The following is a 72,089-nucleotide window of genomic DNA, read 5'->3' as shown; positions in this document are numbered from 1 at the left end:
AAACTCTCCAAATAAGCTGGCCATGCTAGCATGTGAAGACCTCCATTCCGTCGCGAGTAAAAATGGTGCCAATCCAAAGCTCTGCCCTCCAAATGTAACATCACAACACGAACCTTCTCTTCTTCTGGCGTTCCTTCCGCCTCAAAGTATTGCTCGAGCTTAGTTAACCATCCACGAAAATCAGACCCATCAAAACTGGGGCACTCGAGTCGACGACTAATTTTTTCTGACTTCCTCACGACATGAGAAGTAGCTCCCAAGTGAATACTAGTCCCATCTGCCAGATTCGACCCACCTCTCATCTCCTTAGGAGGAAACCCAGGCGGCGCTCCCAACACCCCATTCCCTTTATCCTCAGTTCCCACCATCATCGGACCAGGCTTGGGTTGGCCGAGATATTGTTCCAAAAGAGCCTGCACATCATTACGGAACTCCTGGAACTTTGTATCCATTTGAGTTTCCATTTTACCCTCCAAACGACCCAGTTCGGCCTGCAACTTGGACATCTCCTGTTGAACACTAACAATATCCTTCTGCAGCCTCGTCGAAACTCCATCACCCGCCATCAACAAGATCGTGAAGCTCTGATACCTTTGTTGAACACTCAAAAATCGAGTAGAATTTTTAAGAGAGAAAAGAGCAGAGAAAGGGAGAGAAAAAGAAGATAGGGAGAAAATCTGTTTTCTCTATTCATAAAAATTCATCACTGACTCCCCACACTTTTAACATAAAAGGAAGGAAAAATAACAAGAATTGACGTGGCAAAAACGGTTAACAAAACACAATCGTTTCACTTAACATGCAACACCCCGTTTTAACCAATTATTCATTCAACCCAAAACTCAACGTTTCACTAACTTTTCCAGTACACATCAGAGGAGAAGTGAGCTTAAAAATCCCTGTAACGACGCCTACGAATGGTGAAATAGATTAATTCTTGCTCAACTACTTTGACGATTTAAACTCAAAAAATCGATGACATTATTACCACAATGATCGTCATAACATCGTTACGTCCACGATTTTTTTAGAGAACAAAATTGTAGAATGAGACCTTCATTCATGCCTTTAATTCTTCCAAAAAAATGCAGCTAAATTGGTTGCTAATATACAAATCTTTAAGAAAAATGGGAGAATATAGTCTCTTGCTTCATGTCAGTCCATTATATACAGAACTTTGTCTTCTTATGTTGTGGCATATGGAACTTTGGCTCTCTTGCCATTGTTGGATTCTTTGAGGACCTTCCAAAACAAAACCCCTCGTCAATATAATTCGAATATGAGTATGGAGATATTCATATGAATTTTTAACCTTTACCTTGTAGGAAGGAAAGGTCTGTCAAAGACAGGCATAGGCTGTGCTTTTGGAACGAGCTCTTTTCTCAACTTCTTTATCTCTTCTTCTTCTGCCATCTGCATGATCAAAAGGATCGATGTTACAGTCCCTGCTAAATAATGATATCACCTTAAGAAATCATGCATGCATTTTTCTGATAATTTTCCTTACCTTGTCCCGCCTCTCCCTTTCCATTTTATAGTGTTTTATTAGAATCATCTTCTCAGCTACTTGAAGATCGAACTCTGAACGCTCCGACGCTCGAATTTCAGAGTGGAGTCTCGGGTCTACTGCTCTTGTATTCTCTTTGACATGAGGTTTTATCAACACCTGCATCAATGCAAAATTGAGAGGGTGTTTCTAGTTTGGGATTTAAGGTCTAACTCTTTTAAGGACTAAAAACCTCAGGTTCATCTGTTGTCCATGGGAGGCCTTGAGCAATTGGGATCCTTTGTTTCTCTTCTTCCACCATCATTTCTTGGATCTTCTTCATGAATTCGCCTTCCTTCATTTTCCCTCTTTGCTGTAATGTTAACCAACAATCCAAAATTGTAACATACCAAACCAATATGAATAATATACCTGGTCTAGATTGATTAACAGAGATTCAAGTTAAAAGATGAAACCTCAGTTCTTAGCTTGAATGGTTTCTGGGAAGTTGGCTTGTCCTGCTTTTTCCCTCTCCTCCCACCAGTTGTCCCGAGAGACTCAGAGCTCTAAAACCCACACATGAATGGATACAAAAAAGTCATGAGCCACAATGCAATAAAATACCTTTATATTTGCATTTTATCATACACTTTTTTGGATATTTATATAGGATATGATGCTCTAAGTACCCTCCAAACATATGAAAAAAGTTTAAAGAATTCAAACATGTCTGTGTTGAACTCATAATCCTATCCGAAACTCACACCTGAGTAGGAGGAACTTAGAAAAGATGCCATAAAAGCAAGTAAATTAACACTTTAATCTTTGATCCTTAAGTCCTATATAGGAGAAACTTGAAAAATAGCTTGCAGGTAAGAGGTCTAAAAGATTAATTCATAAGACCTCTTGGAAACATGTTATGGGCCCAAAAACATCATTAAACATTCAACGTGGTAAGAAGAGAAAATAAATTAGCAGAAGTGAGAGGTTACTTACATTTCTTTGGCTTCTTCGACCTCCATTAGAAGCCCTGCTTGAAACACTGCCAAATAAAGTAACAATATAAAAAGAAAAAATAAATAAAACCCAAATCTAAGAACTAATCCATCAATTGCTTCACTGACCTTCCTTGGCTGCTGCTATCCGAAGAAGAAGAAGACGCTGAGAAACGCCGATCCAGACCAAGGTTCTCAGCGGTCAAAACAAATTCTGATGGCCATTTCAATGCCTTCTTCTTCTTGTTATTATCATTCTCTTCTTTTGGTTCCTTTTCATCACTCCTATCCTCTGATTCCTTCGAATTTGGTGTCGTAAGAAGCCTCTCAAAGGCCTTAACCAAATTCATAACTTTCCCAGCTTCAGGCACACTGTCCATTGCTTCTTCTTCAACTTCAACTTCAACTTCAGTTTCAGCTTTGTTCTTGAAAAAATCCTCTTGAGATGCTCTCAGATTCTCGTAAGCGACACACAGGCATTTCTTTGAATTCCCACTAGACTTCTCTTTACATTTGCAGTCAATCCCAACATTTGGATTTGAATCATCAGACCTTTCTTTCTTTAACTTCTTCCTAGCCACCACAAACTTTCTTTCCCTAAGTTTGTTTCTTGGTGAGTAAACTACCGGATCCTTGGAAGAATATTTCTGGGATTTTGAAGATTTTGTAGCAGAGATGTTTGGATTTGAATTCTCGGAAAGTTTCGAAAACTTTCGAGTTTTTGATCCAGAATTCCCTCCTGAATCTTTCACGGGAGTACCCTGTTTTGAATGCTTAGCAACCTCCATGGGTGAAGAAAAAAAAAAGAAATCTTCCAAAAATTTAAAATAAAAAAAAATGGGGTTTTGGTTTAAGATTGATGAGAAAACAAGAGACAGTTCGGAGCTTTTGATGAAAGAAGGAATGAGAAGAAACACATGGAAATCACGAAGAAGAAAAGTTCCGTTAGAGGTTGATGCTCTGTATAACGGCTAGTTTTTGGTGTTGTTTTGTAAACCGTCAGATTAATTGTTCAAAAATTAAGGTTTTATTTATTTACCGTCGGATTACACGATATGCAACGTTTAATAACCGTTTAGGGCTGGGGACGACTAGACTGGATCAACAAGAAAGTTGCAATTTTCCCTTTGAGTTTTTTCTTTTCGTATTAATCTCAATGTTTTCAAATTAAACATTTAGGTTCTCCATTCGTCGGTCCAATTATTTAATCAGTTCAGTTAATCTATATAGGTTCTCAAATCCAATAATTTAATATCTTTCATCAATTAATTCCTAATTCGATGGGTCCGGCCAATTAATCTGACCTGATTCAAACAATCATGATTAAACTTAAACTTGAATTTAATTTTTACCATGTAAAGGATTAAATATTGTCTTATCTAATTTGGGACTTAGAAGTACATTGAAATATATATATATATATATATATAAAATTACGATGCAGCCGGTTGTCTATTTTTTTTTCTCACAAAATTAATTTGATGAATTTGAGGAAATTTGATTTTATTTTTAAAACACTAGGTTTCTATTAAGAAAATAAGAGTTGATATCAATTTTTATTGTTAGGTGTGATCAACCACTTATAAATTATTTTTAAAAAAAATTCTTTTAAAAAGATAAATTTTTGTCTATGTTGAAGTCCAGAGAAAATAGACAAAATTTAGATTCAAGAGTCAATTATATATGAAGAAGATTATAGCAGTTGGTAATGCCCAAAAATCAATACATTGTTAATTACATGTTGCCTTAAATTTTAGAAATACGAATTTAAAATTTTTTATTTAATTACTTAATTGAATTTATTTAATTGAATGAATTAATTAAAACTTAAAATTTTACTAAGATGTTATATTTTTATTGTAAAAATAGAATTTTAATTCACCTTCTATCATTGTAAATAATTGGTGAAATGATATAGTAGTAATTTTGTGAATGATGTCATTAATTTTATTAACGGAAACTGTACCTAAACAAACATGAGTAGAGAATGTAAATTCACCAAAACAGAATTTAAAAAAGAAAAACCTCGAAATATCAAACATGTACCTAAACAGAATTTGAAAAAGAGAAGTTTTTGGGATAAATTTTAAAAAAAGTCACTTTTATTTATCTTATATTATATTTTAGTCACTTATATTTGAAATGTTACGTTTTAGTCATTTATGTTATCATTTTGTTACGAAGTGGTCACTCTACTGTTAAACTCCATTACCTCCCTAACTGCAATCCTATGTGGTAGTCCAAATGGGTTTTAAATGCCAACTTGGATGTCATATGTGGCAGTCCAAATTAAATTTATTTAATTAAAAACTTATTTTCATTCAAGTTGGCATTTAAACTCATTTAGACTGCCATGTAGGACCGTCGTTAGAGAAGTAACGGAGTTTAACAATAGAGTGACCACTTCGTAACAAAACGATAACGTAAATGACTAAAACGTAACATTTCAAACATATGTGACTAAAATATAATCCTAAGGCAAACAAAAATGACTATTTTTTGTAGTTTATCTAAATTTTTATTTTATTTATCCATTTAATATATCATATAAATCAGGGGAGTAGCTTCAAGCTTCCTTAAAATGGAATTTTTTTATTTAAACTCTTTAAAATTTTTAAAATTTTAAATTAGTAAAAGTAAAATTATACTTTAGCCCTTTAAAAATATTAAAATTTTGATTTAATCCTTTAAAAATTATAAAATTATAGACTATTAAAATGGTGAAATTATATTTTTCTATTATAAAAATTACAATCAAAACCACTTAAACTTTTAACTTTTTATTTTATTTTTTTATTACTTTCCTTTTTAATTCAAGTATTAACAAATTATGAATAAATAATAATATTATCAAACTCAATTTGAGGTTGACATAAAGTTAATTGGGATAAAATATGGTTACAAAAATCTTTTTTATTTATTATTAGGAACCAGGAACGATGCAAATACCAAAAGTAATTTTCTTTTTCTAGAATTATGAACTTTTTATTACATGTTGTAACACCCCACACTCATACCTCACGCCGGGACGGAATACGAGGCGTTATCTAACTTGAACACATACATTCACACGTTTCCAACTCGCCAAAATTAGGTCAAATTTAAAACTTTTCCGATCTTTATCAAGAACTTCATCTTAAAGGCCTACGAGGCTCCAAACGTTCATTTAGAACCATTCGGGAATGATTCGGATCTTTCCACAAACTCTGAAAAATATTACTAGACACAGGGGCACACGCCCGTGTGGGAGGGGCAACACGCCCGTGTGACCAATTCGGCATGGTCATACTACTGACCCGTGTGGCTCACACGACCTAAACAATACAAGGACAAACTCGTATCCTCTACTCGTGTGGAATTAATTCTAAATTCACACCTACAGGGGTTTTCACACGGCCTGGCACATGCCCGTGTCCTTGGCTCGTGTCCTTCACACGACCATGACACGCCCATGTGCAAAAACCTGGACATTCTATTTCTAATGTCAGCAATTCTTAAGGGTCACACGGCCAAGGTACACGCCCGTGTGCTAGGCTGTGCCCTTCACATGGCTGAGACACACGGCCGTGTCTCTACCTGTGTGTTTACTATCATGTATACTGACTTGTAAATTTTACTGCAGGGGACACACGGCCGGATCACACGCTTATGCGGCGGGCCGTGTGTCACACACGGCCTAGACACACGCCCATATGCCTACCCGTGTGGACAAAATGAGGCTATTTACCAAGCCTCTTTGCCACCCTTGCATACATAACCTGCATAAAATCACTCTATGCCAATACAAGGGTACATCACATAGCCAAAATAGCCACAATGGACAACATTTCATTTGTGCAATATACTCATCCATGAAAATATCATCTTCTATTTATGAATATCAAAATGAGTATTGACCATCACCTATGGCCTTATAGAAAATTAAAGGTATTCATTCCAGGCCAACACATTTGGCTATTTCTCAATGACACGCAACATTAAAGTCTAGCCCTATACATGCCATATGCAAAAATAAGAATCTTAACTATATCGAGTGTTCAGGATAATAGTGTGATCGTAGCCTCCAACATCCGATGATCCTCGAGCTATTTAGGCGACACTATAAAGAAATAGAAAAGAGAGGGAGTAAGCATAAAGCTCAATAAGAAGCATGCAAATACATAGCAACAACTATACCATTCATCAACATGCTCTTAATATAAAATAGTTATAAGCATAACTTACTCATCACATCCCACTACACATCATATAATATATTTTGAACTCACGTCTCATACATACCGAATAGGTACCTATATCATTCATAACACGGTTATACTTTTCTCTTAATTTTAAACCATAACTCTCACTGTTGAACCATTCAGAATATTATCGAATATTTAATAAGCTTCAAAATAGGATAGGATGTCGATGCCATGTCCTGGACATGGTCTTACACTAGCTTAACTCGTAGCCGATGCATGTCCCAGACATGTCTTACACTGGCTTACATCTTAACGCTGATGCATGTCCCAGACGTGTCTTACATTAGCTCTCATCTCATTGCCGATACCATGTCCTAAACATGATCTTACACTAGCTTAACTCGTAATGTGGCTGATGCATGTCCTAGACATGTCTTACACTAGCTTACAATAGTTCATACGTCATGGCATGAATATCCAATTTATTTCTCATGGTTCAAATGGGAATTCCACTATCTTAATTATCATCATGCCTTTTCATTTCCACAATCAAGTAATTCATGCTAAATTAACTTATCGCATATAATGACAATGTAGTTGTAATATTTGCATACAACTTACCTCAGTTACAAAATATGGTGTCTAAACGGTTTAATCAATTTGCTTGGCCTTCTCTCGTCTAAGTTCGGATTTGGTATTTCTTGATCTATAATAACAAAAATTCACAAATTTAATCACTTTATCGATCTAGGTACCCAACAATCTATACTTGTGCAAAATGACCATTTTGCCCTAGACTTTTGTAAAATGACTATTTTACCCCTAGGTCCGAAAATTAATTTTTATCGAATTTCTTCCTATCAAAAGCTTATCTGAACCATTTTTACTCTTATAACAATCCAAAATTTCCACTATCTTGCACATTTATCATCAAACTTTCAACTTATGCAAAATAGTCCCTACTAGGATTTTCATGAGAAATCCTTTCACAAAAGTTATTTATTACATATCTAATACTCATATTCTTCCATAAAATTTTAGATAACTACACATGTGCTTTCATGGAAAAACCCTAAACTCTCCACCATTTTGCAGAATAGTCCCCTTAATAGAAAACTTATGCTTCAAGGGCTCCAAAAATATAAAAATCATCAACAAAAATTATGCAAATCACTTACTTGCAAGAGGAATAAGTTGTTGAAATTTTTTAAGCTCAAAACACCTGGCTGAAAAACCGGTGGGAGAAGGAAGAATGAAAGAAAAAAAAATGATAGCTAGGCTTAGGCGTTATTTTATTACACATTATGTCATTCATTTACCTAATGTTGACTTTTCAATATTTTTATCTCCCACGGCCGGCCAAGCTAAGATATAAGGTCTTTTTGCCCTTTAAAGACTCCAAATTAAGATTCATAATAATTTAACACCCTTAGCTATCAATTTAAGACTTCTGCACTTTATGCGATTTAGTCCTTTTTTTTGCAATTGGGCTTATAAACGTCAAAATTGCCCTATCAAATTTTTCATACACTACTAATAACATGCTATGACTCCGAAATAATAATTAAATAAATTTTCTGAATTTGGATTTGTGGTCTCGAGACCACTATTTCGGCTAGCCCCAAAAATCAAGCTGTTACACATGCTTAGGCTTTAATTATCATCATCAAAAACTTATCAATCCAAATTTTTGGATATCACCATTCATCGCTTTAGTTATCTCCATTAAAGACTTATCATGATTGTGTTTTTGGATGTCATTAGAACTAATGACCATTGGAAGAGTATGAGGATTTGAGTAAAAATATAAGCTTAAAAAATGGACTTAAGCAAAAAAATAAGGTCCGTTTAGAAAATAGGTTGAGCCTTGGGTGAGGAGAAGCCACGGTCAAATTTCAAGATGATTCAACGGTGGTGGCTCGGTTTGGCGTTGGAGAGAAGCAATAGAGAAGCGGTGGCAATAGGCTTTGAAAATAAAAAATAAAGTAAAAAAGAAGAGAAGAAGAAGTGAGAGAAAGAAAGGAAAGGTGGATCGTGTAACACCCCTAACCCGTATCCGTCGTAGGAATAGGGTTTCGGGACATTACCAAATAATCGTAATCTAATCATTCATTTCAAACATTTCAAATAATAAAATAATACATCATTAACATGCATAGAGTCCATTATTAAGCCTTTGAGAGTTTGAAAACACTTTAGAAACGTTTTGAGACTAACTTGGGAACATTTGAATTTTTTTGGAAAAAGTTAGAAAATTTTTAACTATAGGGTTCACACGGCCAAGTCACACACCTGTGTGTCTGGTCGTGTGGGCATTCGAAGTAGGGACACACGACCATGTCCCAGCCCATGTCTATGCCTGTGTAACTCTCTAACTTGGGTCACACAGCCAAGCCACACATCTGTGTGCCAGGCCGTGTACCCTTTGAAATGGCCTCACACGCTCGTGTGCTAGCCATGTGTCTCACATGGCCAAGTCACACGCCCATGTGTCTAGTCATATGGACCTAAAATGTGCATTAAACAATCAATTTACCATTTCCTAGATGCTCGAGCATTAAACAACTTAAAAACCATTCGTTTAACCTGTTCAAAACACAATCAAACACATTCAAATCATGCTAAAACAATCATCCTAAGTGCCTAACCAATGTAGCCTCATTGGTACCTCATTTATGTTATCAAATCATATTATCAATGTAACACTCTCAACCCATATCCATTGCCGAAACAGGGTTACAGAGTATTATCGAGAATTTCTGAATAAGTACAGTTAAATCGAGTTAAACTTACTATTTATTATTAAAAACATTCAAATCATCCATTAAGTGGACCCTCGAGACCCAATATGATTTTTAGAAACAAATTGGAACTCATTCGGAGACTCAGAGAATTTTTTGCGAAACTATAAAATTTTTCTTACATTCAGGGCACACACGCCCGTGTGGCCTAGGGACACGCCCGTGTGGGTAGGCCATCTGGTTACACACACCCGTGTACTGACCCCTCGCAACTCTCTGTCTTGTATATCATGAACAAATTGATATCACACGACCAAGTCACACGTCCGTGTGCTAGGCCAAGTGGTGAATTTAATTTTCACATTTAAGGTGCAGACTTCACACGACCTGGGCACATGCCCATATCCTAAGACCGTGTCCTCCACATGGCTGAGACACGCGGCCGTGTCTCTGCCCGTATGATCAATTCAAAGCTAAAATTCAAGATGCAGGGGACACACGGCCACAACACATGCCTATGGGGCAAGCCGTGTGTCACACACGGCCTAGACAGACGCCCGTGTGGAAAAAATTAGGCCATTTTAAGACCACTTCTCACACTATTTATAATCAATCCTGAAAACAACCTACCAACACAAAAATATGTCCAAACCAAGCAACCAAATCAACCAAAAACACAAGGTTTTCATCTACTTTATGATATAATACTTCTTTACTTAAGTTTACCAAAATAACTCCATTCATTACCTTACCAAGTTCAACTTCTAAACATATGTATTCAAACATCAACATATTAATATTACCAAATCACATCTTTCAAACTTTACCCTATACATGCCATATAAACCATAAGATGTTTTCAGAATCTACCAGTGGAACTCTGGATAGTGTGTCCTAATGCAATGATTTGATCCACTAATATCTCGTAAACCTATAGAAACAATTAACACACACAGTAAGCTTAACAAAGCTTAGTAAGTTCATTGGCCCAAAACATAAATCTTACCAAAATACCATAGCAATTCAATAAACAAGTATTATACACATATCTCCTGTCATCCATAATTTCACACGATGAATTCATTTAGTTAAGCTCAATACCCAAATATCAATTCATAATTCAACACTTCGCCTCATCTTTCACTTACCCACACATGTCAAATTAAGGGACGGCTTACGGATTTGAGTACGTCTATAATACCTCGAAAATTTTTACAGCAAGATATTATCCTTGATATAGTAAAATAAGAAAATAAAGTGATAAAAAGGGAAATTTTGAGTTATGTCAATATTGGGAAGTATATTATGATATATTAATTCAAGAAAGGACTAAATTGTAAAAAAAGAGAAACGTTTTGTTGTACAAGAGTAAATACCCAAAATTTGAGGGGTTAAAGTGTAAATATAAAAAAGTTGAAGGACCAATAGTGTAAATATTTTAAGAATGGAATGATCTAGAAACTAAGGAAAATGGATGAACTAGGACCAAATTGAATAGGTGAAGAACTATGAGGGATTAAATTGTAATTTTACCAAATTAAATGATAACTCAATGATAGAATTTTAAAAGATAATAAAGGGAAAAATGGTCAATTGGAAGAGAGAGAAATCTAGAAAGTAATATGATGCTAGAGATATTTTGATATTTTATAATTATTTAATTAGATAAATATTATTTTATCAATATTTTAATAAGATATTTTATTATTTTATTAGTATATAAAGAAAGAAAGATGAGGAATTCTCATACATCTTTCCCATGCAAAACCAACGTGAGAAGAAGAAGAAGAAAAGAAGTTTTCATTTTTTACAATTTGGTCCTTTTACCAAAAATTCACCATTTTCACCCAAAAATCAAAAGAATTTCCATAGCTACCAAGAGAGAAAAATGTTAAGGAAACTATGGGAAGTTAGAATATCAAGTTGGATTCAAGAAATGGAAGCTGAATGAGAGAGAAAATCAAGATGAAAATTGAAATCAATAGAACAAGGTAAGAACATCATGATTTCAATATATTTTTAAGTTTGATATTATTGAAAAAGCATGGGATTAATGTTAATGTAGAGTTTCCTTACATATGGTCCTATGTTCTTGATATGTTAGTGAAGAGAAAATAAGAGAAAGTGATGAGAAATAGTGTAGAAAAAGAAAATAAGCGTGTAATAAACCTGGTAATTAATATCTTACACTAAAACAGTTTTGGACAGTAACAGTAGTCTAACTTTCAAAAATCACCAAAAATTTTAGAAATATAATTATAGGATGAATGAAATATGAAATTAAAACTTACTGAGTCTAGTTTCTTATAGAATAAATTATGTAAGCAATGGAATTATAAATCATGAGATATAATAAATTTTGTGAGACAAGGTCAGAATGATTTTGGGCTTTGGAAAATCATAAAAAATTTGAGAAAAATAATTATGGGCTTAAATTTATATTTTTATAATCTTTAATGAGTCTGTTTTCAATAGAAATAAACGGGAACATCATTTGAATTCTGTACGAAGAGATAATTAATTTTTAGTGAAGAAGGGTCAGAACTGTCAGACAGCGGAACAGGTGTAACTTTAAAGAATAAAATGCACTTATTGGATAAACCAAAAATTATGAAAATTTTATGGTAAGAATATATATGAGTCTAGTTTTAGGGAAAATTATTGGATCTTAATTTGGAGTTCTATATCTCCAGATATAAATAATTTAGTGACTATGACACAGGTGGACAGCTTGAATATTCATAAAAGTAAATAATAAAAATTATAGATAATGTTACTTACAAGTGTGTTATATACATTAAGGATGTGGAATGGAGAGGAGGAGAAGGAAAATATATATGAATATTCAGCTAGCATGGCTAATTTGCATGTTTTAGGCTTAGGGACTAAACTGAATAAAAGTAAAACTTCAAGGGGAAATTTTGTAAAAATGTCAAAAAATGACCAAATTGAAGGGAATGAATTGTTTTATTATTTAAATTAATAAATTGAATGAAATTATCAATTTAAGATCAGGTGAAAATTGGAAAAATGGTAAATTACCAGAATCCCCCGGAATCTTGATATTTCTGCAACTTCGCCAGGTAAGTTCGTGTAACTTGAATTATATTCTTAAATGCTTGAAATGTATGTTATTGATGTGAATATGATTTGAATGTTCATTGTATGAAAATTGACGAAACATTGATATATTTGATAAAAATGGAAAGAAATCCCGGTTGAATGAAAGGAAAATTCGATGGATCTCTGAAAATGAATTGATGGTAAAAAAGGATCTAGCCCCGACGGGTGATCCTATCCTGATATAGCCCTCCCGAAGAATATGTGTAAAATGGATTTAGCCCGGACGGGTAATCCAAATTAGGGTCTGAATTTAGCCTGAACTGGTAATTCAGATCCAAGCTCATTAGAGTAATTGTGGTTGCAGGGGATTTAGCCTGGACTGGTAATCCCGACAATACTCTATGAGTTTATATTACAAGGGATTTAGCCTGGACTGATAATCCCGCTGTAAGGATGAGGTTTGCGGGAGTGTGCTCTCTGAAATGAAATGTGTAAGACCATGGTTGAAAGATACCATGGCAACATGATATGAAATGTGTAAGACCATGGTTGAAAGATACCATGGCAACGTGACATGAAAAGAATAAGACCATGGTTGAAAGATACCATGGCAACGTGACATGAAAAGAATAAGACCATGGTTGAAAGATTCCATGGCAACATGACAGAAAATGAGTAAGACTATAGTTGAAAGACACTATGGCATCATGTCAAAGATAAATTAGACCGTGGATGGGAGACGCTATGACATCTGTTGAATAATTGATATTCAGGTAATATGTATCAGATGACGAATGGTTATATAAAATGGTTGTGTGAAATGTTTACAAGAACTGGTCATATGGAAATATATGTACAAAATAGTTGTATGAAATAATAATGAAGATAGATAAACGAAATAAGAATAAGTACATGGAATATAATTTATGTTAAGTTTGATATAAACTATTACCGGAATAAATATACATAAAATATATAGATATGATGGAGTATGAAATATTGATATAATGAAATGAATGATATATACTTATGAAGAAACGGTAAGAGAATGATATGTTTCATGACATGTACATATATGATTATCTTTGATATATTGATACAAGAAAATTATGTAGGTAAAGACAATTATTAAACTCAAGAGTGACATGTCGAGAAAATAAGTATATCAATGTTGAATTTATATGAAATATGTACTAGTATACTAACAATGTTGCTGTTTGATGCTTATACAAGTGCCAAGCTATTGATTGAATGGTAATATATTTATTTATATGATGCATTGAATCGGTAAGTATTTAATTAAAATTTTTTAGGTGATCTGTAATGCTCTGAAACCCTGTTTCGACGACGGATATGGGTTAAAGGTGTTACAACATCGTTTGCTCAGTACCACGATTCACAACTCAGTATGGTTAATACCATACCTACGTTTCATAGCTCAGTATGGACAATACCATACCTACGTTTCATAACTTGGTATGAGAAATACCATAACTACGTATTATACCTCGGTATGGATAATACCATACATATGTTTCATAGCTCAGTATGGACAATATTATACCTACGTTTCACAACTCAATATGGGAAATATCATACCTACGTATTATAGCTCGGTATGGATAATACTATACCTACGTGTCATAGCTCACTATGGACAATACTATACCTATGTGTCATAACTTTGCCATGGATTAACCATGGTCTTATCCGTCAATTCATCACTTGTCACTAAACATACGTACTCAATCCTGCGTATCCCTTAATTTTGAACTTTCAATTCAATTTTTAAATTATTTTAACTTCATAATTCAATAGAAATATATGAAGTAATACATTATATCATTCTCACATTAACAATTAATCACAAAAGTGTAGCCATATGAACTTACCTGGTTAACTTGCAAAAGCTATAGAAATTCAGGGACTATTCAGCAACTTTTCTTTTTCCTCGTTTTATTCTCAGATTCTTGATATGAAGCAAAATTATGAAAACCCAACTTAAGAGCTCTCTCCCATGGCGTTTTGGCTGGCCATTTTGAAGAAAGGGTCTAGATTTCTCTTTTAATTAGATTTTTATCTATTAATCTTTTCTAAAATTCCAATTTTGTCTTTGTTTCTTAAATTTCCAGATTTTTCTCTGCCCATGCTGCCCAAAATATCTCCCTTGGGCTATTGTGCTCTTTAAGTCCTTTTTTGTTTGATAATTAAGCTATTTAATCCTTCTAGCAACTTTTACACCATTTTTAATTTAGTCATTTTTATTTAATTTACAACCCAAACATTAAAATTTTCTAACAAAATTTTAATATTAACTCAATAACACTCTATAAATATTTCTAAAAATATTATGGCTCGGTTTATGAATTCGAGGTCTCAATAACTCATTTTTGGCCAAATTTTTCTAATAAATTCTTTGCAATCACAAAATTCACTAATTCAAGAATATTTCTAAAATTCACACTTGACTCATCAATTTCAAATAATATATTTTTAATTCACTTGTCAGATTTTAGTGGTCTCGAACCACAATTTCTGACACCACTGAAAAGCGGACTATTACAACTCTCCCCCCTTTAGGAAATTTCGTCCTCGAAATTTCTCACCTAGTCGAATCAAGTCTTTCTATTTTCTTCTCAATGATATACCACATATAAATCCATCATAACTCATTTTGATTCAAAATTCGTATCAGAAGTCACATTAGAACTTGATATTATATGAAATTTAGCTAAACGACCACAACATCCTCATGTCACAACTTTATCATTAGCAATACAATTATCAAAAAATTCCCAGAAATCTTCTATCGAACCATAATCGAGATATCCAGATTATCAAACTTTAACCAATGCTTCTAACATGTCTGCATCTAAAATCTTTTAACTGATATCTATTCCCCTTTTCTTGGAACATATACAGCAATATCATTTTAGACAAATGCGATAACTTCAACACTCAGAACGATTTTATCCCATAATAACATTTCCCGATTAAAGCTGAACTGATAGATATACTTCTATATCATGTCTACCAGAATATGTATCCCTTACTCTAATGGTAAGTCAATTGAACACACAAAATTTATTCTCGAACCTGATGATAAACTCAAATGCGTATAACTCAATTAACCTTTTAAATAAATAACCCACTCCGATTAGAATAACTGAGTCAATTTTATCTATTAGATGATAACTTTTCAAAATAATCTATTTTTCTTGTTGTCAAGACAATCCAGGTATACCATATATCATATTTCTCTTAGAATACCAACTAAAAATTGCCACAAACTGCATTAACTCAAACGAAATATAACATCCCGTTATTAACTTGTTGACACTAACCAAGATTACCCAAAAAGTGAAAACCAATATACTAGTTTAAACTTACTCTTCCTCCATCTACACTTTTACTGATATCAATCCTTTCACGAAAGTTAGAATAAAATTACACCAAGTTCATTTCAATTATAACCATTGAAGCTTTGAACTATACCAAAGTCACAACCATCAAACAGACTAAAACCATTGTGCTATAATAAAACCAATGTTTGAACCGTATAGATTAAACAATATCTCATCCTCAATAGTGCTCTCCAAAGTAGGAGAGTAAAACCAGAAGTAATTCCAATAACAATCAATACAGTAATACAATTTCTATAATCTGAGATATTTATCACCAAACTCTCATGATCGAACCAGGATTTATAACAATAATATATATATTCCATCTCCAACCCATAAATATCTTTTATTGATGAACCATGTTTGATAGATATGATAAACCATAAGAATGACAAGAAAACTGTGATAATGATATCCAAGATGTGAAGCTATACTGAATTTCCGAGAATAAAAACCACATTAAATGATAAAAGATCGATGATATCTCAGAGAAAATCCAGAAAAAGAATATCACTCAGACACACTAGAAACAGATGTGATAAAAATAATGTAAATTACATATAAGTAATTCAGAACATCACCTAGTAAAAGTAGAAAATAGCTTCATATGAGTCTGATCATTAAGTCTTCACATAATAGATTATAAAGCCAAAGAAAAATAGAGCAACGTTGATCATGAATCAATCGGACTAACAATACTTCCATCTAACATTAAGATTAACCTGACTTTCTATATGATAAGATTCACATTTGAAAATAAACAGTTGTGCATACTTCTGAGGATAAAAGAACATATAGAATACCCAGAAGAGATCGCTATAAGATACCCGACTATAACAGTTGCATTTAGATATTTTTGCAATTTCAACACTATTCCACTGACTACTAAAGTCATCATTAATCTCACATTATCCCAATCACTAAAGAAATCAATTCAGAAGAAATTTCGGTTAACCCATTCTTTAAATACCATACCTGAATAAATTGATTACTCGTAAATAACTTCTTCCTTAATAGAGACATTATATATATCCCAATTTATCTTCAAAAAAATTTGATATCTTTTTTAAAACCGTCTTTACTTACTAACCTATTCTCAGTTCTGACCATATTATTAATCATGCAACCATTAAATTCTTCGCTTTCACACTTGTGAACTTAATCAATGTAAATCTTGTGAATTCTATTATATAAGACATACAGGTGAGGGTGTGAAGGTTGTAAAGCCTTAAATTTTAATTTTCTTATATTCACACGTATAACATAACATTTACCATCACCATAATCAATATAAACATTTATTCATACCTTTATGAATTCCATCTCCATTCATCATAAGTAACTTTTAATCAAGTACTTGAGTATTGCTTTTAACATTATCTCATTAAACCATTGATTCATAAATTGGGACACTACTGATTGTCTCATGCTCAGATGTTTGCATTGTACTATTAACTTCATCCTGTTCAGCATGTTCAGGTTTATCTGATATCTTTACAAACTATAAGAAAAACAAAGATTAGATCGGATCATTCACATCACACTATCACAGATTTATATGGCATGTATTTCTAGACACTTTACACATCTCATTCGTTCTGAGAATCGGCTAAACCGAAGCTCTCATACCAATAAATGTAACACCCTCAACCCATATCCATATCTGGAACAGGGTTACAGAGTATTATCGAGAATTTCTGAATAAGTACAGTTAAATCGAATCAAACTTACTATTCATAATAAAAAATATTTAAATCGTCCATTAAGTGGACCCTGAGGCCCAATATGAATTTTAGAAACAAATTAGAACTCATTCGGAGACTCAGAGAAATTTCCGTTGAACTATAAAATTTTTCATACACTCAAGGCTCACACGTCCGTGTGGCCTAGGGACACGCTCGTGTGGGTAGGCCGTGTGGTTACACACACCCGTGTACTGACCCCGGTAACTCTCTAACTTGTATATCATGAACAAATTGAGATCATATGGCCAAGTCACACACCCGTGTACTAGGCCGTGTGGTGAATTTAATTTTTGAATTTAAGGTGCAGACTTCACACGACCTGGGCACATGCCCATATCCTAAGACCGTGTCCTCTACATGGCTGAGACACACAGCCGTGTCTCTGCTCGTGTGGTCAATTTGAAGTTAAAATTCAAGATGCAAGGGACACAAGGCCACAACACATGCCCATGGGGCAAGCTGTGTGTCACACACGGCCTAGACACACGCCCGTGTATCTACCCGTGTGGACAAAATTAGGCCATTTTAAGACCACATTTCTCACCCTATTTATAAGCAATCCTAAAAACAACCTACCAACACAAAAATATGTCCAAATCAAGCAACCAAATCAACCCAAAACACAAGGTTTTCATCTACTTTATGATATAATATTTCTTTACTTAAGTTTACCAAAATAACTCCATTCATTACCTTACCAAGTTCAACTTCTAAACATAAGTATTCAAACATCAACATATTAAAATTACCAAATCATATCTTTCAAACTTTACCCTATACATGCCATATAAACCATAAGATGTTTTCAGAATCTACCAGTGGAACTCTGGATAGTGTGTCCTGATGCAATGATTTGATCCACTGATATCTCGTAAACCTATAGAAACAATTAACACACACAGTAAGCTTAACAAAGCTTAGTAAGTTCATTGGCCTAAAACATAAATCTTACCAAAATACCATAGCAATTCAATAAATAAGTATTATACACATATCTCATGTCATCCACAATTTCACACAATGAATTCATTTAGTTGAGCTCAATACCCAAATATCAATTCATAATTCAACACTTAGCCTCATCTGTCACTTACCCACACATGTCAAATTAAGGGATGGCTTACGGATTTGAGCACATCGTTTGCTTAGTGCCACAATTCATAACTCAGTATGGTTAATACCATATCTACGTTTCATAGCTCAATATGGACAATACCATGCCTACGTTTCAAAACTCGGTATAAGAAATGCCATATCTGCGTATTATAGCTCGGTATGGATAATACCATACCTATGTTTTATAACTCAATATGGACAATGTCATACCTATGTTTCACAACTCGGTATGGGAAATACCATACCTACATGTCATAGCTCAGTATGGACAATACCATACCTAGTGTCATAACTTTGCCATGGATTAACCATGATCTTATTCGTCAATTCATCACTTGTCATTGAACATACGTACTCAATCCTGCGTATCCCTTAATTTTGAACTTTCAATTCGAGTTTTATGTTATTTCAATTTCATAATTCAATAGAAATATATGAAGTAATACATTATATCATTCTCACATTAACAAGTAATCACAAAAGTTCAGGCATATGAACTTACTTGGTTAATTTGTAGAAGCTATAGAAATTCAGGGACTATTCAACAACTTTTCTTTTTCCTCGTTTATTCTCGGATTCTTGATATGAAGCAAAATTATGAAACACCAGCTTAAGAGTTCTCTCCCATGGCGTTTTGCCTGTCCATTTTGTAGAAAATGTCTAGATTTCTCTTTTAATTAGATTTTTATTTATTAATTTTTTCTAAAATTCCAATTTTGACATTGTTTCTTAAATTTCCTGATTTTTCTCTACCCATACCGCCCAAAATATCTCGCTTGGGCTATTTTGTTCTTTAAATCCTTCCTTGTTTGAAAAATGAGCTATTTAATCCTTCTAGCACCTTTTACACAATTTTTAATTTAATCCTTATTATTTAATTGACTACCCAAACATTAAAATTTTCTAACAAAATTTTAATATTAACTCAATAACACTCCATAAATATTTCTAAAAATATTATGGCTCGGTTTATGAATTCAAGGTCTCGATACCTCGTTTTTGGCCCAATTTTTCTAATAAATTCTTTTCAATCACAAAATTCACTAATTTAAGAATATTTCTAAAATTCACACTTGACTCATCAATATCAAATAATAGATTTTTAACTCACTTGTCAGATTTTAGTGGTTTCGAACCACAATTTCTGACACCACTGAAAATCAGGCTATTACAATCAAAGCATCATTTTAATTCAAATTATAAACCTACCAAATTCAATCCATTTTGCCTAATTCATAAACACTTAAGCATCTACTTAAATTCACATGCACCTATCTAGATTTGGTTCAATTTACCATGCCATAATATGGCTTCAAACACAAACACATATTTATATGTATATGCCAAACTAACATTACTTTTATAATCTTATTTACAATCCATCCACAAAATAATTATCATTTAGACATTCTAGGTACATGCCGACACAAAAGATAAACATCGCCACACTTGAGTTCGGGATCGTTGTTGGATGCTGAATCGGCGATCAAAAGTGAAGTACCTAACCTGAGCACAGAAAAATAAAACTGTACGCTGAGTAAAACTCAGTGGTATTTCTATAATTTGAATATTTAAAGACAAGATAATATAATATGCAAAAATTGAATTTTAATCACAGATTAATGTCTAGTATTGTGACTATCATATGCTATCATATTTCATTTGTTAAACAATATCCCTAATTCACACAATTGCTATATAAATAGTTATTCACATATCAAACCACAATTATTTGTATAATGGCATTAGCCATTCAATACTCAACTCATGAATACATCATTTCATACCATACTCAATTCTCATCACTTGCTATATAATAGCTTTTCACTTAACCGAAACCTAATTAACTACACAACTAGCTTCGTAAATATTTATTAAAAATATTTACGAGTTTGATTTACGGGAATAGAGTCTGGGGAATGCACTTTCCGTATAGGGTCATTATAGATCATTTGGTGCTTCTCTGATCAGTGACGGCAGTAGGGTGGAAGTAAGGTGATTGGCGGAAGAGAATCCCAACAAGATTTCAAGGAGTTGTCTGTAAAAAACAAATTAGAGGAAATGAAATAGTAAGAGGAAAAAGTTGATTAGAGAACAAGCGTCGATGACAACGTTGAAGTGCGCTTGTAGTGCATGTTGGCGGCAGCTAGGGATGGGATAGAGAGGTAGAGAATAAGAAGAAAAAAAATAGAAATGGGAAAGAATAAAAGAAATGGGAAAAACGAGAAAAGGAAAGATTAAAAGAAAAAGGGAATAAACAGTAAAAAGAAAAAAAGAAAATGCATCATCATGATGTCATTATGCCACATGTCACAATCCTATTTTGCCATTTGTCTCAAACTTAATGGTGTAAAAAAAAGTACCAAACTAGTTCAGGTACGAAATTGGGAGAAGTAGATAAATTCAGGTACTAATTTTATATTTAACCCTTAAAATAATATAAATATTTTCCAACAAAATTAAAAATAATGAGCAAGCTTAAAATTAGTTCGAGTTTATCATTTACAAATATGAGTGGATTTGAATAAAATTTTAGGCCTATATTTCAATACAGGCCGGGTTTAGGCAAGTATAACGTATGTTAATATCAAGATTAAGCCCAATCCAACTTATAAACACCTTTATTTTGAAATTAAAAAAAAAGACATTATAACCTTGTAACAAAACATGGCATTTTAATGAATCGAAATTTTATAAAAGACTTTTAATGATATAAATAATTAAATTTATATTTTTAAATCTAAAAATTAAAATAACTAAATTCTTAAAATAAAAGTAGTAGAATTAAATTCCAATTGTACTTCGAAATATTTTAACCAGAATAAACATCTCATAAACACATTTTGCACGTGCCAAAAAGGAATAAAAGTATAAAACCACGTGGCAAGCAAGCAGAGGATCAATCCTAAATTTCTTACATCAAATCAGTAGGACAAATTCATTTTCCCTTATCAGTCCTCTTAGATCCCCGAATCTCAAAGTGGCACGTCCCGTAATTTTCAAACAGATCCTTACCTCTTTTGGTAAACTACAATCTTTAAATCATCAATCAGATTCCTAAAAAATACCTTGCCCTAACTTTACCCATTTTGCAATCCTTAATCAAAATCATCTCTAATTTTCGATCCAAATTCTCCTTATAAATTTTTTTGTCTCTTCTTCGATTTGATTCGTATCTGTTTCGATTCCGTTTTTCCTCTTTCTTTTAATCCTAATTTTTTCCTTTTCCCGTTTTTCGAATGCGATTTTAGGGTTAGGGTTTTTGAAGATTCTTCGATATTTTGAATGGGTTTCTTGATTTATAAAATTTGAGCTTGGATTTTGATTTTTCTTGACTCGATTTCTTCTGGGTCAGTCTAATTTTTTGGGGATTTTCCTTAGATACCGCAACTTTATAAGAATTCTTTTATAAAAAAGGTTTTCTCTGTTTCGTGTTATTTTTCGGCCGTGTAAAATATTTAAAATAGTAAAATTTTTTAAATTCCATTTTTTTCCAGCTTATAATTCTATTATTTCTTGTAAATCAGTGTTTAATATTTTTAGAAGCATAAGTTCATTTTTCTAATTCTTTAATTTTTATTGGTTCTTTTAATTTTCTTATTTTATTGGTCAACAAATTCTCAGGTAAGAACAGCTCATTTTATAGGACATATACTTGTTTCTTTTTTAAGTTTTAGAACTTCTATTCTATTAGTTTATTTAAATGTTATTGCTTTCATGATTTTTAAGCCATGGGTTAGTGCCTTAGTGGCTACTCTGATAGTTGAATCTATAGTGATGAAGTATGCTAATTAATTATTAGTTAATATTTGAATGTTAATTCTTCTTTTTAAAATTCGATATTGTTTTTGAGATGGTTATCAAAAGAGGGAAAAATACATAAAATGGTATATGTTAATCTTGAAGTCTAAGGGTTAGAAAAATATAAAAGAAAAACTTATGAGAGGGTTAAAAATAAAAGTTCTCTGAGGTGTAAATTTGGATTTTCCCTGATCGATTGCATACAATCTAATCGAATTAATTAGCTCTTAACAATCATGGGAATCCTTGTTCTTCTGTTTGTTCAACCTAAGTTACATTCCTTGAAAGATCTAGAAAAGCTGAATCCTTCCGTACTAATCCTTAAGTATATGATTTTTTTTATTCTTTTACATGTGACCCACTTTTCACTTGCAGACTAAAATGATTCATAAACGTCCTTACACCGATGACTCTCAAGAGGTTGCCTGTAAGCATATGAGGCAATGTGATGATACTGTCCACATTGCTTCCTTTGTTGATGTCAATGATGTTCATCCCAACAACGCTTTTCAAAACCATCAAATTCCTGGTACTACAAATACAATGATGTTTAATCTTTCTGCATAACTAGATTAGATATTCTTGCTTGGGCCTTTGCCTCTAGAACTTCATGTACCAAGTCGCTTGAGTTTGTGACTCTTGATAGTGAACTTGATATTATCATGTCAACTTAGATAAGGTTTCTTTTGTCAACTCAATATCCAAGTAGTGGACTTAAGATACTGTGCAAGTAAATAAGCATGGATGAGTAGGTATGTTTCAGTTGTCAAAAGAAAGGTGGACATTATTTTAGTTCATTGATTAAATGTGTGGAAGGTTCACTTAATGAACTTGCTTGTGATGCTTCATTATTATAGAGTTGGAACACTCTAATTCTATGTGCGTTGGACATGTTGAAAATTCTCTTTGGAAAAAAAATTGTTTTACTATAAATGATAATATAGTTGGATAGCTCTTTATAGAAGCATTTTGGCATCCATGTCTTTTAACTTTATCTATCTTGTATGCAAACTATTTACCTGCACATGTTCCTTTTATCACATCTAACTGTGCATATCAGCCTTGTGACCATACTTAGCTAATCAAATTAAAATTTTCAGCAAGTTTCTATAACTGATAGAATTCCAATTTGAAGAAGGTAAATGGGAGGACATTTACACTGGGTGCCAAGATGAAGGTAGGTTTGCTGAAGATCAATGCAACAATGTTCATCGTGGCACCAATAAGGAATACGAAAGTGGTGCTTCTGCTTGTGTTCCTCATTTTTGGTGGGTAAATGGCAATGGCATGGATGCAGATGCAGAGTCAAATGTGGCAGTTCATCTTCCACTGTTTCCGGAGTATTTTGCATCCGGGAACCAAGTCCAGGCTTTTCTTCATTCTGATGAAATCTATTCATCTCTTCTTTCTCCTAAAAAAGTTTCTGTTGGACCAGAGTATCAAGCTGATATTCCTGAATGGAGCCAACAGGATATGAAGAGCTCCTTGGATTATCTTGATACATCAGATCCTCAAGTTGCCCTTAGATCATCATGTGCAGGCCTCATGGTTGATGATGATTATGGGAAGAAGATGATGGGTACTTGTGTCATTCCAATGCCTGATTCTGAAGCAACTTCAATGTTTTGCTTTGAAGATGCGAGCCATGGAATTGATTGTGACTGCCTCGATCGTGGTTCTATCAGTTGCATTGGACAACATGTGACAAAAGCAAGAGAGAAACTAAAGGGGAATCTTGCGTTGGAAATATTCAGGGAGTTGGGTTTCTGTGATATGGGGGAGGAAGTTGCAAAAGAATGGACAGAAGAGGAAGAGCTAGCATTTGATAATGTTGTCCTTTCTAACCCCTTCTCATTGGGCAAGAATTTTTGGGGTCATCTCCCTGTGGCTCTCCCTTCCCGTACTAAGAAGGAAGCTATCAGTTATTATTTCAATGTGTTTATGCTCAGAAAACGTGTCGAGCAGAACCGAATTTACCCTTTACATATTGACAGTGATGATGATGAGTGGCAGACAGCTGAGTGTGGAATTCCAGCGGGGGATGACGACTCTGTCGTGGAATCTCCAACTGGTCATGAAACTGCTGCACATTATGAAAACAACGATGAAGAAGATTGCCATGAGGACATTGAGAATGATTATGACAACGAGCATGGGGTTGATTCTTCTGAAAATGCTGCTGATGATTTTTGTAAAGGTATCACTGAGGAAGAAGATGAGGGAGATATCGATGAAATTTCAAGACTCCATGGGGAAAAGTTCATTGATGATTACAGTTGCAGTGATTTTCAGCTTGTGACTAGGGTTAAGGGGAATAATGAGGATGATTATAATGATGTCCAGGATGACTCATGCACATCATACGAGTATCAGGGGGAGCAGGTTGATTCCCATGGTCTGCCTGAGACGGCGATGGATGCAAATCAACCCAGTCTAGAGTGACGAATTCATTGATGGTGGAGAAATTTGTGAGCCTTCCAATCATAGTACTTGATAGTTTGAGGAATGGATTTATTAAGCCATGTTATGTTTCAATATAAGTGCTTACCTCCAGCAAGTTCTCAAGAATGCTGCAAGGCTGGCAGAAGTGTGATATAAATTCGTTTTACTGATTTCTCTTGAATCTTTAAAATTCAAGTTGGCTTGTTAGAGCCATTGAAGGTTTGGTGAGATGGTAAGGATCCTCATTGTGATCGAAAACCAGCTTTTTAAAAATAAAGGACATCTCCGGTGAGAATTTCTGCATGGAGCAGATGAGAATAATTGTATAGCGGGGCAGTTTTGTGGGATGAGGTTAGCATCTGTGAGTGCATCGAAGAAACTCTCATGGAATATTGCCTTCTGTATGCAATCTGCAAGCACTTGTACTGCCAAGACATGATTCCTGTGTTTTTCTTTTTTTCTCTTAACCAGGATCATGGATGTTGGAAATAATATAAAAGCATACGAGTGGTGACACTCCAAAATCTCAGCAGCTCTCGATTTGATCTAAAATTTGGTCTTTTTGCAAGTATGATGTATTTGCTCTCTTCTTTGTTCAATGGTGGCTTCATTTTTGGTACAAAAGAAGTGTTTAACTTCTGATTAAGAAAAATACTGCAGACGTGTGATTAAAATAGGAAACAGTTCATGAATAGCCTAGGTTATCCTGAATGTGGCCAGCAAGACATGGTTTTTTTTTTTTTTTAAAATCTAATTTATGTCTGCCAGACTGTCAGTACTCAGTACATGTATTATTAGTGGTAGACATTGGCCAACACCAGACATTAAAATAGTTTGAATCGGGAATTAATTGTTCCAGTGAGTCTACTACTGTATACCTTGAATAAAAAGTGATAAGTCCAACCGATTTGAAAATGGTTAATAGCACCAAAATCTCCTCTACATTACTTCCAACAAAGTAAGATCCCCACTGATGATCTTCATCCTTGGCACTAAAATAATGGTCATAATCATGGGGTTGGTGATATAAAATCTTTAACTACTCTCTATATTTTAGTTTATAAAGGAGTAACATTGACAATATACCAAATATTTTCAATATACAAAATATTTTTCAATAAATAAAGTCCTTAATTTTATTACACTAGTAACATAAAAAAAATTAAACCAGTTAAAAAAAAACATAAAGATCAGAAAAAGGATTTAGAATATGTCAAGATTAATTTTATTATTAAATAGTAATTCAAGTTAACATATAGATTTAAGGATTATTATCTTATATACTGGAATAAAAAAACTCCATAAGTGGGTTTAAAATAATGTTACTTGGTGTAATAAAATGGTCTGTATTTGGTACACATTCATTGTATTTTTTTATTCCACAAACAATTTTAAAATTTTGTCATGTGTCTATTTTTTAAAATATATATTTTTAATATGTACTATACTCTTATAGGACACTTATCAACACCCTAATTCTGCTTGTGGAGTCTAAAAAATTTATTGGTAGTGTACTGATTGTGTACTTTTTTTTATTTTACAAGCAACCTTAAAAAATTGTCATGTGTCTTTTTTAAAAAAAACTTATTATTTTAATATCTTATTATACCCCTAGGACACTTGTTAGCCCCCTTACTCTGCTTATAAATTTAAAAATTCCATAGGTAGTCTATCAAATATCATTCCAATTAAAAAATGACATTTGGCATCAACTTGAATCATTTGCGGAGTTTTTCTACCCTACCACCTAGATTTAAATGATTTGTATTTTTTGATAGTATTTAGGGCACGGAAAGTGTCATGTTTTTATTCCATAAGTACCCTTAAAAAATTCTTATGTGTCTTTTTTTTTAAATATATATTTTAATATTTTACTATATCTTATAAGACACTTATCAATATCTTTGACTTTTTTTATTTTTGTGAAGCCTAAAAACTCTACTAAATATTTTATGAGAAAATAAAATGAATGGGGTTATGGGATTATTATGTTTAGCATCTCAACAAATTGATATTGAGAGTTGTGGTTGGCAAAAAGCCTAAAACCATAATAAATCAAGGCATCCTTAAGAAGCAAGTATTTTTAAAGTCTTATTTCATATTGATTGATTAAACCTAATTTTCCAACTTAACCAACACATCCCATATTCCTTTGTCTTTTGAAAAATATGCCATCAACTGATTGGTACTTATTTCTATGTTAAGAAACTTTTATAATAGTGCTTTTCCTTTCAAACTAAAACAAAAGGAGTTCTTCGTCTAATTAAATTCAGTTGATAAAATATAATTTGCTCAAATTTTAGTTTAACACCCAAATTTAATTTTCTTTTTTTATTGAAATTTCAAAATTATTTTATGATTAAAATAAATAAATAAATAAAGTTATGATATCAAACCAAATTTCAAGTATGTATAAAGAAGAATGAAATTCTCATGAATTTCATCAACAATTGATTTTTGTGTTGGCACTCAATTATATTGATTTTGGTGTGAAATGCTAATCTAAGGAAAAGATAAGGTATCACAAAGAATATTGATTCCTTAATCACTACTCATTTACCATTAATACATAGAAAGAATTAATTAGAATTAAATTAAATATTTAAAAGTATTAGATATAATCAATGTTTCATAAAATTATCTAAGATATGTATGTTTTAAATTTGCTCTTATACCACATTTTTCTATCTGTTTGCTTTCATAGCACGTTTATCTTTTCTCTAAATCCATTTTTTTTATTCTCTTCTTTTCTTTTCGTCTCTTTCGTTTTACCACATGCAGGGACGAATGCAATGCGTTGCTTCTAAGGTCCTTTGAAAATTATAAAATTATAAATTAGAATAGTGATAAAATTACCTTGTTGCCCTCAAGAATTTATAATTCGATCCTGGCACCTCCTAATTTTTTTTGCCTTCGCCCCTAACTAAACAATTTATGATCTAATCATAAAAGATAACTTAGCAGGCCTTAAAACCTTGGTAGATCGACTTGGGGGAAAAGGTTGCATATGTTACCTATGAAAATTGCTTGGTGGGATGCTTTCTAATAGCTAATATAATGCACTTTCAATCCGTGTGAAACACTCTTGTGAATGTTTGGCACCTTATTAGTGGAATGGTTATCACAAATCTAGGAGAGAGACTATATTTATTTCATTTCTATTATAAAATTGATATAGAAAGGGTTATTATTGAGGGATCATTGACTTTTAATAATCATATACTTACAACCTGTAGATTGGATGAAGGAGAGGATCCATTACAAGTACCACTATTTTTTTGCAAATATCTATGTACAAATACATAATTTATCGAACGGGTTATTTTTGGAAGCAATGGCAATACAATTTAGGAATTTTGTTGTTAAATTTATGGTGTATAACATAAAGTCCAATGTTAGTGGGATTAAGGGATATATGTATGTAAAGGTCGTAGCTGATGTCGAATTCCGTCTTAAAAGGAGAAAAAGGTTTATTATTGTAGAAATCCCATGTCTATGCATGTTTTCAATATGAAAGATTAACATTATTATGTTTTCTATGTGGCAAATTAAGCCATGCTGAAAGCTTTTATCCAATTCATGGTAAAAAAAGAGCTGACCATGGAGGGGATATCTTGCTAAAGGAAAGTAACTAAAGGTTAACAATGAATAATGAGTCTATGGCTTCAAGAAGATGGTGAATCTGGCACGCCGCAATTTGGGGGGATTAGACTGGAAACAGAGAGATCTTATGGAGATCTGTTAAATTCAAAAAAAAAATAATAAGATTATAGCGAATATGGGCATTAATCTAAGTGGTTTGTTAAATAAAGATTAAAAAAAAGTTATTGTTGAATTGGTTAAGGTAATGGGCCTGGTGATAATGATATGGGCTTAGGACAAGAGGACAATCCTATTGAAATTATAGACGGAAAGAAATGGCCCATAACCTTTATATTTGCTAGGATTGATTCGATAGAAGTACTAAACAAACAAATCAACATTCGTTCTCCTATGACACCGATGGGACCTGTAGGGCTGGCTTGTTAAGAACAATAAGACTTATTTATTAGAATGTCCATAGACTTATGAACCTACAAGAGATTCAAAGGCTCCAGCACATATTGAAGGAATGAAATTGTCATGTAATTTATCTTATGAAAACAAAATTACATGCTTAGAAGATGTTAAAAGGAAGTTGGGTTTTGGGGAGTCCATCCATTAATGTCATTTAAAGTCATGGATTCAAACCTTACCAAGGCAAATTGCTAAACATTTCCTTGGTGGCGAGGCGCTCACTAACCTCTGAGTACCCTTTAACCTATCTTTGGAGATAAAAATATGAGGCTAAAACTAAGCATAGACTTCTTGGGCACAATACCTTCTCTTTTTGAGGGTTTGATCAGTTGCTCGACGGATGACACTTCAAAGACATCTCCAAAAAGACTAGTCAAGTGGTAGTGTACTTACTCACTAATGCCATTTAAGGGCATAGGTTCAAACCCCACCAAGACCAAATGCTAAACATTTCCTTAGTGATGAGGCGCTTTCCAAACTCTATGAACCTTGGGCTTTGCTTAAAGTCGGGAGCTAAAACCTAAGGTTAAAACCAAGCACAAACACCCCAGGCACAATACCTCTATTGTTGAAGGGTTTGTTGACTCCTCGAATGACACTTCAAAAAGATGTCTCCCAGAGCTAGACCGATCTCCCCTTAACAAAAAGATACCTTTTTTCTAGCCAAGTGGTAGTGTTCTTAACCACTAATGCAATTTAAGGGCATGGGTTCGAACGCCACTAATGTCAAATGCTAACATTTCCTTAGTGGTGAGGCGTTCCACAAACTCCATGAATCATTGGGCTCTTCTCAAAGTTGGGATAAAAAACTTGAGGCTAAAACCGAACATAGATATCTCAGGCACAATACATCCACCGTTGAGGGGTTTAATGGCTCCCAGACGACATTCCAAGAAGATGTCTCCCAAAGCGAGACTGACCTCCCCTAGAAAAAAACACCCTTTTTCTAGACAACTGGTAGTGTACTTAGCTATTAATGTCATTTATGGGCATGAGTTCGAACCCTGCCAAGGCCAAATGTTAATATGTCCTTGCTGGTGAGGTGCTATGCAAACTCCATGAACCTTTGGGCTCTCCTCGGAATCGAGAGACAAAACTCAAGCTAAAACTGAGTATAGATACTCCAAACACGATACCTCCATCATTGAGGGGTTCGCCAACTCCTCAAACAACATTCCAAGAAGATGTCTCCCAAAGCAAGCCCAATCCCCTCAACAAATTTGAAGTTCAAATTTTAGCATCTATAATCTTTTTCCTTGATAGATAGCTTCTTATTTAAAAAAAATCATATCTTCCTAACACTAAATTATATTAGTTTAACTTAAACTCTTTCTCTTTTTTCAAATCATTAACAAAGACAATAAACTTTCTTAATTCTTATTCTTAAAAGAAATTTATGATAAACAAAAAATTAAGGATAATTTATCATGATTTTAATCTTTAGATTTTTATAAAACCGATCACTTTTTAGTTCAATTTTAATACAATTTACTCATTTTACAAGATTATTTTAAAAAATTTTCCAATAAATTACATTCAAATTTGAATTGAAAAAAATATCATTTTTTTTAGAATGATTGTATTCTTCACATCACATATGTCTTATCTTTCATAAAGATTAATAATTTTTCTTGTATTTCTTAAGTTTCATCTTAATATAGTAGAATTTATATATATATATTTGTATTATAATCATGCTCAAAATATTTTACTTTTAAATAAATTTTGATCCTTTAATAATTCTTATTATTAAAATTTAAGATATTATTATATTTTAATTATTTTTTTGTAAGATTTATTATCACATCTAATATAGCCAAATTTCTCTTATATATATATATATTTATTTATTTTCAATTATGCCAAGATAAATTCCATTTGGACTAAGAGAGAATAGGGCAGTGCCCAAGCTAACCCAACCCTGTTAGCTTTTTGTAACTTTGCTTGACATGCAAGGATTTCAAGATGCAAATCTCTTTCACCGTTTTCATTTCTCAAAGTCTCTTATTCTTCCTTACTTCCCATCTGCTTAACCCAACCTCTCTTTCACTTTACTTTGACCTTCTACTTGTTTGCTTATACTTCATTCTACCAATAAATAAAAAAGAGTCAAAACGCACTTTTTTTTCATTGAGGGTTCTTTAGCCACTTAGATCTCGTTTTTACACTTTTAACTTCGATCAGGTTAACTAAACAAGCAATGGGTTCTTCTTTAGTTGGTGTAAGTTGTAAGATTTTCCTTCTTTTCCCACTAAAAGAACCTTCTTTTTGATCTGGGTCTTACTCTGTTTTTTTCTTCTGTTCTCTGGGTTTCTTGGTTTTAGCTGTGTGCATTGAAGAACAAGTAATCTGAAGTGAGTTTGTTTCAATGGAAAAGAAGTGTGGCAAAAGAAAGGCAAAGGAGAAGATGGGTTTTCAAGGTTATGGTTTGAGGGATAACCCTAAGAAATCTTGGAAATCTTTGGGCTTTAATGGTGACGACGACAATGCTGCTACCAGCTCAACCCTTGAGTTTCAGTGCAAAGCTTGTGGCAGACAATTTGAGTCAATGAAAGCTTTGTTCGGTCACATGAGGCATCATTCTGCAAGAGAAAGGAAAGAAGTTAACTGTCAAGAATGTGGCAGAAAGTTTAAGTCCTTGAAGGCTCTCACTGCTCACATGAGATTGCACCCTTTGAAGAGCGTAACAGTGAAGAGAAAGAGATCGAAAAGATCGAGGTATAATAGTGCCCCGAATTCTTCACTTTCTAGCTTGAATGAATCTTCTGGTTTAGTTGAAATTGATCAAGATGTTGAAGATGCTGCCTTGTGCTTGATAATGATGTCTAGGGGTGTAAAGAATTGGACTGAGTTCAATTGTTTTTGGGAGTCTTGTGGTAATAGTGATTTTGAGATCAAATCTTTTCATCAAAATAAAGAGATTTTGCAGACTAGTTTTGGTTATGGGGATGAGCTTGATTCTTATGCGTCTGGTTCTATGAATGTTTTCCATGAGAAGAACATAAGTGAATGTAAAGAATTGGATTCTGGGATTTTGTCTGCAAAGGAAAAGAATGCTGAATCCGGATTTGAATTGTATGAAACTGAGATTAAGGGAACACTTTCTGGGGAAATAATGAACTTGAAGTCTATTGAAACGGAACAAAGGCAGGATTTGATGGAAGGACTGGATTTAACTGGTTTAGGATCCACAAAATCTAGTTCTAGCAAAGATGCCATGTTCGATGCTTGCGATTCGGGACCAGCTGATGATGCTTCCAACAAGCTAATAAGTATTCCATTGAATTCTGAAGCATCTGATGATTCCCTGAGAAAGAACAAATACAGATGCAGGATCTGCAACAAGACCTTTAAATCTCACCAGGCCCTTGGAGGTCATCAAACAATCCACAGAAAGAGTAATACCTATGCCGAGCCGGTCGAGGACCAAGATAAAACTACCCACATTAGCAGTTCTCCTGAAATTGAGGCTGGATGCAGGCTTGTGAAGGTTGAGTATGTTGAGAATTCAGTGGACCAGGAAATGAATGAGGTGACTAGTTCTGAAACAAGGGTGTACAAGGTGCACAAGTGCCTAATCTGCTTAAAGGTTTTCGGATCAGGTCAGGCTTTGGGTGGTCACAAGAGGTCTCACATCTCGAGAGACCCCGGACCTGGTGACAAACAGCCTGCAAAGCAGCTAGACCTTTCTAACATCTCTGATGTTATTGATCTTAACCTCCCAGTTATGCACAATGAAGAGGCTAATGGTGACACCGGACTCAAGTTGTGCCGGCTTGGAACTGACTGCAAGAATGAGGCTCTACTGAGCCTAGTTGCTAACTGATGAAAGGCGATGCCAAAACCATTACTAATGGCTTTTCTTGTGGTTTCCAATGGTAACTCACTTCTAGCTTGCTTCTTTCAAATGATACTTGACATGGCAAAGTTCCATTGATGCTTTTCCTTGGGAGTTTTGATACCGTAATACGATTTTTTTTTTCATAGTTTTCATATACCTATATTAGGATTTGATTAGCATTAACATTGCTCAATATATCTTGATTGAATGTTGTCATATTTTTGGTTTTTCATTCTTTTGTTTCATACGTATGTAGCAAATCTCAGTAGCCTGATGAATGTACAGAATATGAAATGAAAGAAATTTTACTTGATAGTCATTTTATATACTATTTTGTTTGATGAGATTGATATACATACACATACTTAAATGTTAAAATGTGGATCTGTTGATGACCATGGATGCCTAGCACTTGGTTTAGACCATGTGCGTGGCCTGCAGGATTTCCTAACAAAATGTGGTTTCCTCGTGGCTTTATTTATTGGGTTTTTCCTAACACGTCAAAGGTTAGTTAATATACTATTTATAATAATGATACACCATATTAAATACTGTAATTGATAACTTTATATTCTTTTTTTCATTCTTTTTTTTTAAGATCAAATAAAACCAGCCAAGTAGGGAGAGCAAAGATAGAAGCTTCACTCAACACTTAATTTAGCAATTCAACCCGCAACCTTAAGGAAACCGGCTACTCCAATTCTGTTCCACAATATAAAAATCTTGGGTTTTAATAACCAAATGATTTTGGATAATGATTTATACGAAACTTTGGTTGCTTCTCTTGTTCCACTTCATATTCGCATAGCAGCTAAAATAACAATAGTGGTAAAGTCAAAGTTTTTGGTGTTGACATGTTTGGCTTTTTTATTACACGTCTTTTGAGTTAATCTTGTTAACCAGCAAATGAGTAACTAGGGATGTTTGAGATTACTTAGATTATCATTCATTCGAATGACTTGAAGAAGAAGTAAAGAAGTTTGAGATGGTTCATTTTATTTCTTAGAAGAGGAAGTTGATTTATGAAGATTTTTATTTAAATATTATTTAAGATAGTTCATGTAATAAATTCTACATTTAAAAGAGTTAAAAGTCTTAACCAAGTGAAGTGAAATTTTTGACTTGAATTAGAAGTTCTACTTATTTGTCGATGAGTTGATCAAGATTTACTTTTAAGTAGGATTGAATTTGTTGAAGACTATTGACCTATCCTAATTCGACTTGGAGATAAAATTATTTAAAACATATTTATAAGTTGCTTGTGCAGCACAGTTGGGTGTGGTTTATGTTGGTGTTTTTCTTAAAATTTCGTGTAAGGACTGAAGTTTTTTATGCTGAATTTCACAAAATCTCAATTATATAATGCAAGGTTAATCGAGAAATAAATTTTCCGAAGTGAATTTACTACCGGAAATCCTAATTCATGAGTTGAGAATTTATTGTCGGGCTCTTAGTAGATAGTGAGTTTTTGTTTGGCCATGGATTGAATCGAAAGAGAAGAGAGATTGAGAAATTGAGTTTTGAAGACTGATTTGTAAAAAGAACTAAAGTTAGAAGCATTCATTTGGGTAATTTACAATAAGTAAAAAAATTCCTTTTTCACTTAATTCTTTTTTTACCATGCTTTTCCCTTAATTTTTGAACGTGAGAAGTCTGGTGCTTATTTTTCTTGCCCACGTCGTTCACTGTTCATGAGAGCGCCGGTATTGTTTGAGGATTTTGGCCAAAATTATTATTGAAAATTCAACTTTCTTGTAGCGAACTCCAAACTTTTACACATATCCATTGATTGTGATCAAAATCCTTAGTTTTTCAATCACCAAAAACAAAAACCAAAATCTCCCATATCCCAAATTCTGAAAATTAGTAGAGGAAGTGGAAAAGTTCCTTGTTGACGGTAAGTTTTAAGTTTCATGTGTATTTTGATTGATATTGAAGTTCCGAAGTGATGGAAGTTACTTTTTGAGTCATTCAAAATGAATTTCGGTTAAGTTTGGAGAGCTTCAGTAATGGACAGCGAGTATCGAATTAGTGTAGCGTAGTTCGCAACTTCGTTGCTTGTCAGGTGTTCGAATTAATGTTTATTATGATTGATTTTTGAATATTATTGCTAAAATCATGTATCAAATATTCGTTTTGAAGCAAATAAGATTGTCAAGTCATCAAAAGCGAAGGGCTAGGCGGTCATATACGACAAGTGCTTAGGAAACTCGGCTTGTGATTCTCTGCATTTAGAATTTACCTTGTGTTGTGTTAGTTTAGTTTGATTGCTTATTTTGAATATAACTGCTAAATTGCTCAACGATAATTGAAACACCCAATAAATTTATTAGGAATTCGTCTGATATAGTCAACATTAGTCAACATGCCGTAGAGCGTAGGGACCTCTTTATTGTTATTATGTATCGTAAGGACAACTTCGAGCGTCCAAGAGTATTGACATTGTTGTGCCTTACGCATTCAATGTTCGATTAACATTGTTTGTTAAGTCAGGTTCATTGTACGTAGGAGTATTGTCATTGTAGGTGTTTGCGTCATTACTTATTGATTGATTGTGGTAGTTCAGTTGGACACTCATGTGTTCAAACAGTTCTCCCCACTTGAGTTATTTGAGCAAGATAACTAATCGAATTGATTTAATGATCGTACTAATAATAATGTTATTGAACTGATTCAAATTATTTCATCAAACATTACAATGGTACTTTTAGCATGGTAAAACTTTATATTGAAATTGTTCTATTGATATTTCCCTACTATCGACAAGATTAGGAAAACTTCATATTTATATACTTGTAATTAGTGAATTTTTATATTGCTTGAATAATTATTCAGTGATTTCGCTTAGCGTATTGGTTGTCTGTTTGGTGGGCAAGTCAAAGGTAGTGTGAAGGAAGCCTATGGCATCAACTCTTCCCAAGTCTCCACACTGTCACTTTTATTCGCAATGAAACTCTTATTTTTCGATTTTTTGAATGAACTTTTGTAAGGACATGTACCTAGCACATTTAAAGTTTATTTGGTTGGTATAGTTGTGGCAAATGACTTTGAACTAAATTTTAGGAATGTTGTTGAGATATAGAGTTGTAAAACTTATATCTTATCCTTGAAATATAACAATTTAAGTTGGTAAATTGAAAAAATCTTTGGTAAAACTAAGTTAGATGATGTAGGTAAGTGAGGTCGAACCTCTAGAAATAGAGTGTGTCAATGCTTTTTATCCTTCATTCACATCTTAGCAAAAATTTTGATTTACCACTTCACCTCTCTCTTGGTAAATCTGATCCACCAGGCTCAACATGTTTCCTTTACTCATCCTATTTAGTGTCCTAACTATTGAGATCCTCATCATGGACATGGTAGAGTATTCATGAGGGATTGAACTACTTAAAGAATGTCTTGAGTGGAATATGGTAAATGGTTAGAACATAAGAATTTGGCACGATTAATGGCTCCAAAGTTGCCTTTGTGCTATATCACCTCTCTTCCCACTCTTATTGATGGGAGACCAATGATAGTTACAGATCTTATTGATGCAGACATAAAATTCAAGAATGGAACTCTATTTGTTGAAGTATGTCCAAAGACCAATTATATCATGATTGTAATAACATGCTTGTTTATCTAGTTTATTACTAAAGGCATTGTCATTATTTTTTTAATACGTATTTATGTGTTAAATTAAATTGTATAATGATAAAGTCAAAAGAATGATATGATCATTCTTAAATGTCTTTAGTCAAGTATTATTGTGAGCTTGGACAATAATAATGCAACGAGACTACTACTTTTTTGATTGATGACAAATATTGTTATATATATGTGATATCAAATCAGCATCATAAATATACGTTAGAGAACAAACATTGGATTGACTCACCAGGAGAATGCTTTTTAGATTATTATATAATAGTTGCAATATTTCTCATTGCTAAACATTGTCTATAAATGGTGAGTCGTATGCTTTAACATCGTAGTCCCAACATCGTGAGTCGTATGCTTTGACATAGTTAAACGCCACCTGTAAATGGTTGTACTATAAGATTGATGTTAGGTATGCCACAATTTGTGTAGTGGGATGTAAGTGATCAAGATAAAATTTTTCCTTTCTACATAATAAGAGCAATATATTTGGCCTCATGATCAAGTAAAACTCGAAATGAATTGTAACACTTCTAACCCGTATCTGTCGCCAGAATAGGTTTACAGAGCATTACCGAATAAACATAACCTAAATCGTTCATTTCAAAACATTACAATAAACATACCATAATCCAACATTAAACATGCATATCATCCCTTTTTCAAGCCTTCGAGACCTTAAAATAACTTTAGAAACTATTCGGGACTAGATCGAAAACATTTGAAAATTTTAAGAAAAAGTTAGAAAAATTCAACTACAAGGGTCATATGGTCGTGTAACTTACACGGCTAAGACACACACCCGTGTCTCAGACCGTGTAACTCTAGAAATAAGGACACACAGCCGTGTCCCAGTTCGTGTTCGTGCCTGGGTAACTCTTTGACTTAAGTCACACGGTCAAGCCACATGCTCGTGTAACTATCGAAATGGCCTTACACGCCCGTGTATTAGGCTGTGTGCTAACTAACTTATTCCCTAAGCACTCAACAGACGACACACGGCTGTGTCACCCAGTCATGTGTCTCACACGGCCAAGTCACAGCCCGTATGTCTGGCCGTATGGACCTAAAATGTACCTTAAACAACAAGTTTACCATTTCCTACTTGTTTGGGCATCAAGCAAATAAAAAACCTATCATTTAACCTATTCGAAATACGATCAAACATACTTCAAACATGCCAAAACAATCATCTTAGGTGCCTAACCAATGTAACCTTATTAGTGCCACATTTATATCATCAAAACCTATCAACAATGAATCATTTAAATCAAAGTTTAAAACATACCAAAATTGTAATACCCCACACCCGAGTCCTACTCTGGAACAGGATACGAGGCGTTACCACACTTAAACACGTTCATTCCAACTTTTTCAGATAATCAAGACTTGATAAATTTTAAAACTTTATATAAACTCCTTAACATTTTCTTATGAGGCCTCAAACGTCCATTAAAAACCATTCGAGACCTACTGGGGTTTTTAACCAACTTTAGAAAAATAACCTTTGAAACAGAGCACACGCCCGTGTAGATGAGCGACACGCCCGTGTGGTCATTAAGACATGGTCGTGTTAATGGCTCGTGTGACACACACGACCTAAGCATCAAGGGACACGCTCGTGTCCTATGCCCGTGTGAATTAAATTCTAAATTTGAACCTACAGGGGTTTTCACACGGCTTGACACACGCCCGTGTCTATGGCCCGTGTCCCTTATATGGCCATGAGACGCCCGTGTCCTAGCCCATGTCCAAAAACCTTAACATTCTGTTTCTAACGTCAACATCCAATAAGGGGCACACAGCCAAGGCACACACCCGTGGCCATAGGTCATGTCCTCTACAAGGTTGAGACACATAGCCGTGTCTCTGCCCGTGTGTTTACTACCATGCATACTGACTTGAAACTTTTACGTGCAGGGGACACACGGCCAGACAACACACCCATGGGGCTGGCCGTGTGTCATACACGGCCTAGACACACACTCGTGTGTCTACCCGTGTGGACAATATAAAGCTATTTACAAAGCCCTATACGACCTTGAAACACAATTTAATACTAATCAACATAACAAAATCTAACTTAATATGATTTATCAACCAATAACCATAGCTAAGACCTATATGCATTTCATAAATTCAACCATGCCAACAATTTCACATTCGTAAAAGACTATCTTGCATTTATATAATGGTTTACAATATTAGCCAATTTCATGGCCTTATACAAAATGAGTCAAATGCTAAAACAAGCCAACACCTTTGGCCCCAAGACAATATGACACAAAAATAAAATCAAAAGTTCTTATACATGCCATAATCAAAATGATAAAACTAGCTATACCATGTACTCAAGGATAGTGTGGCTGGTTTCTCCAACATAGGCGACGATCCTCGAACTACTTTGGTGGCATTATAAAAAAATGAAAAGGAAATAGGGTAAGCATGAGAGCTTAGTAAGTACATATATGTAAATAAGTGTAATTAGAAATACATTCATCAAACCGTGGTTTATCATACTTAAATGATATATCATTTTAACCTCACTATCTTACTCTTCACTTATTCTATGCATACTTACTACATCTCATTACATACTAAGGTCTTCATTCGGGAGTTTAGTGTACATACATGCAATTACCTATAAAATAACTCAAATTCATTCTCTCTATTGACATACGTCACTGGAAGTATTGCCAATCCATTCATCGAATTACCCATTGAACACTCGGAAATACCAATGAATACTCGGATAGTTTACTCTTAAGTACCATACAAGTAGCCAAAGCTACCTCGAACTTTGTAATACTTGTATATTTGAGCTACTCACGGGCCTTTTACCAAGTCAGTACCTGGACCCTATAGCTCTATTATGTAATGCTCGATCATTGAGCTACTCATGGGTATACACACAAAGTCAGTACCCAGACCCACATTACATATTTTGCTTATCTCATGAACTCAAACTCAACTCATGAGTTCAGACTAGTCAATTTCTCATAACTTACCTTTTTATACCCTATACTATTTTCGAGGTTCAACGGGATCTCGTATCTAACCTGACGTTGTTGCACTTGTTTATAACGTAGGTTACTCTTACCTCGCATTATTTATACTTTTATGACATGGAGTAAAATTTATGATACATGGTAAAATAAAACATTTAAAAGTAAGCTACAATGACACGTTATTTACATATATACTTACATCGATACAAAATGATGGAAACGAGCTTAATCCTCGTAAACTTTGTTCTTACCTCGATCAAGACTCGAATCACGCTTCTCTTGATCTATATTGATAAAAATCATTCATTTCATCAGCATATAAATCTAGATACTCAAAAATTTATAATTGGGCAAAATGACCATTTTCCCCCTAGGCTTTCACAAAATGACCTTTTACCCATAGGCTCGAAATTTTATTTGTATCACATTTTCTCACTAATCAAACCTAGCCGAATACTTTTTATATTAGAAGCAGTCCAAAATTTTCATTATTTCATACATTTATCACCTATTTTACAACTTATGCAAAATGGTCTTTAGTTAGGGTTTCCATGAAAACTTCCTCACAAAAATTGTTTATTACCTATACAAGACTCATTTTCTTCCATAAAAATTCTGCAAACAACCTAAATGATCTCATGGAAAAACCCTATACTATCAAATATATTACAAAATAGTCCCCCCATTAGAAAGCTCATGCTACAAAGGTCTCAAAAGTACAAAAATATTTAAGAACAGTCATCAAGATCACTTACTTGCAAAGGTTTAAAGTTGTTGAATTTTTGAAGCTCAAAAACCCCTCTAATGGCTGAAAATTTTGGTTGCAGGAGAAGAGAATGAAAAGACGAAATCATTTTGTTTTATTTTATTCAATTAAGTCACCAAACCACCTAGACTTTTGACTTTTTGACCAACTTGTCCCCTATGGTCGGCCACCCTTCTAAAATTTGCCTAATTGTCCTTTAAAGATCTCCGCATTAAGATTCATGGCAAATTAACACCCTTAGCTATCAAAATGGGACTTTTACACTTTATGCGATTTAGTCCTTTTTCGCAATTAAGCATGTAATTGCTAAAATAAATTCTCCAAAATTGTCATGCACTCATAAAATCATGCTATAACACAAAATAATATCAGAAAAATTTTCTCTGACCTCAGGTGAGTGGTTCCGAAACCACTGTTCTGACTAGGCCCAAAATCGAGCTGTTACAAAATCATTCAATTAGCCTATCTTATAACTACCTAAACATTAAGCTTAAATTCACATACCCCTAACAAGCCTTGGTTCCAAAATAATATGCCAATTTATGGCTTCAAACACAAACGCATATTATATACTCAAACTAACATTATACTTAAACTCAATTTACAATCCATTCACAAAATTACTATCAACTAGGACATCTTAGGTACATGCCATCACAAAAGGTAAACATCACCACATTTGAGATCGGGATCGATATTTGGATACTGAGTCGGTGATGAAAAGAGAAGTACCTAACCTGCACACGGAAAACAAAACCGTACGCTGAGTAAAACTTAGTGATATTTCTACAATCTGAACAATTAAAGATATAATGATACATAAATGCTCAAATTTAATTATACAATCACACTATAGTCTAAGCTTACAATTACAATATATATAAATATCATCATTTCAAATTCATGCATATCACTACATCATTTTATACTATACTCAATCTTTACATGTTTTTATACTTGATTGTTTATAACAAATACCTTTTCACATATCAATCCACATTTTTTATACAATGGCATTATCCATTCCATATTCAATTCATGAGTACAAAACTCATATATTTCATTTGATCACAACATATTTCATTTTTTATGTTTTAAGTCACTATCTCATTGCCATTTCACATACCATGTCATTTCAATATCAATTATAAAACTTTATTATTTAATTACCCCTATTAACACCACTCGGACTCGGACGAATACGAGGATCCAACCAACACACTAGTTTGGCACCCAGTGCCTCATTGAATAAGTTTGAAGTAATAACTGCGCCCATCGCTATATAAATTGACACTCAATATCTCATCGGTTAAACCAAAGCAAATTGGCACCCAGTGCCTCATTGACTCAAAGTCAAAGAAAATTCCTGAACTCTTCCTATCGTATGTCATGCCATCTATATCCGACTTAGCCCGAAATAGTTAATAGGGTTCCATTTCATTTACAAATACATCCAATATCCAATTCTCATATAAGCACATTATCACATATACACATACATTCAATTCAATCTTTATAAACTCAATAATTTCATATCATACCAATTCAATCCATTTTCAATTGGCTATGAATTCAATTCAATTATAAAGCACAATGGTTCTCACCTCCAATGCTTACCACATACAATAAATCAAAATGTAATAATTTACGATTTAGTTTGGATTATAGAAACACAAACCGTGGATTCTGAGTTATTCGACGTCGATTTATCCTTCCCTTTTTAAGTCGAGAATTTTGGTACGACGTTAGCTACAGAATTAAAATAATTAAAATATATCAATATAACTCAATTCAGTTTCACATTGAATATTTTAATTTTTACTTAATGTTTGCTTAAATTTCAATTTAGTCCTTAAACTGAGACTAATTTTTAATTTTCACATTAGATTCTATATTTTCATACTCATTTCATTTCAGACTAAATTTAGCTTCCTATTTTCAATTATACCCTTAAATTTTGAATTTTTCACAATTTAGTCCCTATACTTAAAATCAAGAATTAACTATTTAGTCCTTTTTCACTTTATACATTGAAATCTATCAATTTAATCCCTAATATTTGAAATATTCAACAATATTAACATCCAAAATTTTAAACAATACTAAAAATTACAACACGGGTCGGCTAGCCCTAAGTACCAAGATTCCAAAAATATAAAAATTACAAGAAAAAGAGACTAAATTGACTAACCAATTAAAGTTGAAAAGTTTGAAACCCTTAGGTTTACCTTCCTCTCTTCTTTCTTTTATTTTCTAATTTGTTTTGCATGTTCTCGTTCCTTTCCACTATCTTTTATTATTTCTTTTTCTTTTTATTATAACATACATATTATATAATTTTAACTTTTAACTATTATAATATATATAATAAGTTTACATATATGTTATATATATTTCATTAATGCCGTCCACTAAATAGAGCAAATGTTTATTTGCTACTTTAGTCCCTCAATATTTTTTGCTCTAACTTTTACCCTATATGTAATTTAGTTCTTATAATCAATAATTTTTAATTCATACAAATTCACTTAATCGAAATCTAACTAACTACGCAACCAACTTCGTAAATATAATAGATATTTACAAGTCCGATTTACTGGAATAGAGTCTCGAGAATGCACTTTTCGACACTCCTAACTATAGGATTGTTACATGCATGACCATCCTCAAAAGGATTGATATGATCATACTCATTTATTTATCTTAGTCTACTTCGGAATCAATAAATAAGAAATTCAACTATACAAGTGTGATTGTTCCATGACTTGTATTCAATTTTAATATCAAAGACAAAGGGATATGTTGCATAATATTATCACGGAAAGTTATGTCAAATCATGATTTCTTGTAACTTGGGTAGCAATAATGCATTATTAGATGTCATTCACTGCTTGTAGGATTGGAATTGTTTTAATGTTATTTTCAACGTTATAGGATCCTATAGGGTCACACCATATGGTAGAAGTAGCTAGAATCCAAAGAAAGTTGGGGTAATATTTAACTCTTCACACAGGTTGAGTTAATTATAGAAATATTTTTATGATTAATTTAATTTGACAATTAAATATTAAACATGATATATGTCGAAACTATTTTTTATATTTGAAAAACGTGAGTTGACTTAAAAACAAAATAAAATGGAGTCGCCACCGATCTTTTTCGAGGTGTGTTTAGATCACCTTGAGATTGATCATTTTAATAAAACATTTTAGTTTATTAAAACAATAATTTTGATTTACAAAATTCGAGAATAAAGGTTCGGGAGTCGGTTACGCACGAGGAAGGGTTAGCACCCTCGTAACGCCCAAAATTGGTACCTAATTGATTAATTAATGTCTTAACGTCGAGAATTCGAAAAGATTTTAGAATGCGATCCTTCAATTTCAAAAAAATGCTTGAATAAATTAAATGGAATGCTAAGACCCTTCTATCTCGAAGAAATAAAATGTCACACCCAGTGAGTTAGGATACAACATTTCAAACCCTCGAAAATAAGTTTGTCTTTTAATTTTTAAAACTCATGCATTTAAGTTTAAAAAGGATATTCGATTATTTGAGTCGGATGAAAACCTCCCAAATTTTGAAATATAAAATATTGCCTTTATTTTTTTAGAAATTCTTACCTCGAGAAAACAAAGTGTCATATCCAATAAGTTAGAACACAACATCTTAAATTTCCGAGAATAAGCTTTTATTTGAAACTTATTTGTTTTGATTTAAGAAAGGGTACTCAATTACTTAGATTCGACGAGGAAAATCAAAACCCAGTAAGTTAGGGCACAATTTTCTCGAAGCTCTCAAATACGAGAATTGCCTTATTTTGAGAAAAACTTTTGAATAAAACGGTTTCAAAACTTAAGCGATATTAAAACACGAACTTTTAAGCGAATAAAATGCGATGAAAAGATAATATACAACGCAAAGTACTAATTCATAAACAAAATATTACTGAATCACAAATAATCAATAAACACAAACTAAGAATTACAATACACATAATAACAATAACCATGTAACATGTCTTATGCAAATACTAATATTAATATTCAAAGACTAATGAAAAACAGACTACAGCAAAACTGACTTTTAATAGCGCTTTTACAAGCACCGCAAAAAATACCGCTGTAGATAACGCCGCTAAAGTTTGCAGTGTTTATTTTTAAAAAAGCCGCAAAAGAACATGACATTTAGCGGCGCTTTCCCCACAAACGCCGCTAAAGGTCATGGCCTTTAGCAGCACTTTTCCCTAAAACGCCGCTAAAGGTTATAAAATTTAAAAAAAAATAAAATATTATAAATATTATAAAGGTCATGAAAAATATAAAAAAATTAAAATTTATTATCAAAATATTGAGAAGAATAATATCTATGATATAAATATAAAAATTTTCTATTAAAATTCATTATCAAACTAAATTTTCTATGAAAATTTTAACTTTAAAACTAAATATAAAAATTTATGAATTTAAATTTAATACATAAACATTGATTCAATATGTAATTTAATACATAAAAAAAACACACACACAGACACACTCACAAAGTATTACTATTTCTAAAACAATATTCATCCTGGTGAGAAAAGAATGCCAAATCATCATCACCTCTCATTAATCAAAGGATAAAGATCAGAAAAGAAGAAGAAACAATATACAACAAAGGGCTGGTTCAAGATTAGATAAAGCCAAAGTATTGCAATGCCTGCATATAACTTAGAGAAGTCCTTTGATGCTTTCAATTCAACCGCCAGAGAATCCAAAACATTAGAATAGAAAGCCAAATATACACCTATAAGCCAAAGTTAGGCCAGTAAGGAAATCACTTATACGACCCTCAAAGCCACATATGTCAAACCACATTATCTTATCTCTTTGAATTATGATATGGAAAGATAAATTTTTAATAATGCCACCATAAAGCAAGAATCAGAATTTGTTTCGACAAAAGTCATTGATCATGTAATTAATCATGTAATCAGAATTTATGTATATAATCAATGACTTTACCTTTGCAAACATGGTGATCAAGGAGTTGGTAAGTGATTGATAAGAGTGATAAAGCTAGCTTTAAATCTGTAATCAAACCAAATATATTTCTAAACCAACTAAAAAGGACTATAGAAGGACCAATACAGAATGAGAAAACCATACCAAATATTTTGAGAAACTTGAATGAACAAGTAACATTAAAAAACTTCCACATGACTGGACCAAAAAATAACAATGAGGTAATATCTATATTAACAATACAAATCAAAGAAATCTAATTTATTCTAGATAACAAGCAGACAGTATGATACAAGGCATAGGGGCTTCTTACCTTGCACTTAAGATGTCATCAAACTGTTTTAAAATTGCTGGGGAAGCCAAATGGTCAAGCTCAGCTCTCAATATCACAATGGGCAGCTTCTCACCTGCAAATATTCCCACACTATCACTGCAGCTTTTTACTATACTAGTTCATATATGTAGCAAGTGTAGTTAGCTGGATGTCTTCAATTTTTAGTGAAACATTTGTCTTAGAACCTTAAAAGCAGCTAAGATTTAATTCTCTAATCTAAGTTTGCTATGGCTAAAGACTCCATAAACTATGGAGTCGAAATAGATTCTAATTAAGTAATGCTAGTAAAACTGGAAAGCTCTCTTAAAGTAATCATCTAATAACTCCAATCATGCCCAAAACTTCAATTTTTTCATTAAGTGCATCATCAAAATAGTTTCATGCTATGGATTATGGAAAAAGCACTCTTGGCAATCATCATAGAAGACAAGTTTCTCATCTCAAGAAAGTTGCATGAATGTGCTAATGGTATTAGGTCCCAAATATTTTAATAGTGAATTGATGGACCATAGATGAATTTATTTAGGTAAGTTGTAGAGCTGGTTCATCATCAAAAGTAGTATTTGGTATTCAAGGTCATCAATATTGCAATGTTGCTCAAACATGATAACCTATAAAATACAAGTAATATTTTATTAATATAACTAAATTATAATATTAAAATTAAAATAATAAATATTTTATTAAAATTTTCAAAATTTGCAATGAAGACAGTTATGTTTTCCTCCTCTCCACTAAATTCATCTATAGTTATCTTCCTACTCATAATTGCAATGATAATTGGCCTATTAAAAGGTACCGAGTGTAGCCCATTCTCAGTGTTATAAAATACCATAAAAGATAACCAAGGTAACTATATTTCCATTTCCAATAACTTGATTTAAATCAAATGCAAAATATTAATGCTTAGTTGCAAACTATATCTGCAAAGCTTATACCTCATTCGCCTTCAGATGTCAACAAATGGTGTGGTTTCAACAAGTTCTTGCATTAAAAAAAGAAGGGATAGGAGTAGCAACAAGACTATCATACCTAGTTGCTAAAGCATCAATTTCATCAATGAAATTTCCCAGAGAAAACGCCACCATACTATATTGTACCAATATTCTAACAACAAGGAGTAGCAATACTGACGGCTTTTAACCAATTCTAGGCATTGAAACATAATATTACCAGCAGTCAAAATGAAATTCACAAGCAAAAACAAGAAAGAAAGAAGAAAGAACCCAGAATTCAATTAAATTCACAAGAAATGGCATACACCTCTACATAGCTCTATGACAAATTTTCTGTATAAAAAAGGGTGAAAAATATCAATTTAGATAAGATATGATAGGCAAAAAATGGAAAACTATTTTCACTATTAGCATTTCCCATGGAACAATCAAAATAATGTAATATCAAATTTTACCTCTTAAATTTTCGATAGATTGAACGACTTCACGCAGTTCATTGATGATCTTAAACCGAGTAACCCAGTCTTCATGCAACGGCTTGACCACTTCAAGTATTTCCTTGAGAGTTGACTCCACTTGATTTTGTGAATTCATCTTTTTTTTACTATATAACAATATCACTTAACAACAAAAATTTGCTCCTTTAAACTCAAAGTTCATAATTGAAACATAAAAATTTAATAAATAAAAAAAAAACACAAAAGCCCTCATAAAACAACATTGATTAATGACAATAAAAAAGTATGAGAACTGGTCACATATGAGAACTGGTCACATAGAGATCATATGCATCAATATTCATAAGTATTAACAAAAAACCAAAATAAAAAAGCAAACATTTATTGACTTAATTATCAAATTGTATATATATATATGCAGGCATTGACAAATTCACAAGTTATAATGGAAATAAATCCAATGAAAGTAAATTTACAGAACATTAGAAGAGAAACTTTGGATTAAATTAAACCCAACAAATCAAAATAAACTTTTTTTTAATAATAGAGCTAAAGTCTACACTCAGGCATTTAAACAAACACTTAGAAGAAATAAAATAATCACAGAGAAAAATAAAGAACAAAAACAAAGAATTTACCTTGAAAAAATTAATAAAAAATCAACTCCCAACTCCCATTAATCCTCATCTTTTGGGGTTTTTTTTCTTTTTTTGGATTGAATTTCTTCTCTTAGATTTTGAAGATCCTGCACCATCAAAAGAAAGAAACACACATATATACCTATAAAAGACAAAACCCAGAAATATTTCCCATTGCACTTTCATAGAAAATAACAAAACAAATTACTATTATTTGACTATGGACATTAACTGTTTTGTAAAAAAGGTGGGTTTTTTCTCTTTGATTTTATTTCCTTAAGGAAGGGGTAATCTTTTTCTTTACCTTTATGGAATTAAAGAATGATTCGGAATTTAGAAGGAAAGAGAGCAAATGAAAATAGAAAAAATGGGGAAACTAAGACAGATAAATAGACAGCCAAGAGTCAATATTAGTGCTTTGCTGAGTGGTAAAGCTTGTAATTCTGTAATTCTGAGTGTTAATTACTTTTTTTTTCCTTATATAATGAATATAATCATTTTGAAGATTGACATAAATTTCATATCTTTGGAATCATTGGAGAAGATAAAAGTATAATATATATTCTTTCTTATATGTCCATCATGCTACAGCTCAAGAATAAATGAACAAAACCTGTAAACATTTCAAAGCAGCTTTAACAAGAACTTGTAGTGAAATATAAGGAACCTGGTTCGATGTTCTGCCACAGTTCTATTGTGATGTAAAATTCAAAAATTTGCGGGTGGGCTTCGTCAATCTTTCATCGAAATGAGTATGTGGGAGTGGGAGTGGGAGTGGAAATGCGAATAGGAACGAAGTAGCAAACTGTTATGCAAACAACAACAACGCCAAGGAACAAAAAATCCACTAATTGCTAGTGCTAATTAATAAAAACAACAAACACATAAAACCTAACTTACTGTGCATAGAATACTGGATGAATTTCTGCAATAAATTCCTTCTTTCCACAAGGAATTACTCCGCAACTGCAGACAAAGTTTTCAACTTCCTTTTCCCTTTATCTTCTTCACCCGTGTAATACCAATCACCCCATCCAAGTACAGTGGAGCCAGAGTAATCGTGGGCACCTTCGATAAGAGCTTGGAGACGCTGCTGTTGGAGAGTTTCTTTATTGAAAAGGGCAACGGAGGGGTGAGATTGGGGGAGTTTTGAGGATACTGATTTTAAGGGAAAAAATTAAGGGTTTTAGTGGGGGAAATTTTGGTGAAATTTGCGGATAAAAAGGTGCTTTTTTTAAAGTGAAATGAATTTTTGAATTTTGAAATTGTAGTATTAATTAAATGGTAGCTATTAAATTTATTAAATTTTGTTATTTCTAAAATCTAATGTAACAAACATATTACTCACAAAAAGCCAGTTATGGATTTAACGGTTGTCATTTGTGTCAAAATTAAAATTTCAAAATTCGAAAAGTATAAGGACCATGAATGATCTAATTAGATAACATGAACTCAACCTATAGCTTTACGCGCAATACCAATACTAATAGCATAATTTAACCAAACATATATAATTGCTATCATTTGAGTGATCATGACTAAAATTTTAAATTTTGAAAAGTACAAAAGATAAAATTGATCGATTTGAAAAATACAGGGACTAAAACTAATCAAATTAAAATATAAGGACTAAATTTTAAGTTTAAATTTCACTTAAATAAATTAAGTGTAAAGGAATTAATTTGATTTGAATTATTTTTAATATATCAAAATATTTTTAGATTAAATCTTAAACCATTTAATATATATAAAGTTTATATATTATCTCTTAAATAATTTAAACTATAATCATAATTTTAATATATTCAAATTAATATTATCTCTTTTACAATTATATAAGAAATCGTTTAATATATAAATTAAAAAATACTAATTAATCTAAACCCTAAACCTCTAACCTTTATCCCATAAATACTAAACCCTTAACCCCAAACCTCTGCACATTGAACTCTAACCCTAAACCTTAAACCATAATCCCTAAACTCATAATTCATCATAAACCTTCAAATACTAATTAACTCCTAAACTTTAAACATTAAACAATATATCTTAAACGATAAACCCTAAACTATAATGATAATTAATTCAATATTTTAAATTCAATACTATCTCTTTTACGATTATATAAGAAAATATTTAATATATTGTATAACCATTTTTAATAATTATTGTAATTTTATGTGACCATAATCATAATTAATTAATTAATCTAAACCCTAAACTCCTAATCCTTAATCCCATAAACCACAAACCTTAAATCATAAAACATAAACCATTAACCCCTAAACTTTAAACCCCAACACTTAAACCGTAATCCCTAAACCCATAATCCATAAACCTTAAAATAGTATTCAATTAAAATATTTTTAACAAATATTTTTCTATGTTTTTCGAAAAATGCCGCTAAAACTTCTCTATAGTGGCGTTTTTCTAAAAGCGCCGCTAAAAACTAAGCAATAGCGCAGTTTTCTAGAAGCACCGCTAAAACCTCGATCTATAGTGACGTTTTTCCAAAAGCGTTGCTATTGTTTAGTTTTTTGTGGCGTTTCGACCAAAAACGCCACTATTGCTTAGTTTTTTGCGGCGTTTTTTATCCAAATGCCACTGAAAACGCAGCTAAAGCCCTATTTTCCTGTAGTGACAATTTTAAAAGAAATATGAAACAAATTAACATAAATAAAATGTAACAATTTTTAAATAATGGTAAATAAATTTAAAATAAATAATATGAAAAATAAAAAGGGAAATCTGAAATCAACAATATACAAAAATAATAAATTATATGTATATATAAAAAAGAAATTGAAATAGGTAGGCGTACAAGTTTGAAATGAATCGTAAATAAAAAGAATAAATAATATGTAAAATAATAATATATAAGTGAATTTTAAGATAAGTATTATGTAAGAAGAAATTTAAAGTAGTAATATACAAAACAATATATATATCAACATACCAAAAATAATATACGTAAAATAAAAAACAACTAAATATAAATTATATATACATATATAACAATGTATAAAAATGTTTAAAAGAGCCATGACATGATATAAAGCTTTAAATAAAGAATGTACATAAAAGGGAATTTTAAAATAAGTAAGTTATATAGACATAACCAAAAGAAAATAAAAAGAATATGAGTAATATAAAATAATTTAAAGTACCGAATAAAAAGTGGATAATAATTTAAAATAATAATAAAATACAATGCGGCCAAACCCATGGGGATTAAAAACGAAATTATTCCGGGCTCCAAAACGCAGCATTTTATCGTGGGTCAAAACAAAACTGACACAAAATTCCCGGGCCAAAATTTAAAACAGAAAAAGGCATGCGTATGGGCCCAATCAAGTAGCAATCCAAAGGGAAGGGACTAACTGCGTAAATAACCCCATTATAAGACTTACCCCATTTATAAGCAGCATTCGGGGGGCACTAAACGCACCGTTTTACCCCATTATAAGACTTACAATTTATTTTCCTTATTTCTTTCTTTGTTTCAAAGAAGAATGACCTTCTCTCTTTTCCTCTCTAACCAACCCAAAGGTCAGTCACCGACCATCGCTGGTCTGTCGCCGGCGACCACCATGCACGGTGGTTGGAGTTCCAAAACCCTCATTTTTCCCCTTTTTAAACTTAGAAATCGGATCTAGTGCCCATTTTGAAAAAAAAATTGAAAGTCTTCAAGAAAACGAACCAAAAACCTTCATGTATTTTAGGGCCTTGTATTTTTTTAAAGAAACAAAGAAGGAAAACAGGCTTCGTCACGGTTCATCGGCGGTGACGTCCTCTTCTGACCCACAATATCAAACCCTTCGGCTTAAGGTAAATGACCCCCTGCCCTTCGCTTATTTTTGTTAAGTACAAGTAAGAAATAAAATAAAACAAACAGCAATCAAAAGCCAAATGTGGGAAAAGATCACCTTATAAAAACTTCTCTGTATTTTTTGATTTTGTCTCTGTTTGTATATTCGTAATCCCTAAAAAAACCCTCCCTTTAAAATGGATTCTCATGAGGCTTTTATAGCCTTTTTACAACTGTTCTTTCGACTATTGTAGGTGGCGTGGTGGACGTGGGCACTGACGTACCGCGCACAACACGGAGGGGCGCGCGACGTGCAGGCACGAGCGGCGACTTGCCTAGGGTTTTCCTCTTTTTTGCTGAAAAAGTCTTTGGGCTTGTAATTTTGGGCTAGAGTTTAGGGTTTTTTGGTTTGGGTTTTGTTGTATTTGGACTTACAAAAAACTAGACTATTGTTTATTGGGCCCTACAATATATGTACACACTTGATGTACAGTTAAAATAATATATGTATTAGATTTTTTATAAATTTTAAGTAAGAATAATTTTATCAAAATTATTAAATAATTTGGTCAAAGATATGTTTTGAGTAATTAGATATCACATTTTTATGGAAGATCCTTTAAATTTCTCTGTGGAAAGATTTTATTCAATATGAGATTTTGAATAAAAGGAAGATGTCATCCCAATTATTGGTTTACATGAAATATCACTTTAATTAGTAGAAAGTTTTCGTGTTTTCTCTCTGAAAAGTTTGGAAAGTGTTATGATCATTCTTCTATCAGATGGATCACATAGAAGTTAAGAATTTTTGTTGCAACTGAGGTTTTTCGTATTGATGGCGGTTTCAAATCCATACTAATTTTGCTTTTTTTTCAAATTGTTTTAAGGTATATTTTTCAATTTTTTTCAATCGGGTTCATTTCATTCCTCATACACGGCTCCATAGATTGTAATTGCCGAAATTTTTTTTCTTTCTGCTGTGTCACAGGGCATACCAATGTTCCAACACTATTGCACTTATGGTTCAACCATAATGAGCACAAAGCCATAGGAAAATTTTTTTTTCTTTCTGCTGTGTCACAGGGCATACCAATGTTCCAACACTATTGCACTTATGGTTCAACCATAATGAGCACAAAGCCATAGGAAAAATACCATAGTAACGGATAGAGATTTATATATTTTTACGGTTTTATAAAATAATTCATTTTAAAAAATTTTAATAAATCATTTTCAATTTTTTTGATTAATTTTCTAATTATATAGTATTTTAAAAAATATAGATAATTTTATTTTATTTTTATGGGAGGAATTGACCCTAAAATGTTTATGTGTCTCCACATGCCCCACCATCTCTACTTTCTTTTCGTATATTTAAATGTCTATATAGTCACTATTTTATCAATTATTTACTCTGTTTTAGACCTTTCTTTTCGATTAAGAGTTTGATAATTCAAATGCCTTAAAGTGATCTTAAACCCAGTTTACGACTTTTTAGCTTTATTTTCTTGTCAAATTCAAACCTAAAGCAACGTTGGGGGCTTTGCATTATATGGGCCAAAACTTGTTTTTGGTCAATAATGGACAGAAGGTTACGTGACTTGAGTTTCGGTATCAAATTAATATATTTTATGATTATTCAAGTCCGGTTCGATCTGAAATATGAGTATAAAGTTTTGTCTAAATTTATCTATATTTATAAATAGTTAACTTAAACTCATTTTAGATCCACCTATATTATTTTTAAAAATATATAGTTATATTATTTTTAATTTAATATTTAATGATTTTATATATTTTTTATTTATTAAAATTTTATATTTAATTATCTTAACATTTTTTAATGTTTACATTATAGTAGTATTATATATTACTATAGATTTGATTTTTATGTATTATAACATACATAATATATATATATAAATAGACAACTTAAAAGCAGGTAAGATTGAGCTGTTTGGGACCTTAATTGTTCAAGCTTGAGTTTGATTTATATTTTAAACAAATCTATTATTTTTGCCCTAATCCAATTTTCAAATCTAATATTTTTGTCTAAACATTCTCAAAGTTCAAACAGACCTTCAAGCTTGGATGGATAACTTAGCTCATGAACATATTTTACTTTTATAAAATTTAAAACATTTATATATTTATTTTTCTATAAGCAGATTTAAAATTTTTGACATATGTCTATTTTTTTAAAATATTTACTTTTTAATATTTTATTATATTTTTAAAAGACATTCTTGTAATGTTTAAAACTTCCACAAAATGTGTCACATTTTTATACTATAAAATGAGATAATTCGTCATAAATATCACTTTCCTTATTCATCTAATTATTTTTCTCAATTTTATTATTATTATTATTATTATTATTATTATTATTCCGTTGAACATTTAATGACCAAAATCTGTCATTATTTATCATAAATCATAATTTAGTTCATGACAAATGATGGACCAATCCGAACAAATATTATGACCAAGATTATTAAGATGTTTTTATACCAAACTTACACTATGATGAAGACATATTTCTTACTTTAAGCAATGGCATAAAGATTAGGTTATATATCAAAAAATTCACTTAACTATTTTAAAAATATATAATTTTATATTAATATTTATATATATCAATTTTTTTAAATGTTTAATTTAAATTTGAGCTAGATTTTGATTTAAAAAAAAACCTAGTTTAAAGAAAATGAGGGGAAAATAAACCTCTTATGAATTAATAAAAAAAGAAAAGAAAAGAAGGTATGGCATTGTTCAATAATAAAAAAAGGGTATAAAAAGAGACATTAATATAATAATTTTCTTTCATCAAAATTGGTAAAATTCTGTAACTTATTACAAACTTTTCACTTCCGCAATCATTTAAGTCATATTCACAAAAGTTAAAAATATCCAACAACTTAGTTTTTGGTAGTTTTTCACTTTTCATATTGATATTTTCGCCTAACATATTTTATAGTTTGATTTTTGAGATGAATATTATTATTAATCTAAGAAAATATGAATTTGAATGTTTTGTTCTTATTTTTGAGTTAATAAGAGGCTATAAATTCTTTTAAATATTGACTATAAATTTATTTTTTATATATATTATAATTAAATTTAAATAAAATATTATAAATAAATCTAGACTAAACTTAATATAAATCTCCCTACTTAAAGTTTAAAAATATAAATATTAAGAAAAGAAAATACTATTTTTATAATTATTATGAGATAAAAAAAACTTAATTTTTGTTGAAGTGAAATTAAGAAAATAACATCCACAAATAAAGTAAATGCTTGCCCATAAACTTAGGAAAAAACATCTAAATATAGGTTTAAAGATCATCCCTTTGCTTAGCATTGGTTTGCTTCCTCTCCCTCTCCCCCTCTCTCTCTCTCTCTCTCTCTCTCTCTCTCTCTCTCTCTCTCTCTCTCTCTCTCTCTCTCTCTCAGGTCAAAATCTCCCACCTTTGTCTCTCTCTAAGCCCACACGTTATTGACTCATCAAAATCAAAGTTATCATTTTTATTGTTTTTCTTTTTGTTAATTATTCTCATTTCTTTAAAATTTATAATTAAATTAATATATTTTATAAAAGAAGAAAGTAAATTACATGAGCTGATCCACCGGCACCAATGAGAGAGCTTGATTAGAACAGAAAAAGAAAGAGAAAAAAAACCCATTTTTTTCAACACAATTTAAAACAAAAAGGACCCAGGTTCACTTTGTTTACCTCTTTTTTTTTTATTCTATTTTTTTTCTTGATCTATGTGAGAGCTTCAATAACCATTACCCAGATCTCAAACAACCCCAAGTTTAATTCTTTGATTTTAAAAAAATCAAGAAAAGGGGGGAAATCAAGAGGAAAAAAACCCGAAATTTTTGTGGGTGTTAAAAAATTCAATGCAGTGAAGGTCTTTGTAAAAAGGACCAACTGAAAAAAAAAGAAAAGAAGGAAACCCAGATCAAGAAATTAAAGATTGAATCAGGGAAAGAAGAGGAAGGCGTTGGATCTGATGGTGGTGGGATTGGGATTGGGTGCAGATCCGAGCAGCGAGAGATATTGTGGAGGAGCGGGATTTGATAACAAGAACAAGGGTGGCGTGTTTTGGGGGACGGTGGAGTTGTTTAGGTGTGGTGGGGCTGCATAGACAAGGATGCAGCTTCACGTCTCGCCTAGCATGAGAAGTTTAACGATATCAAGCAACAATGGGTTTATTGACTTGATGAAGATCAAGGTGGCAGCTAGACACATTTCATATAGGACCCTTTTCCATACCATTCTAATCCTCGCTTTCTTATTGCCTTTCGTCTTCATTCTTACTGCTATTGTTACCCTTGAAGGTGTCAACAAGTGTTCCTCATTTGGTATGCACTTTTTAATTTTTTATGATTTTTTTGTTCTCTTTTTATTGTTTTCTGATAGATCTTTATTGGATTTGATGTGAGGTTATTTTCTATATGCGGGTGGCAGCTGATATGAAGTAGGTTTTCTATAGTTATTGACATTTTATATTAGTTTTGTTTATATGTTAGTCTTTTCTTGAAATCTTAGTTATCCTGATTCGTACTCTGTTCATGTTTATTTGGTTATGCATTTGATTTTGATTGATATTATGAGCCGTTGGATAATATTTGGATTTATCATAATCTGATTTGGGTGTTGATGGAGCTAATTGGATAATATTCGGTTCTTTTATTATCTTCATATGATGTTCGTTTCCTTTATATACTTCCCTTTTTTTTTTCCTGGAATCTTAGTTTCTCCTGATTCTGATTTGGTCATGCATTTGATTTGCTGTGGGAGGTACTTTTGATTTTATTTCATTTGGTTGATGCGATGATGCTCCATTTTTTTAGATTCCTGTTGATCTGATTTGGTTTCAGGACTGAGCTCATTGGTTAATACGGCTTATTGGTTAAATTGTGTTCATCTTGCTGGAATTGAAAAAGTTATTTGCAGTTGTATAAGATCCAAGGATAACAAAAAATGGATTTGTCAATTTGTTTCTTTGACCCAATTTTGCTGGTTGAATCTGAATCTCGTTACTGCAGTTCAGTTTTTAAGCAATAAATGCTTAGGTTGTCAAATTAATTGAACTAGCTAGATAAATTTTTTGTTGCTCCTCGGTCTCTGTTTACATAAAAAAAATTCCACTTTCCGATGTGGAATTGCTTAACTTGGATCCAGATCTTTCTGTTTTCAAAAGTTTATTTATGTATGTAATCTAATGGTTTTGAGCACTTACTTTCCTGATGGAAATGCCATGGGAATTGAATGGAACCAGTAAACCCAAATTCTTAATTGATGCTCAAGATTTATTGCGTGTAATCGTAGTTCTTGATCATGTTCATTTATTCTTCTGGTACATTTCAACGTTTGTATCGATAAATTTGACTACATTAAATTATAAACTAGGTCTGTTCTTCATGTTGCATTCCAAGTTAGGCAACTAGATTGGTAAATCCTTTTATAGTTTCATAATGCTGTCATCAGGTCCATGACTTTTATTATTTTTTCTACCATTCCCAGATTGTTTAGGTAGGCGGTTAGGACCGAGGCTTCTTGGTAGAGTTGATGATTCAGGGGTAAATATCCATTCTCTCCATACTGGAACCAATTTTCCGATTTTTTTTGTGGTCAACAATTTATTTATGATTTTTAAATTGAGTTGGTCTTTTATGATGATGGTGCAGCAGAGACTAGTTAAGGACTTTTATAAGATCCTCAATCAAGTAAACGCCGAGGAAATACCAGATGGTATAAAGCTTCCAGATTCATTTAATCAACTTGTTTCTGAAATGAAGAATAATCAATATGATGCAAAGACCTTCGCTCTCATGTTAAGAGCAATGGTACAATCATGTTACATTACTTTTTAATTTACTTTATTGCTTTTTTTTTTTTTTTGTTAACATGGTTGAAGGTTGATATTTAATTCATTTCATTACATGAATTAATGTATTAGACCCCTTGGGTTGATTTTTGAATAGGTTTTGAAACATTTTCTTCTCACTACTATATTAGATTTAGACCTAGAAGTTCCTAGGTTAAATGCTTGTTTTACTTGTGCGGTTTCATTGACCTTTGGCTGTATATTATGGAGCTGGGCATAACTCAGATGGTATTTTGCATTTTGGGTATTTTGGGCTTCGAGAACAAACGGGATCACCAATGACACTCCAAAAAATGAACTAAAGAAGATTACAGGCTTCAGCTTCTAGATGACACATAATCATATGGTTATCAAGTTTTAGTTTTTGGACATCTAAAGCATTACAAACAAGCTCTTCAGTTTGTCTATGAAAAGCATGCTCGTGTTTTCCAACTTTTGCTGTTATAATGGACTTGGAGATAACATCTTTTTTTGGTACATAACTTGGATGCAATCAAAATTCAGAGACGGAAATGCTATTAGGAGTGTCAAATTTCCAAGTTGTTAATTTCTTAATGTCTATAAGATGATCTGTTTAGATCTATTATCTTACCCTCCCTCATTCTCTTCCCCTTGTCTCCTTTTTCTCTCCATTTTGTCTTTTTAACGAAGCCTTAAACCCAAGTTTTTTGGGAAGAGATCAAATCAATTATTGAAGCCAAAAGAATGTAGTTGTTTCAAGCACGATCTTTGAATTTCAACTTTGGTCAATATTATTTATATAATTCATGAGCACGACAAGTTCTATAAGTTGCAACTGAGAAGGAACAAAAGTAAAATTCTTGAAGTTTGTGAATGTCCACAGCATCTTTATACGATTATTTGTGGTGATGTTAATAATTATAGGGAAGAAGAAACCTAAAGAGTCTGGCTTATTTGAGCAAAATTGGTGAAAGCTAGGGACATTAATCATTTCACGTCTGTAGAATGCTTATCTTTTGCTTAACTGATACTAGGTACTAACCTATTCCTGGCCTTCGATGGATATATGAAGTGCAGTCTGGTTGACATTATGCATGCATGATCTGTTTGCGAGGCTTCAACTGCACTAAAATCATCATCCTGTTGGATATGGATAAGTTTTAGTGCTAGTGACATTAAGGCCTCATGCTGGTGGCCTTAGGAAAACTAAAGGCTGGGGCTGTATAAGATTTCATGTTTTTCAAACAATATATCAGGCTGCATTGTGCCTAGAAGAAGTTGATCATCTTTGTGCCAAGATGTCTTTTTCGTACCTGCTACTGGCTTATATTTTATTTTTTATCTGTTGTAGCTCCTACTCTAATTTTGTTTCTTTTTTAATGAAATTTCTTCTTTACTTTTTTGGGTATATTTGCATCTTGATAAATGTAAGGAAGTGATCAGAAATACAAATATCTATATACGGTTGTTATGAATTCTAGTTTTCTCAAATTTTGTAAGGTTTGGTGAACTTCCTATTTAATTTGTCTCTTCTGTGCAGATGGAGAAACTCGAAAGAGAAATTAGGGAATCTAAATTTTCTGAGCTGATGAACAAACACTTTGCTGCAAGTTCCATTCCGAAAGGCTTATACTGTCTTTCTCTGCGTTTAACTGATGAATATTCTTCCAATGCTCATGCACGCAGACAACTGCCTTCTCCTGAGCTCCTCCCTGTGCTTTCCAACAACTCTTACCACCACTTCATCCTGTCAACGGACAACATATTGGCTGCATCGGTCGTTGTCAATTCTGCTGTTCAGTCATCTCTGAGACCTGAAAAGATTGTCTTCCATATCATCACAGATAAGAAGACATATGCTGGTATGCACGCCTGGTTCGCACTAAACCCTGTATCCCCTGCAATAGTTGAAGTGAAAGGGGTTCACCAGTTTGATTGGTTAACAAGAGAGAATGTTCCTGTGCTTGAAGCTGTAGAGAACCATCATGGCATTCGAAATTATTATCATGGCAATCATCTTGCAGGGGCAAATCTCTCCAATACTACTCCTCGAACATTCGCTTCGAAATTGCAGGCTAGAAGTCCAAAGTACATATCTTTACTCAACCATCTTCGGATATATTTACCAGAGGTAATTTCTTCTTTTACACACACTGTCTTTCCTCCCAAAATATGCTTTCTGATTGTGGGTTTTTGATCAGCTTTTTCCAAACCTTGACAAAGTGGTATTTCTAGACGACGACGTTGTAATTCAGCGTGATTTATCTCCTCTTTGGGAGATTGACTTGTGGGGAAAGGTTAATGGAGCTGTTGAAACTTGTAAAGGTGAGGATGAGTGGGTGATGTCCAAACATTTCAGAAACTACTTCAATTTTTCCCATCCCCTTATAGCTAAGCATTTGGATCCTGATGAATGTGCATGGGCTTATGGGATGAATATATTTGATCTCCGCACTTGGAGAAAGACGAATATAAGAGAAACATATCATTATTGGCTGAAAGAGGTAACTTATTGGCTACTCATGTTCCTGACTGTTTGCTTAATTTTACTGTACCTTTGTTCGAAATTGAATATCATCACTGTCATCCTTCCTTTAAGTTTATTGATCTTATATTGGGATGGGCTCCATTTTTTCTATACTTTGTGCAAGGGCAGTATTTCTGTACAAGAAATGCCATTTTGCTCGGAATTATTTTTATTATTATTATTTTGGTTGGCAAAAAAGAGTTTATTTCACTCATTTACTTTGATTATTGGTTTCTTTGTGGCAGAACCTGAAGTCGAACCTAACAATGTGGAAGCTTGGAACTCTGCCACCTGCTTTAATTGCATTTAAGGGCCACATTCATCCGATTGACCCATCATGGCATATGCTTGGCTTGGGCTACCAGACTAAGACCAATATTGAGAAAGCGAAAAGAGCTGCAGTTATTCATTACAATGGCCAATCGAAACCATGGCTGCAGATTGGCTTCGAGCATCTTCGGCCGTTTTGGACCAAGTATGTAAACTACTCCAATGATTTTGTTAGGAACTGCCACATTTTGGAATTGTAGTTAACGGGGTTAGAGGAGTTAGAAGGGAAGATATAATAGACTCAGAAGAGACACTACCAAGTCTGAGTGTTTTATTGCAGCCTGAAAATTATATCAAGATCTATTTCAGAAAGGTAAGGGGGGGGGGGTGAAAAATTGGGCCAAAGAGGGCAACAATTTTGAGGATTGGATTTACTGTCATCACTCAAAAAACGCTTAGCCGGAAAGGACCTGCATTTCTAGCACGACCATGAAAATTCTTTCTTTTTCAGTTTGTAACATAGCAATCAATCAATGTTTATTTTTTTTTTCGTGTGGGAAAAGGATACACGTATTGCTCTTCCTGCAAGGGGGTTCTTGGCTTATATTGCTTGTGTTCGGAATAAGGTGCGAAAATACATGAATGTGTTCCCCATTGATGTCGCCGGTGTAGGAAGACAATGAATGGCTTGAGCAGTTCATTTGGAAAGGCTCCCACATCAAACCCAGACTGTTCCTTTCATTTTTCCTTCCATTTTCTTTATAAAAAAAAAGAAAAAAAATCTGTTGGTTTCATTTTTGTTAGTTCCCCATATATTTTTTTCTTTACTTGAATTTGAAATATTCTTGTTGAAATTTAGAACATAGATTATGGAGATTGCTTTGTTACAGCTCCCATGAATTGGGGACCTGTTCTTAGGGTATATTATAATATATCTCAGTATTTGTTATGTACACTTGACGAGAAACATTTAAAAAATTTGCAGAAATATTCTTTTTTCCATTTCTCTTCTGTATGGAGATGGCTGTGGATTCTCTACTCATTTGTTTAATTTATTTGTCAAATAAATCCATCGTTACATCTTTCCTTTTGTAATAATATCTCTTGTGAATCAAAGAAGTAAGAACTTCCTGTTCTTGGAAAGGTTTGGTATTTTTGGAATTTGATTACAAGAAAACCAAATTAGAATCTTGTGTGAAAGATTCCTTGTGTCTTTATTTTCCCTGAAAATTAGGAAAAATTTGGTAAAAAGCCCTTTCAATTTCTAATTTTAGTGAATTAGTCCTCAGAGTAATTTTGAAATCTCAGGGTTCATGATTTCTGTCAATTATACCTGATTTTAATTAGTATAATAACAAATTTAAACTTTCAATATTTATATAGTTTATCATTTTCACTTTAATTCTAAAATATTCAATAAATTTAGCATCAATATTTACATATTTATATAAATGTTACGGGATGTAATTTTTAAATTAAAATTAAATTGATAAAATATGTAAACTTTAAAAATTAAATTTATTATTATACTAATCAAAATTATTTAAATACCAAATTCTTCAATTTTAAAATTGAGGACTGGAGAATTTACATTAAAATTTGATATCTCACCTATACCGATAAATAAATGAAACAAATAACAAAAAGACACATGGAAGATAAATCAGTTGTTTTATATGAACAAGGGACCTTAATTTTGTCTCAAGTTAAAAAAATTGGTGTAATAAAATTAGAGAAAAAGGTCATATTTTACTTACTCTTTTTTCTTTTTAATTTTTTAAAGACAAAAAGAAAAAAAAAAGTGTAAATTTCCATAGCTTAGGAGATTGGAAGAATGGGAGCATTGACCATAGATTTAGAAGACTTTGAAAACTCCAAAACAGCCTTCTCTGTTCAGATTTATTTCTCTTTTGATTTCTTCTTCTTCCTCTCTCTGTTGATTTGATATTTGATAAATTATAATAATATATAATCATATCAAAGCCGCCCCATTAATATCTATCTTCTTCTTCAAAGCTTGGCTTTTTCAGCCAACCCAGATCAGTTTTGGACTCAAGTAAGATAACCCATCAAGGGTTTTTCACTTTCTTTTCTTCTTCTTCTTTTTTTATTTGGTTTGGGTGTGACCCATTATTGGATCTTTTAGCTGATTTTGCAATCTTAAAGACTATAATTTGGGGATTTTCTCTTCCTTTCCTTTATATATAGTTCATATTCATGGATCTTGCTTATTCGATGTTTCTACTTTTTGGATTTACCCAATTTGGGTTACTTGGAAACTATCATTCAAATCTATATACTCCTTGAACTTTTAACTTTTTATGCTCTTTTTTCCTTAAATAGATCGCCTGCATATTTAATTCAAATTTTCTTTTTCTTTTTTCTTCTTTTTCCTTTTTTAATTTCAGTTCTGCAGAAATTTCCGGTTGAGAGTTCTTGGTAAGTGTTTAATTGTTGTAAATATCGGAAACCAACCACTTCAGAGGAATCTTGGCATATTTGCAAGTCATTTAGACTGAGATTTTTTTGTATAGATTTGGGGATAAGTCCATATTGGGTAGGGATTAGATTTTGGAAGATGGCTAGTGTGCAAGATCAGTTGGAGATCAAGTTTCGATTGACAGATGGATCCGATATCGGTCCCAAAACTTTCCCTGCTGCTACTAGTGTTGCAACTTTGAAGGAAAGTGTTGTTGCTCAATGGCCTAAAGGTTAGTTCCATAGGTGTTTGATGGAACGCTAATGTATTTACGCAGTCTATCTTTCAGCTTTATTTTACCATATGATTGTTTTTTTACTAGTGTTTTATTGTTCCATTTGGTTTGAATTGAAGGATGGGAATCATGGGATCATGTTCATGACATTACTTTTCGATGTTTCCGTGGTTTATTCATATTGCTACCTTGCTCGTTTGCTTTTCAGATATGTGAAACTATGCAAGAAAATAGAATCATTATTAAGACCAAAATTTCAGTCCTCCATAGCAGAGTAATTGGAATACTTTTATCAGTAAATGGATTAGAAATGCTTGATTACCATAAAATCAGGTTCATGCTTTCTCCTGGTATAAGATGAATAGGTGTTAAATTTGTATCGATTGAAGAGTGTGATAGATACTGCTGTTTCTTATCTTTTGCTTTATGGATAACTGATATTTGTATTCATCTGAAGTAAGCGAGAATAATAAATTAAACCAACTTACCATAAAAGTTTTGGTTTACTTCATTGCATCATATGGCCTTCTTTTTCCGTTTCGAAATGTGTCTGTTTGTTGAGAACACAGGAATAAGATCAAGTCACTGGGCGATTAACGGGCACGTTGGGAGCAATTGCCTTTCTTTTATCACTATTCCTAGAACGACCTATGGTGGCTAACAATCAGCTTGTTGAAGGGAAACTGAAACCTTTAGGACTTGTTTAGAGAGAGACCTAGATCTCTTGAAAAATAAGTAGAAATTTTGCTTATGTAAACCTTTAGGACTTGTTTAGAGAGAGACCTAGATCTCTTGAAAGATAGATAGAAATTTTGCTTATGTTTTTATTCTCCAATAGGTCCTTAAACAGGGGCTAGTTACACAAATAAAAATATGTTTCTCGAAGGAAATAGAACAACTTAACCCTAGTTTAAAATAGCCTAAAATAAACTGAACCTAAAGTAAAACTAACGTAAAAGAAAAAGTAAATAATTTTACTTTAAAGACTTAAACTAATGCCTTTTTCCTCTTATATGTGCGGCCTATAAAGCGTCCATGACACTGTTGGATGGTGGCTACCAAACTGTGGTGAATGAGGCACTTGTGTTGAACAGTTTATAATTGAATTCCAAACTGAGATGATCTAGATGATTTTTTAATATTTATGCTAGTATATTGTTGTTATCAGTTTGACCTGCTTTCATCTTCATCCCTCTGTCCCACTCTCTTGATTCTTTCTTTTAGGTGCTTTGTGTTTTTTTATGTATTTGGTCTGCATTTTAATTATAAATTACAGATACTCAGTTAAACTAAAACGTTGTTTGAACTAGGTTCTGCCGTCTAGCTCTTACTTCACTGTACATTTCACATAAAAGGAAAATGGCTTACTTTTAGTGAACACAGGAAAGAACAGAAGAAAAGAAACGGTTGTATTAGTTTTGGACTGTGGTTGAGGGGAAGTCTCGACTTTTGTCTCTGATTGAATGGCATTGGATTTCTCTTGATGTTCTTTTGTGATTCCTGTTCATGATGAGACCTCTTTCATATTTCATTTCATTTCTGACTTATTGACATTTATTCTGATGAATTATACTATTTTTAACTTCGGGCAGAGAAGGAAAATGGTCCGAGGACAGTGAAAGATGTCAAGTTAATCAGTGCTGGAAAAATATTGGAGAACAACAAAACTTTGGGAGAGTGTCAGAGCCCTCTTTGTGATATTCCCGGTGGGGTAACAACTATGCACGTTGTTGTTCAACCTCCTCCTGTGGAAAAAGGTACAATTTTTATCGGTGCAACTCTGGAAACTATAATATGAAGTTTTTCATAAAGATCAATGATAATACTCCTTGGTCTGAAAACTGCAGTCTGTGCAATTCCATAAAGTAACATTTGTATCTTTCGGTTATGTGCAGAAAAGAAAGCAGTAATCGAACCAAAGCAGAACAAATGTGTTTGTGTCATATTATAATCCACAGCTTGAAGAGGGGACAACATTATTTTCAGGTAGTTTTCAACTTTTAGTTAATTGATTGTTTCTTTCACTCCTAATCTACTAATCCTTAGCTTTAAACTAAGTTATGCTTTCACAAAATTTTCTGTAGATGAAAGAGTGACGGAACTGATTTACAAAATGAAGTTGAAGACTTTTTGATCGAAGAATCCGGTTTGTAGCATGCACATTTAATATATAGAATGTGTTATTTTTCTGCTTTTCTCTGCCGAATTCATGTAGTCGATGATTGTCCATCTATTTTGTTCACTTTGTTCATTTCACATTAATTAGACTCTGCTATCAAGCAATTAAATCTCAGATTTTACGTCCGAATATGTCTTACCAAACTCATTTTCCGTGGTTCAAGTTTCTGAATTCATCTCCTTTGTATAATATCATTCTTATCGATTAATTTGTCCCTGTACTCTAATTCATGTTGCTGTTCATAATTTTACCAAGTATAAATGCTAAGAGGTACAATTAGAACTTGGAATCTTAGCTAATGAAATTTGAGTGTGAGTGTTAGATATAGATATTTAGAGCATCTTTAGATGAGTGTCGAACATGGATATATAAATAAAAAACGAGAAGTTGAAGCAACATAGCTTTGGATTGTTCCTTTGTTCATTCTGGCCATCTTGAAGAAAGGTTCATGGTGTATTTGTCTTTGGCAACATCACCTAAATATTTATCATTTTCACGAGTTAATGATCTGCAAAATTTTCTGTAAGATTGTTGTAATATCACCTGTGCAGAATTTGAATATTCGAAATCGTAACTATCGGTTGTTTACTTGTAAAATGCAAAAAAAAAAAAGTTTAAAATAAACTTAATTTATTGAATTTATGATATTTAATTGACTCGGATTTCTGACAAAAATAATGTTGCTAATCTGGGGAAAAGCTTGGTCCATGGAAGACAAGTATGGAGGAAAACCAAAGGGCACTCTAATCCTACTACCATACCAGCGAAGCTTGTTACCTATTAGAGAAATGTTGATAGTAAACACAGTCATCACTATGCCACACAATCCAACTACAAACCAAATGCTGATGCAAAATGATGGCCTCGTTTAGAGCTCGCAATTATCTGAAAAAGTTCGAGTTCATAACAGATTTGAGCCTGGAAAAGCTCAAGCCAGAGAAAGCCAGAGTCCAACAGAATTTGAGCTTAAGAAGGCCCAAGCCTGAGATAAATTCGACCAAGTCTCGAAAAAACTCGAGTTTATAACTGAACAATTATAATAGACACTAATAATTAATATGATTTTATGATATTACTTAAAACAAATTATAAATAAATGATAATTCTTTATTTTTTGAAAATGTATTTATAAGCGTTGCATATTTATATTAAAATTTTATTAATAGGAAAAATAATTAATATTATTTTTTATGATAAATTATAAAGTGAAATAAATTTTTAAAAATATTAATTTAATATAAAATATTTTTAATACAATAATTATATATGTATAATAAATATATATAATTAAAAAAATATTAAAATCTATAAAATTTAACTTTAATGATAATATAATAATATATTACATAATTATTACAGAAACTGATTACTTAATATGACCTTAAACCGATATACTAAATTGGTATATTACTAATACATAAAATAATAATATAATATAAATTATTATTAAAAATATTAATACATATATAACTATTATTATAATATAGATTATAGTAAAAGATGTAGTCTTACAAGATACTATAATGTTTAATCATTAATGCATATATATAAACTATTAATATATTATATAATATGATATAGCATTAAAAATCTCATTTTTGATGTTCGAATCTATAAATATTATTATTTAATATTTACGAGATTAGTATTAAAGTTAATTAAATTTTGGTCTAGTAATTATTATGAATTGATAGTTAATTAACATATAAAGACTAAATTGTAAAAATGGTAAAATTTAATCGTTATATAATTTTAATTAATTGAAGGACTAATTGAGTAATCAGACCCTTCCCATTGTGCCAAACGGTGATAGATGACATCTTGCATCACCAACTTTGTTAATTATCATTAAGTTGTTAATTAATGTGTAATTAAGTAAAGAATGATTAATTAGTTTAATTAATGGTATAAAGGAAATTTAAAAGAAAAAAAATTGTCATCATCCTTGTTCATTGATCCCTCATTTTGGTATGATTTTAAGTTTTTTTTTGTACCTTTTATGTTTTTGAAGTCTCAAGAGCTTGATTTAGCTAGCCCGTGTATTATTTTGAAAAATTGTTAAAGTTTCTAAAAGTTTTCATTGATAAATGCTTGAAGAAGTTAGTACTAAATTATTAGATTTTAAGCTTAGAAGTGAAAAAGGACTTGATTATAAAGTTAAATTGTTAATTTTTTGAACATAGGGAATAAAATGAATAAATTTCAAAATTGATGTCATATTTCTATAATTATAGATAATAGAGGTCTATAGAAGGATGTAACTGATATCAGTTTTAAAATTGAAGCTCAAATTTGAAAGATATAGCTATATCGATTTTAGGGACTAAATTGAATAATTTATAAAATATGTATGACTTTGTAATTGAATGCGATTTGGATAGAATTTGATATAATTATCACTGGATTATTATTCTTAGGTAAAGACAATGCAGGATCACCGAAAGGGATTGGAAAGGCAAGAGACAATGACAAGTGATGTGAGCTTTTGGTTTCTATTTCTATAACCCAAAACCAATTTAGTTATTGCATATTAGTGATATACTGCATTATAAAATATTGAGGTAAGATATTAATAGTTATTGAGTAAAATACTATGGTTGGAATTGAATATTGAGATAGGGACTAAATTGAATAAAATAGAAAATTACAAGATTTAACTGATAAAATAAATTGGTATGAAATTGAGCTAAAATATGTTATGTTACATGATGAATTGATGTTGAATTGAAAATGATGGGATGTGAATTGAACTATGTGATGATATTGCAAATTTAACTGTAACAGCCTAATTTTCAATAGTGTCAGGAATATTGATTTGAGATCACTAAATCCGACGATTGAGTCAAAAATTTAATAAATTAATACCTATAAGTCAAATGTAGATACGGAAGTATTTTTGAATTAGTGAATTTGGTGATTTAAAAGAATTAATTAAGTAAATTGGGTCGAGAATGAGGTATCGAGACCTCAACTTCATAAACCGAGTCATAAATATTTTTAGAAATACTTATGGAGTGTTAGTGAAGTAGTATTAAAATTTCGTCAGAAAATTTTGACGTTTGGGTGGTTAATTAAATAAAAAGAACTAAATTGAAAAATGTGTAAAAGTTGCTAAAAGGATTAAATAGCTCAATTGTCAAATGAGGAAGGACCTAAAGTGAAAATAAGCCCATAGGGGATATTTTGGGCGGCAATAGCTGAGAAAAATCAGGAAATTGGTGAATTAAGGGCAAAATTAGAAAATTGCCAAAATTAACTAAATAAAAATGGGACCAAATTGGAATATATAGATTTCTCTTTATTTTTCTGCATTCTCATCAGCAAAAACACCATGGAAGAGTTTCCTTGAGCTGGTTTTTCATATTTTTACTTCAAGTAAGTTCAATTCTTGATTATTTCTTGAAAGTTTTGTGTTTTTGTGACTTTTACAACTAGGTCCACTTGTTGAATTCATTAGTTTTTGATTCTATGAAAGAAATTGAAAGTTTCTATGAATACGTGCTGGAAGTATATGATGATTTGGCATGGAATTAGAGCTTTAAATTGTTTATATGCTGATTTTCTTGAAAGAATTGAATAGAAAGTGAATATTTGGGACCTAATTGTAAAAGAGTTTGAAGTTAGAGTTTTATGTGGAAATTCTGAATTTCAATAGTTATGAAATAAATTATAATGTCTAGTAAAAGTATTAATTGAGAAAATTATCTTAATTGAGGGGTTAATTGAGTAAGGATTGAATTGTATGAATTGTGAAATTTGGGGCAAAATGGAAATCAATATTTTGCACTAAAACTGTTTTGGACAGTAGCAGTAGTCTAACTTTGAAAAATCACCAAAAATTGTATAAATTGAATTAGAATAAAATATGAAATTAAAGCTTATTGAGTCTAGTTTCTTATAGAAGAAATGATGTAAGCAATGGAATTGTAAATCATGAGATATGATAAATTTTGTAAGACAAGGTCAGAATGATTTCGGGTTCCCCTGTTTTGACTTTGTAAAATCATAAAAAATTGGATAAAAATAATTAGGGGCTTAAATTTATATGTTTAGAATCCTGAATGAGTCTATTTTCAAGAAAAACAAACAGAAATATTATTCGAATCCTGTACGAGGAGATAATTAATTTTTAGTGAAGAAGGGTTGGAACTGTCAGACAGCAGAACAGGGGAGACTTCAATGAATAAACTGTATTAATTGACCCAACAAAAAATTATGAAAATTTTATGGTAAGAAGATATGTGAGTCTAGTTTCAGGAAAAATTAGTGGACCTTAATTTTGAGTTCCATAGCTTCAAATATAAATAATTTAGTGACTATGACACGGGTGGATAGCTTGAATATTCACATAAGTAATTAGTGAAAATTATGGATAATGTTACTTACAAGTGTGTTATTTATACTAAGGATGTGAATGGAGAGGAGGAGGAGGAAAAATATACATATATATATATGAATGACTTGTGTATAAATTGATCACATGCCCGATTATAATCGATGAATGTTGAATTAGAAATGATATAATATTTTATTTGAAATGTTTATGTATGTTAATTGTTGAAATAAGTAAATTGTGTACAAAAGTTATGAAATTGAACTGAGTATTTCGAAAGAATGGAACGCATGAAATGAGTACGATCTTTCAATGAAAAAGATGAATTGACGGTAAATTACCCAAGTAAACCGAGATTCAGCATTTGTTGCGAATTCTCGTGTTTGCTTTCCGTTTAGCTCTTACGAGCTTCTGTTAACTCATAAGAGTTTCAGTTAACCCTTTTGGGGTTTCAATTCAGCTCTGATGAGCTTCAGTTAGCCTTCGGGCTTCCGTTTAGCACTTGTGTGCTTCAGTTAGCCTTCGGGCTTCCGTTTAGCACTTATGTGCTTCAGCTAGACTTCGGGTTTCAGATCACGATGTACTCAAATCTGTAAGCCGTTCCTTAAATGGACAAGCTGGTAAGTTGTAAATGTAACGTGTGGAAAAAGAAATGTAAGTAATGTTTTCATTATTATTATTGAGCTCAATTATATGATTTCGTCATTCAGAGATTGTGATTGACAAAATATGTTAGTATATTATGAGTATGTGAATCAAAGTGACAGAATTTAAACACTTAATGAGGTTGAGCTCATACACATGAATTTGTCATTTGAAATTGTGATTGACAAGAAGAAACAGTGAATTGCATATTTATGAACGGGTACATATAGTTATATGAAAAACAAGAAAAATAACGGTTATTGATATATGGAGACATGAGACATTGATATATGAATGTGGAATATGTTCGATAAATGTGATCATTCATAATTATGGAATTATGTACCTCAAGTGTACTATTTGCATAAAGATGATATTTCAAATACTTTGGTGAATAAAGATTAAATATGAAATAGTATGAAATCGAGACAAGTTGTTATGAAAATATATTTAAATTATCCGTAAGTGTGTCGTACTCATTGGCAATGCCTCGTACTCTATTCCAGTGACGGATACGGGTAAGGGGTGTTACAAGTTACTCTATTAAATGTACATGTCTATATTTTGGGTTAGTTGATGATACATTATGATACCAGTTGAGATGAAGATTGGCTAATAAGAGTATCCATCTTGAATTTTTGAGTCAAGTTAACATAATTATATCAATGTGTTTTGTAATTAAATGCATTTGAATTGTTGTAATCATACGATAAAGTATGCGAATTAAATGAAACCGAGCCCTAGAGGCCAAAATGGACTCAAATGAGTCAGAAGACTCCAAAAATGAATGAATTGGGTGACATTAGAACTGGTAAATCAGAAATAGGAATGATAAGGGAATGTTTTGATATTAATATGTTTAAAATGTTGTCATTATATGCATAATGAAATATCCATGTAAATTGTATTGAAGTGGGATGAATTGTTGTTAGTTTTGCATACTTAACATGTTCATATTGAAGATATAAAGCTTGGTAACTCCAAGTTATATAGTAGATATGCGTATATAGTTATACATGTTTACATAAGATAGATTTGTTAATGTTGGTATTATATATTTGAATTATATTAATACCTTTGAGCCTATCACTTAGCGTATAGTTTTGTTTTCTGTATGCTGGTTAGGTTATGTTCGTGATCATCCAATTTCAACTCAGCATCCAATCAATGATCTTGGACTTATCAAAGTTTGTATCAATTTTTATTTCGTGTTAAAAAGGGCATGTACCTAGGTTGAATCCTTTTGGTACTAATTATGTTTATATGCTTTGTTATGTTAAAATGTTGATATATGCATTTGATCAAATGAAAGTTGCTTGTGAATAGGTATAAATGTAATTTGATATGGTATGAAATGTCATAAAAGTGGTTGAATTTAGTAAACTAGGTGAATATGCTAAATGGATTGAATGATTGAGATTGGATTGTTAATTGGATATGTGTATATATATACATATAAATATGTGTAGATGAATGTAGAATGAAGTACAATAGTTGGTTAGGTTATATTGATAATAGTAAGTTTTTGGTAACGGATGGTATTCATATAAGGTATACAAAGTTATACTTTTGGAATATGAATTTGAGACATGTTTTGGTATTTGATAAGGTTGAGGATGAATTAAATGCTTGGTGTTGGATTCAATCTGTTAGAGTATACCCAAAGACTAATCATGACATGATTGTAATCACATACTCGTTTTATCTTGTTTGTTAATATAATGCATTACCATTATTATTTTAGTTTCTTTTTCTGTGTGTGTAAATAAACTAATTAATCATAAAGTCTTAAGAATAATATGATTATTCTTAAAAGGTCCTTAGTCAAGTATTATTGTGGGCTTAGACAATAATAATGGATTGTAGTAATGTGTAGTTGATTGATGACAAAGTGTTGTCATTGACATAGAGATGTCAAAATCTATACATGAGTTTGTGTTAGAGAACAACATATTGGACTGACTTGTTGTGAGTATGTTTCTTGGACTATTATGTAATAGTTACAACATTACTCATAGTGATAACTATGTATACGATTCTCAGACTTAAGATCATCATTGTCCCAACATC

At 32.1% G+C, this 72,089-nt stretch overlaps 5 protein-coding genes and 2 long non-coding RNA genes across 13 annotated transcripts; 5 read left to right on the top strand and 2 right to left on the bottom strand.

Annotated features, from left to right (window-relative positions):
• Nucleotides 1-1,040: 1,040 nt before the first annotated feature.
• Nucleotides 1,041-3,433, bottom strand: LOC107961112 (protein TPX2). 2 transcript variants are annotated; one of them, XM_041114328.1, is made up of 7 exons: nt 2,611-3,433; nt 2,483-2,528; nt 1,963-2,052; nt 1,740-1,859; nt 1,508-1,666; nt 1,319-1,413; nt 1,041-1,242 (listed from the first exon to the last, which is right to left on the bottom strand). In XM_041114328.1, exons 1-7 carry the CDS (start codon nt 3,267-3,269, stop codon nt 1,164-1,166), a joined length of 1,248 nt encoding a protein of 415 aa, XP_040970262.1. In that variant the 5' UTR covers nt 3,270-3,433; the 3' UTR covers nt 1,041-1,163. The 2 variants fall into 2 exon arrangements, with proteins under 2 accessions (XP_040970262.1, XP_040970263.1); XM_041114329.1 differs by having other exon boundaries at nt 2,483-2,516; nt 2,611-3,409.
• Nucleotides 3,434-21,795: 18,362 nt separating this feature from the next.
• Nucleotides 21,796-25,509, top strand: LOC107960374 (uncharacterized). Its single transcript, XM_016896709.2, has 3 exons — nt 21,796-22,358; nt 22,911-23,064; nt 23,671-25,509. Exons 2-3 carry the CDS (start codon nt 22,917-22,919, stop codon nt 24,975-24,977), a joined length of 1,455 nt encoding a protein of 484 aa, XP_016752198.2. The 5' UTR covers nt 21,796-22,358; nt 22,911-22,916; the 3' UTR covers nt 24,978-25,509.
• Nucleotides 25,510-30,930: 5,421 nt separating this feature from the next.
• LOC107960373 (zinc finger protein 90) lies at nt 30,931-33,200 on the top strand. Its single transcript, XM_016896708.2, has 2 exons — nt 30,931-31,254; nt 31,358-33,200. Exon 2 carries the CDS (start codon nt 31,402-31,404, stop codon nt 32,857-32,859), a length of 1,458 nt encoding a protein of 485 aa, XP_016752197.1. The 5' UTR covers nt 30,931-31,254; nt 31,358-31,401; the 3' UTR covers nt 32,860-33,200.
• Nucleotides 33,201-44,775: 11,575 nt separating this feature from the next.
• LOC121229619 (uncharacterized) lies at nt 44,776-51,675 on the bottom strand. 5 transcript variants are annotated; one of them, XR_005927432.1, is made up of 6 exons: nt 51,609-51,675; nt 48,583-48,840; nt 47,683-47,789; nt 47,042-47,206; nt 45,610-45,703; nt 44,776-45,078 (listed from the first exon to the last, which is right to left on the bottom strand). It is a non-coding gene; the product is annotated as an uncharacterized lncRNA (long non-coding RNA). The 5 variants fall into 5 exon arrangements; XR_005927433.1 differs by lacking the exon at nt 51,609-51,675 and adding an exon at nt 45,297-45,362 and having other exon boundaries at nt 45,441-45,703; nt 48,583-49,240; XR_005927430.1 differs by lacking the exon at nt 51,609-51,675 and adding an exon at nt 48,350-48,487 and having other exon boundaries at nt 48,583-49,237.
• On the top strand, nt 50,367-52,016 carry LOC107960372 (uncharacterized). The gene is made up of 2 exons (XR_001701152.2): nt 50,367-51,510; nt 51,745-52,016. It is a non-coding gene; the product is annotated as an uncharacterized lncRNA (long non-coding RNA).
• Nucleotides 52,017-54,824: 2,808 nt separating this feature from the next.
• LOC107960371 (probable galacturonosyltransferase 13) lies at nt 54,825-61,150 on the top strand. 2 transcript variants are annotated; one of them, XM_016896706.2, is made up of 6 exons: nt 54,825-55,861; nt 57,027-57,082; nt 57,191-57,349; nt 58,892-59,482; nt 59,553-59,855; nt 60,124-61,150. In XM_016896706.2, exons 1-6 carry the CDS (start codon nt 55,651-55,653, stop codon nt 60,406-60,408), a joined length of 1,605 nt encoding a protein of 534 aa, XP_016752195.1. In that variant the 5' UTR covers nt 54,825-55,650; the 3' UTR covers nt 60,409-61,150. The 2 variants fall into 2 exon arrangements, with proteins under 2 accessions (XP_016752195.1, XP_016752196.1); XM_016896707.2 differs by having other exon boundaries at nt 54,996-55,861; nt 57,194-57,349.
• A 719-nt stretch (nt 61,151-61,869) lies between these two features.
• On the top strand, nt 61,870-65,166 carry LOC107960370 (membrane-anchored ubiquitin-fold protein 1). Its single transcript, XM_016896705.2, has 6 exons — nt 61,870-62,204; nt 62,557-62,587; nt 62,683-62,859; nt 64,455-64,619; nt 64,758-64,848; nt 64,947-65,166. Exons 3-5 carry the CDS (start codon nt 62,727-62,729, stop codon nt 64,811-64,813), a joined length of 354 nt encoding a protein of 117 aa, XP_016752194.1. The 5' UTR covers nt 61,870-62,204; nt 62,557-62,587; nt 62,683-62,726; the 3' UTR covers nt 64,814-64,848; nt 64,947-65,166.
• The last annotated feature ends 6,923 nt before the right edge of the window (nt 65,167-72,089 follow it).

Source organism: Gossypium hirsutum, chromosome A05 (assembly GCF_007990345.1).
Source record: "Gossypium hirsutum isolate 1008001.06 chromosome A05, Gossypium_hirsutum_v2.1, whole genome shotgun sequence".
Classification (NCBI taxonomy): domain Eukaryota; kingdom Viridiplantae; phylum Streptophyta; class Magnoliopsida; order Malvales; family Malvaceae; genus Gossypium; species Gossypium hirsutum.
The sequence above is the reverse complement of the archived record's forward strand: the minus strand, read 5'-3'. Positions and strand labels throughout refer to the sequence as shown.

Bases quoted from the DNA above. Each gene is read 5' to 3' on its own strand.
- LOC107961112 (XM_041114328.1), bottom strand. From the start codon at position 3,269: ATGGAGGTTGCTAAGCATTCAAAACAGGGTACTCCCGTGAAAGATTCA. The intron at 2,529-2,610 runs GTCAGTGAAGCA...TTTATTTGGCAG, and splicing joins GATAGCAGCAGCCAAGGAAG to TGTTTCAAGCAGGGCTTCTA. The intron at 1,860-1,962 runs GTTTCATCTTTT...TTAACATTACAG, and splicing joins CATTCAAGCTAAGAACTGAG to CAAAGAGGGAAAATGAAGGA.
- LOC107960374 (XM_016896709.2), top strand. From the start codon at position 22,917: ATGATTCATAAACGTCCTTACACCGATGACTCTCAAGAGGTTGCCTGT. The intron at 23,065-23,670 runs GTACTACAAATA...TCCAATTTGAAG, and splicing joins TCAAAACCATCAAATTCCTG to AAGGTAAATGGGAGGACATT.
- LOC107960373 (XM_016896708.2), top strand. From the start codon at position 31,402: ATGGAAAAGAAGTGTGGCAAAAGAAAGGCAAAGGAGAAGATGGGTTTT.
- LOC107960371 (XM_016896706.2), top strand. From the start codon at position 55,651: ATGCAGCTTCACGTCTCGCCTAGCATGAGAAGTTTAACGATATCAAGC. The intron at 55,862-57,026 runs GTATGCACTTTT...TACCATTCCCAG, and splicing joins CAACAAGTGTTCCTCATTTG to ATTGTTTAGGTAGGCGGTTA. The intron at 57,083-57,190 runs GTAAATATCCAT...ATGATGGTGCAG, and splicing joins GTAGAGTTGATGATTCAGGG to CAGAGACTAGTTAAGGACTT.
- LOC107960370 (XM_016896705.2), top strand. From the start codon at position 62,727: ATGGCTAGTGTGCAAGATCAGTTGGAGATCAAGTTTCGATTGACAGAT. The intron at 62,860-64,454 runs GTTAGTTCCATA...AACTTCGGGCAG, and splicing joins TGTTGCTCAATGGCCTAAAG to AGAAGGAAAATGGTCCGAGG. The intron at 64,620-64,757 runs GTACAATTTTTA...GGTTATGTGCAG, and splicing joins ACCTCCTCCTGTGGAAAAAG to AAAAGAAAGCAGTAATCGAA.